We start from the raw sequence: 50,645 nt of genomic DNA on the forward strand, positions 1-50,645 counted from the left end.
GGAGACCTTGCAACTCTCTACAACTGCCTGACAGGAGGTTGTAGCCAAGTGGGGGTCAGTCTCTTCTCCCAGGTAGCAAGTGACAGGATGAGAAAAAATGGCCTCAAGTTGCACCAGGAGATGTTTAGATTGGATATTAGGAAAAAAAATCTTCACTAAAAGGGTGGTTAAGCATTGAAAAAGGCTGCCCAGGGAACTGGTGGAATCAGTATCCTTAGAAGTGTTGAAAAAACATGTGGATGGGGCACTTCAGTGGGGAACATGGTAGTGCCAGATTAATGGTTGGACTTGATGATATTAGAAGCCTTTTCCAACCTTGACAGTTCTAGGATTCTAAGTATTTTTCATTCATATGCAGAGTAATACCAAAACTATTATATCAGTTTTAAATTCATGCCTTAATTTATGTCAGAAATCTCACAATAGCAGGCTGGATTTTGTGTGTCCCTCCCCTCCTCCCCTTGCCAAGCAGATTTCTCCTATCATTTATCTTCTGAATTTGTGTAGGAAAACTTCAGAATAATGATAAGACATGTTTTGCCCTCAGCTGGCATGTATTTATATATTAAAGCAATATACCAGTATCTGATATATCTCATACTTCTTATCCTTCTCTGTTGGTTAGCAGGAAGATATTTAGTCACAAGAGGGTTTATTTTCATATGAATCAGTAATCTGAAAGCTAAATTCAGGACACAAAAGCAGTCAGTCTCTGATTTTAGCTGGAGGGTTGGTATGAATTTCTTCCTTTTCACTATTCCTGCCATTTAGAAATCTGGTTTGATATTTGATTATATTACTCAATAATTAATCCAGAATAATTTAGCATACCTCCTAACACTTAAAGTTATTTGGTTTTGCTCAACCATTTCTCAACATCATACTTGTAGAAGGGGAAGGACAGAAATTTGATTACTATAAAACATACTGCCACATCTGTTATACAGGGAGGGCCATGTTACATCATGAAAAAATTAATCCTATCTATCTGCTTAATACAGATGTTTAGGACACACCTGACTTTTGTGCAGGTGTGAATGGAGAAATGTGTCTACCTCACAAATATCCTGCTCCAGCAGGATAGAAAATACCTGTTACCATATTTCCAAAGTGCTTCAGCTCAGCTGTGGGAGCCTGGTTCTTCACGGCAGCGTAACTAACCCCAGGCCCAATCCCAACTGTGCCATGACCATGGGGGTTTGCTCAAACATCTACATCCATGCAAGAGGCTTGTGCTGGAATGGTTTTGTGGCCAAGACTTGGCCATGCTCACACAGCCTTGCCAGGGCAAATCTGTAACAGGGACTTGGTCAACACCTTTAAACTGTTTGACTGAACCTCCTTTACTCTGGCTGGAAGGAGTAGAGGAGCATTAAGGAGAGCAGTTTCAGAGGCAGATCAGAGGAACAGCAATCAGCAGCCCTAGATGTGCAGGAGATGGTCACCTCAGCCTCTTGGAAGTAGCTAGCAAGAAATGTGTGGATGCAGCTTGAATTTGTGGAAATAGGTTTTGAAAATTATTTACTTTATTAAAATGTAATTTCCCTCTGTCAGTTAAAACAGGGTAAAGCTTGAAAATTAGTAATTTGTTCTATTTTGTTTTTCATTCCGAGCCTTGGATTGAAGAGGGAATTCAGTTATGCTACAGGGTGAGTTGACACCCTTGTTCTGGCGCCATCCTGCTCTTTTGAATAGTGCCTGATCTGTGAGCTAATCTGATAAATGAAGACATTTTGTGCACACATGGTGTGCATTTTAAATAGCTTCAGTGTGTTAACAAACTGCTCTGAATATGGTGGCCTCCACCAGAAAGCACATAATTTGATGAACATGAGAAAGAAATGCAGAGCTGAGGAAGTAAAGAACGTTCATTTGGAATGATTGAATAGCCACCACAGAGCTGCTTTCTAGGATGGGCATGAGCTTTCACTTGCTTTTAATACAACTATTTAAAATGTGCTTTCTCAAATCATTCCCAATCACTTTTCGATACCTCTTTTCAAGAATGCAAAATATCCAGACCCATTGATTTGGGGGCTTAACCTGTTTCTTTGTACCTTCAAATTTTCTGTTTCAAGACATGTAAGACAGCTTAATATTTTCAATATCTGTGGTCAAAAATGTAACAATTTTATAATTTTTGTGCATATTTATTCTGTTATCATTGATTCCCTATACCAGTTATACCAGAGATTCTTTAATGAAATATATTACAATGATGCTTTGGTGATGCAGATGATGGCATCCAGCAACCATGAACCTCTTTCACAATGACTTAGAAAATACCCATCTGTGAATCCTACTGTGAGTGCAAATCTGAGTCAAGAAATAAGGGAATGGCAGGTGGCAGGAGAAAAAACCACAAGGCCAGAACTCCTGACAGCCAAGGGCTTATAAATGTATATAGGACTAAATTTTATTATTATAAAATCAGTGGGATGCTCAGGATGTTGAGGTTGAACATGTGCATAATCACAGGCTTAAGTCAGCACAACCGCTATTTTATCTTCAAAAGACACATATTTGGCCTGTGGTTACAGTGGTTTGGTCTTTGATTTGTGGATGTGTCGTGTTCCTTCCTCTGTCCTGCACATAATTTTGGATTTATTTTTGCAGAATAAAAGGGGAGCTGTGGTGGGAGTGGGGTCAGAAGGTTTGTGCAGCCATATGAGCTACAGCACAACCCACCTAATCCATGGGAGAACCCTGCCTGGAGTACTGCATCCAGCTCTGGGGTCCTGACTACAGGAAAGACATGAACCTATTAGAGCGGGTCTGGAGGAGGCCACAAGGATGATCAGTGTGAGGGAATAACTCTCCTATGAGGAAAGGCTGCGAGAGTTGGGGCTGTTCAGCCTGGAGAAGAGAAGGCTCTGGGGAGACCTTGTTGTGGCCTTTCAGTACTTAAAAGGGGCAAACATTTTATCAGGACCTCTTGCAATAGGACAAGGGGTAGTTTTTAAACTAAAAGGTGGTAGATTTGGACTAGATACAAGGAAGATATTTTTTACAATGAGAGTGGTGAAACATGGGAACAGGTTGCCCAGGGACCTGGTAGATGCTCCAACCCTGAAAACATTCAAGATCAGGTTGGATGGCGCTCTGAGCAGCCTGATCTAGTTGCACATGTTCCAGCTCATTGCAGTGGGTTTGGACAAGATGATATTTAAAGGTCCCTTACAACCCAAACTATTCTATGATTCTGTGATTTTACCAATAGGTCATAATGTACTCATCAATTTCATATAGAACATCACTACTTTATACTCTATTATGTATGTACAAATATACATGTATATAGTTGGTCATTGCACTGTTCCCTCTGTTATAAACCAGAAATACATTCTCCAAAGATTTAACTATTTTAAAACTTTTTGAAAAAGGAAGTCAGTAAATAGTGTCTGCAGTACATTTATCATGACATAGACTCTGGAACAGAGAACACTACTAATCAAAAGCTTTAATCACAGTGTTTAAAACCCATATTTATATTTATATTAAAAGGAAAAACAAGGGAGATCTAGTTATCTGCATCTTCTAAAATTAGATCTCCTTACATAAGCACATACAGATTAATCACATCCAAGAATTTTTAATGAGCCAGCAGAGAGTGTTACAGACTGTTAATATTCATTCTCAGACAGTTTTCAAACATTGGAGAAGTTCCAGAGCACTGAAAGAAAGCAAAGGTTGTGCCAATATTGAAAAGAGATATATAGGTATTATAGCCCTATCAACTTAATATTGATCCCAAGTATATGGCAGAATGACTAATAGGAGATTCCACTAAGAAAGAATTAAAGAAGAACAATTTAATTAATGCAAATCAATAGGAATGTATGGAGAAGTATACATATTTTCAGGATAACTCAATATCCTTTTGTGTGAGAATACAAGTTGAATAGATAAATGTGTTGTAGAAATGTATTTATACTTCTGTAAAATATCTAACTGTAAAATATCTGTAAAATATCTAACTAACAAAACTTTGAGACACCACAATAAAAAAAATTAAATAATTATTTTAATAGGAAATCATTATGGTCCATGTGAAATAAAAAAAGGCTGATATGCTTCAAAAGTGGCCATAAAGGGTATATTGATCTTGACTCCTTGTTGCTTAACTTATTTTGATTATCCTCCAGGAAAACAATAAAATCATTACTGATAAAAATTTGCACAGAGCACAGTGATAAAGACAGTGACAAATAATTAAAATAACAGACTGACATGATGACAGTCTGATGAGCTAGTTTCAAAAACAGCAAAACTGATTGCAACCCAACCTTGTTCCCACCACTCCGAACAAAAACTTTAGGAGTACACAGTTAAAACAGGGGTCCTTGACAAGTAGGGTAAGAAGGTCCTGTGCTTTGAGACGTTCACCCACCTCTATATCCAAATGGGCCAATGAATTCTGGACATAAGAGTGAGAATATTGAGTTTGGAGAAGGCAATACTTCAGTCTTGTATTACCTCTGACATTAATGCAAGTATTCCTGAAGCATTGTACCTAGTAGTAGTATCAATGATTCACAAAAGCTGTTAAAATATTGGAAAGATATAGCAGTGAAAGAATGAATTCACTGGAGTGAAAACATGGGTGAATTCAATTCTAAAGAAAAGAAATCCAGGAGCTGCTTGATTTCTATTTATACAGGTTCGTAGGATTGTTGGAGAACCCTTCAGGAGGATAATAGGGAGCTTAATAACCTAGTAGACATGGCTGCATGGGGATTGAAAACTGGTATTTTTAATATTGTGCATGGCATTTTAGTATTATTCAGGGCATATTTTGCTGTTCTGTTTCTTTTGCATGGCAAAATGTAGTATTAGTATGTGTTTTCAGGATGTGTTAAAGTAATCTCTATGACACTGAAGACTTGGGCTCTTTAATGGGTACATCTTTGGGAGGAGACTTATAATGCCTCCTGAAACTGCCCTCTGCCCTCTGGTAGATAACTCTGTTTCAGATTCCAATGTAATTGTCACAGTGACGTGGCCGCCCAGCTCCCCACTAACTTTAGGGCTGCACTTCTGTCTTTATCTGCTGCAGACATTTAAACACCTCTCTTTAGGTGCATTCAGAGACTTGTGTGGTTTCAAGGATCATTTTCATTTTATATAGCTAAATTGTCTCTATTTCTTGGGTTATTTTTTAAAACCAACAGTAATTTACTTAGGAATCTATTCAGCAAGTTCTTTGATTTTTTTCTAGTTTTTGGGAAACAAAAACTGACAGCTGTCTTTTCTCATTAACCTATCATTTACAGAAGCTTTGATATTAACTTTCTCATGCTGAACATATGTTATAGTGATCAGAATATTTTAGTGCAAAGAAAACTAAAAAACCACTTAAGACACTTGATTTCCTCACTTTTCATCCATCCTATTTATTCATACAATAGTTTTCTACTTTAGAATACTCAGTCTAATAATTAATTTTTTGTTTTAAATGGCAAAACCCATAAGGTCTGATCTTGAGATGTTGTACATTGTTGTAGTTCACCCATCTACCCCATCTAAGTGAACTGGACAGGCCTTATCACCCCAAAACTATGAAGCAAAGACAGTGCCTTTATTTCAGTTGAGCAGAAATGATTTAACAGTATAAACTGAAACAGTTCCTGAATGTCAAACTTCTTTCTCAATAAATCTTCCCAGATAAATTTTGTTAGAAATGTCTTGCAGCAAATGTGATCTGAATATGAGAGTGAAAAATCCATGGTTTACAACTGGAAAAGTGTCTAGCTGGCACTGATTTCTACAGAAGTCTTGTTGGAGTGAAAGCTCCTCTGGACTCAGGCCCAGAGGGAAGCCAAAGCACAGGGGTTGAATTAAAACCTTTGGACAAGCTGAGATACATGAAGCCACACCAAAGTGAAATAGAAATATAGATTTTTAACTTTTAGTAGAAATATATGCTAAGTGCCTTAAACATTAAAAAGCTGTAGCAGAGACCTTAAACACAGTTCTTGCTGCAGCAGTGGTACCTTTTCACAGAATTCTTTACATTAGACAAAATATAGATAGAATTATACTGTTTACATTTTTTAGATAGAGTGTTCACATAAACAATAAGAGCTGATAGAAACTGTATATGCAAATCTGTGTAATACCTATGTAACACTTGTGTAAGACTTAAGACTGATAGAATTAGACCTGGATAGGTTAAGAAAAGGAAAACTAGAATTGTGTGTTAATCTTATTGGTCAGTTAACAAATATAATCCATACTTCTGTAAGAAAAAAAATAGAGTCTAGAGTACAGAGCATATAGAGTATAGAGCATATAGAGTCTAGAGTACAGAGCATATAGAGCATAGAGCATATAGAGCATAGAGTCTAGAGTATAGAGCATGTAGAGTATAGAGCATATAGAGCATACAGAAGAAGAAGAAGCTGGTTTTGCCAGCTGTTTGCTGTTGCTGCTTGCCTTTATCATGTAACCCCCTTCGAACTCTGCCTTCAAGAAAGCTATGAGACTATGAAATAAAGAACTTAGCAGAACAGCAGCCTCCTCTGCTCTTTTACCCTGGTCCAAGAAGGAAGGGTACCCCATCAAAAGCTCAACAAAGTCTGATCTTTACTACGACTGGTACAGCAAAAGAGCTGGGTGCTTATGGGGATTGCAATGGAATGGGGGTCCCGTGCTGAGACACCCGATTAAACTCACTCTTAAATCCTTCTGAGAGCTTGTTGGAGGACTCATTCCAGTAATTCACCAATCTGTTGAATTAATTGTTGAAACCCATTTACTAAAACCACAGTGGTATATTTTCTGCCTGGATAAATATCCACAATGATAAACACAGGCCTGCAAATACTTGAGATGTTTGCCAGTTATATTCCAGGCTTTGTACACACATTAAAAATGTCATTAAAATCACCAAATTTTCACAAGGTCATTTTTCAGACTTGCTAGAAAGAATAATAAAATTCTTTGCTAGAGTTTTAAAAGAACATGCATAAAGTAAGGGTGTTTCATTTTTTTCCCCCTCCAGATACTGAAAAGAAAATATCACAAGAGCTGTCTGGCTATAAATACGCCATTGCATAAGCACATTAATATGATCCAGTCACAGTATTTTGTCTCCTATTCCCAAGAGGCAAATTACACAGGGATAGGCTGCTAAAACTTTAGAAGCAGTAGCTGAGAAGACAAGAAGCACAAATGTCAAAACGGAAATAATATACCAGACACAGTTCAATTTTTCAGAGTCAAATTCTTACTCATTTGCATTATGAAAATGTGTAACACCATAAATATTATTCCCAAAATCAATCAAGTAATTCCAAATTTATATCACTGTAAATGACAGCACAATTTGACCTCCAGAAACTGTATATTTTACTGAAGGGAAAGGATTAAGTATTTATTATGATCTGTCTTCTGTTGTTTAATAAGACACAGTTTGTCATTGCTGCAAGATGAAACTACATACTTTTCAAAGCTCAGTTTACGGCTCTGTAAGGGAACGGGATTTTTAAAATGTTCTTTCTAGAATATGCAAAATCTGAACAATTCTCTTATAACTATCTGCTGGCTCTACAAGAACAATACCTTGAGGCAGTAAGGAAAACTGAACTTTATTAAAAATTTCATCAAAGAGATGAATAGTAGGCTTGGAGAAAAAAAGAGGGACTTAAGACACAATATGGCACTGCATTATACTTCAGAACCTACAAAGATATAAACCTGTAAAAGGTTTTGACTTCATAAGTGCTGTATAGTTCAATGCAAAGTCAAATACTGCTGCATGTCTTTGAAAGTATGATCATATTTTATTCTTCAAAGAGCATTTTATGAAACAGATCTAAGCTTATATTCTTGTAACTCCATCTACTTTTTTGAAATATGTGTGAAGTGGGGGAACATGGCAGAAAACAAAAACATGGGTTGAAATATTGATCACTGAAAGACCTGAGATGCCTGAATTGAATCACTCAAAAGAGATTTGAAATGGGATCTGTTACCTTTAATGCCTTTGACAACAAGGAGGCTAATCCTTAAGCAGAGAAGCTGCTGTTAATAATGGTTAAAAATAATTCCAGTACTTAATCCCCAACTGTGAAATGAATGGGTATTTCTAGTTGAGTTATTAAGGGGTGTAACTGAACCTCACAAGGAAACTTCTATCCCCAAAAGCATTCTTGTTTGTGTCAAACTAGTCCTTTGCCCAAAGGGCTTTTCCCAAGGAACACAGATTGGCCTACATAAGTGAACAAATTTCAGCTGCTGTTTTTGCCATATTCATGATAAGTAAATAGTTCTCTTTCTCCAGAGCTGTTGGTTTTGACACAAATATCCTTCACTGTTTCATTAAAAAATCCTCCAAGTAAATGTTATTTGAAACATTAGCCTTTCTACTGTAAACAGTATAGAAAGTTGCTCCTTACAAAAAACTCTTCCCTTCTTAGACAACATCTTTTCATTCTTCATCAGCATGTAGATTTGACTTAGAAATTGTAATGCTAATTTAGTTCTCCATAATTATGACTATTAGGTTTTAAATAATTCATTTTTCCTCCCCGCTGGATTACATACTTCAAAAAGTAAGCCTTGCTAAAATTACATGCTCTTGGATCTGGTAGCTTACAGAACTTGCTCATAATGCATATGAGACTATGGTCCACTTTCTTGAGAACAATTTTTAAAGTATTCTGTAAAATACACTGCTGTGATTCAGACCCTTGAGGGAGCAATAGGCATAATTGGTTCCAGTTTCAGCTTTTCACTTGCATGATTTAACTGACTCCTTTGTCCCTCAAGTAAAATGAAGGTGCTCTTCAAGCTGGGCTGGGGTCTAGCTCAGCACTGCAAGCAACTGCTAGAAAACTAATGCAGTAGGATACAAATGAAAACTATATGAAGGGAGAGTGGCAGCTCACAAACAGCACAAAATTAGGATTGTGAGGTAGCTCCACACATCAGACTTTGATAGACTATCCTGTGGCATAACAGCGCTGAACTCGATAACCATCCCTAATGCACCTGTGAAGGATAGGTCCAAGGTTACACTCAAAATCATGATTGTCTGCCTTTTCTTCAGAGTTCCCCTAAATGTATGCCTTCAGCAACTCCAAAAGCATGCTTCCATACAAGATTTTATGTGTCTTAACACTGCTAGGAATGCCTCATATTAGTGATTCATGGGCTCTCCATAAGTAGTTCGTGAAACACCAAGTGAAGAGGAGTGTGAGGACTGCAAATCATTCAGACATGTCAAGTGTCACACATTGCACTTGCTGCCAAATCACACTGGTAGTAGAGTGCCATGGTCTCTCCTCTCTCACATCTCAACTGATGGGCAGCATTGGTCACTGTTTCTATCACAGTTCCCAAAGTTTGGCTTCTCATACACTGGATGATAAAAAAAATAAGAGCAAGTCATACTTAAGATTACTTTGGAAACTGCTCTTGTGGAACAATAGAAACACAGCCCAGTTTAACATACATGTTATAATTAGATTTTGCAAGCATGAATATAGTTTTGTTCCCTGAAGAATGGAGCCTAGGTCCTCCTTGAGATAAAACTGCAGATCCATTCCTGGCTGTCTGTGAGAGATGAGAGGGTCTCCTTTATTACCTGTACTCCACATTTAATTATTGTTAACTCTTCATGGAAGTCACAGCACTGAGAATGCAAAATATACATAAAGACATCTAATAACAATGCTAATTAGAATTATATATGAGCATTAAAATTAACTAGTCATTTGTGATATGTTCTCACAATATGTTCATCAGTGCTCAAAATTTGCCTCTCATTTACTATTTCATGCTTGTGTCAGAGCATGATGGTACTGATTATTTTGGGTTATTTCAATTACCTCATTCTGGATCTGCAGATCTTACACTCTCACACATCTTCAGTTCAAAGAGGGCAGCTTCTGTTTCTGTGCACGGCCATTATATAGGTTGTCATTTGCATCTCTTTTAAAGCCTACTTCCAGTGAAAGTCTGGGAACATTCATTATAAAAATGCAGACTGCATTTCTCTTAAATCAATTAAAAGGTGAACATCATTATGGATTGTCTCGGATAAACAGAATTTACACATCAGCTGGCGTCACAAAGAGCTCCTAATTTTTGTATTACTTTTTTGAAATTAACTCCTTGAATGCTCAAAGAATACAGAGACCCCTTTATCTTCAAAAAGCACTTCCCTTTGATCTGAGCTTCTGTCATTGCTACCTTCATGGATAAAAAAAGATGATAGATCTTAGTATGAAGCTCACAATTGCTTTAGAAATCTAGCACTCAAAATGAAAAATGCAGAGAAATTATTCTGTAACATTCAGGAGTGGTGCAGTGCTCATAACACGGCTTCATCGTTTGCCCAGTGTGGGGAATCCTATCTGAACACCTCTGGAAGTGTCAGCTTCTCTCCAGCAAAGCTCTCCCCAGGCCAGCTGGCTGCTGACCTTGTGGAATGTACTAGCTCAGCAGAGCTCGGGCTGATCTGCTCTAATTCCCTCTCTCTGGAGCTTTTCTGTCCCACCAGAGGACACTGTGAGCACACAACTGCCTTCAGAGGAATTTAAAATATATATTGTGTACTAGATAAATGAACTGACTTGAATGCCAAGATTTTGTACTCAGTTCCATTCAATGGGGCTGTTAATTCATCCTGTTGCTCACTGGGTAAATTATTCCATTTGCTACAAAAGCAGTTGGTTTAGCATACTTTTGTTTGACTTTGCAGAGTGCTGGATGCGCAGCGCTTTTGAATAAGGCCATTCATTTATTTAGCTACTGAGCTAACTGGTAGTATTGTGCTGGTATTCACCCACATCTCTGGATACCATGGAAATAGTTGCTCCCTGGGTTCTAGGCATGCCTAAAATTTTAATGTAAATAAGAGTCATTGAAACTATTTTTAAAAATGTGTCTACAGTGGTAATTTAGATGAATTGTGTGGGACTAGGTGCGGGTATGAGGATGGCTGTGAGGAGGGGAGGTAGCAGCACAGCAGGCTGCCAGGGTGCTGGATGGTAGATGTCCTGAGGATAGCTGAGGTCCGTAAAACGGGTGGATTATGACACGTTTCTAAATTTTCATTTTCCTGTATTGTGGCAATACAAGCAGGGGAGAAAGAGGGGAGGAAGACGAAGGAGAGAGAAAGAAACTACGTTTCCCGGCGTGCCCCCGCGGCCTCGGGGCGGTGCGGGAGGAGGGAAGGGCAGGGAGCCACTGTGGGAGACGCAACATGGGCGCCTGAGGCCGGGGCGGAGGTCGGGGTGGGCTGAGCGCGGGGCCAGGCGGGGGTGCGGACGAGGCCGGTCTGAGGTGCTGGGCGGGCTCTCCCGGCCCCGCCGGAGGGGAGGGCGCGGGGGCGGGGGCCGAGGCCGGGAACGGGGTTGGGGCTGGGGCTGGGTACGGCCCGGCAGCTCCCGGCACCGCCCCCGTGCAGGCGGCTGCGGCGGGGGCGCTGAGCTGAGCCTGCCCCGCGGGACGCGGCCCGGCAGCCGAGCAGGAGGCGGTGAGGGGCCGGGGCCATGGCCGAGACCGGCTCTGTGCACGCCACCAGGTTCGAGGCGGCCGTGAAGGTGATCCAGAGCCTGCCCAAAAATGGTGAGTGCGGCGGGGGGGGTCCGGCGGCACCTGCGCCACCGGGGCCGGGCGGGCGGCGGGGCGAGGCCGCGGCCGCGGCAGGATCAGGGTAGCGGGGCCGCCCCGGCCGGGCGCTGTCAGCGGCTGGAGAGCCGCTGGAAATTCGGCATTAGTGCTGCTCTCCGCCTCTCGGGGGAAGCGCCGGCTCGGGGGCTTCCGAGCCCTGCCAGGAGTTCCTGAGTCGGGAGCCTGGACCAGGGGATCTGTCAGCTCCCCGCGATTTCAGCCTCCCTGAAATCTTGAAGTTGTTTTAACAAAGCTGTTACCGTGAGTTCCCCTCTGCTGAAAGAGTTAACAAAATGGAAAAGCAAAAAAAAAAAAATCAGAACGTATCTTTTTGATAAGAGTTATGATAATAATTTTTTTTGGAAGTTGATTATTACATACATCATTAATTCTGGTGTAAGTAAAATCGCATTTTTTTGAGGTTCTGAGGTAAAAGTCACTGTAGACTTCTAATGATTAGAATCCAACCTCAAGCTACTTGATTTAATGGATTGGTTATGAATCTTCACTGCCAGCTGTTAAGAGTTTTATATTTACATTTTCTACCTCTACAAAAGTGTGTTCCACAAAGGAAGAAAAGAAAAACAAATCGGGAGGTATATTGAAACTGTTACTGAAAGTGTTGTCAAATACCTAAAGTAAACAAAAACACTGTAGAAGGCTGTGTTTTGAGTTGTGTTTGTTTGGTTTGTTTATTTTTTGAGTTCTGGAGACTCTCAATAAGTTATCATTTGTTAACAGTAAAATGACTTGCAAGATACTTTATTTACTGGGAGCTAAACCTGTCCCTTTAAACTGAGTGAAAGGACATTGGCTTTATGTTACTTATTACCTTTTTTTATTCTAATTGTGGAGTCTGACCTTAGCAGTAGTAAAGGTTATAGTCCTTTAAACTCCATCTGAAACTTGCTGTTTGTACAGTAAATATTTTCAGTGGTGCTGGTTCTCGGTAGATGAGGTGAAGATGTTCTCTGTTGACTTATATTGTACTGCTGTGAGTCAGGCTGTAACAGACTGCAGGCTGTTTTCTCACAGAACCATTAAGCTTGTAAAATACTAATATTCTTGATGACAATTTAATTGTCTTTTAAAATGCTTTCACTAGGTTCATTCCAGCCAACGAATGAAATGATGCTCAAGTTCTATAGCTTTTATAAGCAAGCAACCCAAGGACCCTGTAACATTCCTCGGCCTGGATTTTGGGATCCAATTGGTAGATACAAATGGTAACTTTTCATGAGTTGTTGTTTTGGGGATTTCTTTTATGCTTGGAGTGGAGATGTTTAGAAGAGTAGCGCTTGGAGAAAGAATCTCACTAAACTCCTTCTTTTTAAAATAAAAATAACATTTACAAACTTTGATGCTCGAATTAGTTTTCTGTTGTATTCCAGCTTTCTAGCTCAAATAATTTATAACTTCACAGAGTTGCAGGTGGAAATGTTCCCTTGGATTATGCAGGTGGGCAGGTTTTTCTTGGACAACCAGCATTATGGTACCTCTGCAGTGTTTATCCCGTGTTGTAAAGTGAAATTTTAGGTGCTCTGCAGAATAAGTGATGTGGATGAGTGTCTGGAGTTCTTCCTTCTTGAGTTTTCATGTGTGATGTGAACCTGAAGTAAATAAGTGCTCACTGGCAACCACTAATACAGCTTTGAGCTCTTTGTGGGGAGGTTGGGTTTATGCGTCTTTCTGGTTTGTCTGCTCAGTGGAAGGGCTTCCCACTGTCTGTGTTTGCCTTGTCCTGGGAAGACCTCTGATTCACCAAATTGCTAAGTTCTGTTTGAAAAACCAATGTGAATGTTTTGCTTACAGTATTTTAATGATGATTTGTCCTGAAGAAAAAAAATTCTTGCTGTGTTATGGTCGTGGTGGTCTTGGGAATCTGTGAAATGATTCCTAGGACTTTTTTTTTCCTCCTTCCTTCCTCCTCAGCCTACCCAAACCAGAGGGCAGGGGACAGACTAGGGCAGTGAGCTTTCATCCACCTGGCTGATTGTAGCTGGAGTGTGAGCCACCAACCTTGGTGGTTTTCTGTGAGTGGGACGAATACTCTGGAATGTCAAGTCATGTGCAAGACTGAGGAAATGTTTTATTACAGTCTGTGTTCTGACAGATTCCTTGTGCAATACTGATAAATTTGGTTAGAGTCTTCGGTCTTGCAGAGTTGGAGAGGGGAAGATTTTATTTAGGTTATAAGTAGCTGCTGTGGTTAACTGGGCTGATGGCTACACTATTTGCCTAGTAGGCTGATGTGTCTTTTCTCAATTGCTAAACTCAAAAAGGACAGATTTTTCTTTTTGGCCTGTTCTGCCTCAGTGACAGCTGTTTGTAAGTGCTGGCTGAAGTGTCTGGGCCTGTTTGTTTTATACAGCAGAGGATCTTAAACTCAACTTAGTCAATAGGGTAATGTTTGTGTCTTACTTACAGCTTACTGGGTACAAAATCATAGGCAGTCAGTGAGGAGCTCTTCAGTCCCTACTCTGTTCAGTTTGTTGCTGCTTCTTCCGCTGTGTGATTATCCTAGCAAATTATATATTTGTACTTAAAAAAAAAAGTGAATCACTCTTGCATTTTACTTGTATCAGAGAAACTTCAGACATTACATAACTGACCTACTTAAGGCCAAGTTGAAAAAAATCCAGTATGCCCTGAAGATACTGAAGGTGTGCGACTTTCTTTCCTAGGGATGCTTGGAGTGCCTTGGGAAACATGTCCAAAGAAGAAGCCATGATAGCCTATGTTGATGAAATGAAAAAGGTATGTTTACTAATGCAGGGATTTTCTAGAACAAATGTTCCAGAAATAGAGGAATGTGAGTTGGGTCTTGCTGACTACTACTGCCAAAGCTCAAAATGAGTTATCCCCTATGTGAACTGTTACATTTCAGTACTATACTGTTTGGCCTGTGGGGAGAAGAAAATTACAAAGTTCCTTTGTAAGCTACAGAATTTGTGTTGTTTTCAGAGAAACATGAGAGTTCTAGCTGATTAGAAGCTTCAGTGACAGAGCTAAAGAAAGTGAAATACTGAAATCATGGTTAAGGGGGCAGTAAGGAAAAAAAACTGTACTGCAAACTGCATCAGTTCTTAGAGCTGAGAGAGGTAAGTGATCCTTATCCCAGAAAAGAGACTAAAACAACTTTCCAGAAGGACTTCAGGAGAAAAGGTCTCACTCTCATGACTGGAGACATGAAAATAATCATATATGTAAACTTAATATTTTTTGATTTTTCAGGAAGAACTCAGCAACCTGAATTTTCTGTACTTGTCATGAAAATACACCATGTATATTATAGTTGCAGTGAAACTATTAGCATTGAATAATGTGCTCTGTTTTGGAATAGATGTGTAGCTTGTAAACAGTCACAGTTACCATATTAAGCAGGAATTGCAGCATTAACTAAATTAAACAGAGTTAAAGTTTCATGTCTTTTATTAACTAACCCTTTTCACTGCAGTCTTTTCACTGAAACTTCTAGAAATTACTTTTCCAGTTTAAAGATTGTTTGCTGTCAATCTGGATAAAAGTATAATTGTAATCTATTATTATAATGAGGTTAGCATCAAAGGGAGAAGATCAAGGGGAAAAAGTTCTACTCCAAATACACGTGCTTTTTTCCTAGGCCACTATCTTGACATCAAACTCTGAACCTGTTTAATGGACAATGCAACAAAAATTTTTACTAGGCAAGGAGCTGGAGTCTGATTTACTGTTCTTTTGCCTGTCCATAGTTTTGGTAATTTAGTTCCTGCTGGTATTACTGTATCTGCTTTAAAATGAAAAATAAGCTACTCCTGAAAACACAGAAGGCCAAATACTGTTTGTTTGATTAAAAATCTTACTAAATTTTAATAATTACTTTGAATGTGTGCCACAAGGTTTAGTGCTTAATTTCAAATCTTGGATTCAATATATGTTGATATTTCAGTAGATTGCCTTGTGGGTTTTTTTAGGTGCAGTAACTGGTTTGGTCAGGACACCAAAACTAAGTGATACTGCAATGTTTGTTCTAAAACAACTCTAGTAAGCCTCCTTCTAGGAAGTCTGCTTACTTGACCCTAATGAACCACAAATACTCTTCCTCTGTGCGGATTACATGTAGGGATTGGAGAGCAAAGGACTTCTTGCCTTGCTCAGCTTTGAAACTGGAGAGTCTGTTTACCTTGCTTTTGGTTTCAGCTCTCACATTTGGAATACTAGCTTCAGCTTTTCCATCCCAATTGATTCTACTTGAAATGTCAATGGAAGTGCATTTCAAATGTTTCCACTGGGTGGTTCTATCAGCACATACTGCACTAATCCTCGTGGACTTACTGTGGGCAGTCTGCTGATGCTGCATCCATGTCTAAGAGACCAAAAACCCACTTGCAGGCTGATATCCCAGAACTGTGTTTAAGGGTGTATAAGATTCCCATATTCTCCCAGCCCTGGGGCATTCCCTGGCATTTGCACATTGTATTTGGGCTATACATGCATCAGATGACCCTGTCACAAAATTCTAAATTTGTTTTGGGTTTTTTTTCTCTCCTTATGTGGTAACCTTGAAAATCACAGTTGAGGAATGTGTCTTGGGTGAGATTTTGATATGCTGGTGAGAGATGATGAAATGTCTTATTTTAAAATAAACAAAATGCACCTGAGCTCAGATTCAAGGTTAGTTTGTTTCAAGTAGCATTTCTGAAATTTATTTTGCAATGCTGTTTAAACTAATTTGTTTACATTTCAGATACAATGTTTTGTTACATATTACAAATAAGTGATATCTTAGCCTGAAGCATTAACACTATATGGTGATTCTAGTTTAAAACATGAGTATATATGAATTATGTGTCATCCAAGGAAAACAGTAAATCAGGATACATAATAACTTATTTTTCACTGTCAAATTTTGAGATTGCTTATTAAGCCTGGTGGCTATATAAGTAAGGAGTTGCTTTTGTTTGTGGAAGTGTTTTTTCTTTCCATGCTCACCTAAAAGCTAGCAGGTAGAAAAAATCCTAAGAATTGCTCTAAGTAGCACAGAATATATTGAGGTCTGTTTAGAATACATGAAGAGCAGTAATGTGCAGACATCACAGAAATGCATGTATGAAACAGTTTACAGAGCTGACTATAGAAATAAATACGTAACAAATACAAGCCTTATTCTAGAATAGGCTTCTTGTTTCTCTCAATGTTATTGAAGTGAAAAAAGGCAATCACAAAACTGTTCAATCTCTGTTTCATATCCAGCTCTGTATCTGAGTATTTCTCCCTAACAAAGACAGAATGAATTACGTTCACTGGACAGATCAGAGAAGTGGCAATGAAACTGCAGGTCGATAGAATTGTTGTCTCTTGGTATCGTTGACTGGTTTGCAAGTGTTGACTTGCTAGGTGTTAGCCTGCCTGGAGCTCCTGCTTTGTGCAATAACGCTGCAGCTTTTGCTGCTGCTGCTTACTGGTGTGCTTGGTGCCTTTGAGCAGCATGTTCTGTGGCAGCATGTACCTTCATCTGTTGCTTTCTTGGTGCCCTTCAGGAGGAGGAGGTGTGCTGTAGCTGTTAGTTTGTTTCAGTCTGAGTTTCTACCTATAGCTATTGCCACTTTTAAAATATGGTAACTAAAGAAGTAGAGGATGAAAAAGGAACAAAGCTATTGGCAAAAAGCTTGTTTGAAAGGACTTAAACTAGAATGGGACAATAATACCATGTGCTTTTAAAATAGTATCCAACTATTTAATCTCTTCTGTTTAATTTATTTTAGATTTAAGATTTTGCATTCCTATCATATGATCAAAGGTATTGTTTTTGTAACTTAAAATGAAGAAATGCTCCACATTACTTCAAGAGCAGAACTTGGTTCTAGTTTGTTCTTCTTCTGAGTGTGTCTTTGTGCTGTCCCAGTTTTGCTGTATTGTGTCCATTTCTTCGTTTGGGTTTAGAAGCACCTAGTAGTGCACTTCTGATCTGCTCCTTGTGTTCCATTGAAAATGGCAGGGTTTGACAGTACAAAGAATCCTCTAAGACGAAAAAAATATTTCCGTTTTATTTTCTTTGTGGAAAGACTTGTCTATAAAATAATTATATCAGATAATAGCAGCCTTTTGAATTTTGAGATGGTTTAGTTCGAAATTGCAGAAATAATGGATTCCAAGGTCTACTAATAAATACGGTGTCAAGGGCTGTGTTTTAGTCTTGGCAAATGTGTTAGCTCTCTTATCTTGTCTTCACCTGAAGAAAATTAAGTAGAAGATTCTTGTTCAATAACTTAGTTTTATGTTTTTTCCCTGTAATTAAAAAAAGTTTAAAAAAATCAGAATAACATGTTTAGTGACTTAGTGAAGTGTTACTGAGCTTTACAATGACCAGCAGTTTCTAAAATCAGTTGAAATGAATGAATGAATCATTAAAATGCTGTTTCATAAGATGCTTCATGTTTTGGATTTGTGCAGATTCTTGAGAGTATGCCAATGACGGACAAAGTTGAAGAGTTACTACAAGTAATAGGCCCATTCTATGAAATAGTAGAAGATAAAAAGAACAGAGGATCTGACCTAACATCAGGTTCGGACAAATAACTTTTGTTGTACTACTGATAATCATAACTCAGTGTTTTGGGGGGCTTGTTTTCTGTAAATAATTTAAAAGCTAAATGTTACATGTCTCTGTTCATTCTCTTTACCATATGGCAGTTCGAATGGAGAAAGTCTCTAAGTATTTGGAAGGTAGGAATAATAAATTATGTGTAAATCCATCGTTTCCATTGTTTTGGTGCTGTAGGAACTTCCTGCTAACACTTGTGACTTCTGAGCTTGCCACCTCATTAGGCTGGATTTTGTTTTATTTTACTTTTGGGGTGATTAGATCCAGAAAGTTGCATGTTTAGTCCTTGTAGATGGGCTTTTTGAGCTTCTGAAGGAAGCCTGGAGGCAGGAGAGTATTTAAAATAAAACAACTCTCCCAACCAAATCAAGTTGTGCCTTTCTATTATGAAAAGGAACAACTAATGTGTACTGATACATTCTGATGTAGCTGTGGATTATCAAACTGAATGCAGTTCTGGTAATCCAGCTCTGTCATCTAATCTAAAATTAAAAAAAACCCACAGTCAAACCCCATGCTTTTTAAATCATGGCTTCTTTAACACACACAAATTTTCTGATGCTCAAGTTCATTAAAGGAATATTTGAATAGTTTAAATTACTGTCAGGTGGCAAACCTAGTGGTGTCACAGCTGCATAAAAATCAGTGTGTTGATTTATATTTAGCAATACCATTGTGAGGCTGTTTTGATCATACCAGTTATTATGTGTTCATAAGGTTGTAATGTGTTCATAAGGTTGTCGTGTAAGTCTTACAGTTCTTTAAATCTGGCTTAAAATGACATTTAAGAACTGAAATGCAACAGGGCAAAACTTGAAACTGATTTTAAAAACCAAATCCATTGCACAAATAAATTGGTTAATGTCCTTAAGAAGTATGAGTCAACTGGTTAAGTTGCCTTTTGTGTGTGGCTTTTTTCCCCCTACCTTAAAGGAAAATGGTTTTGTTATCAAGCGTCAGAGAAACAGAAATAGTTTTTCATTGTTTTGGGGGAAAAATAATGGTAGAAGTTTTTACATGGCCATTTTGAAAGTGCATATGACTTTTTCTCAACTGAAGTTGTGTATATTTCATGTGTGGGATGCAGTAAGTTTGCCTGACAGCTGGATTGATAGGCAGGTACGAGTATCAGTAGATTCAGGTCGGTGATCTGTCTAATAAGGATTTACTTAGTCTTGGTGTCTATGGCACAGTGCCAGAAGCCACTTCTTTAAAAAATGACTTGCCTAGATACACAGAGAATCATGGAAGTTAAAGTGTACCTGTTTCCATAACAAATCTAACATACTTGTTTTTTAAAGAGGCAGTTTAAACATAAGGTGGTGTAAGTTAAACAGAATAGCAGATTTCAGCTTTACCTTGTTCTGTCATTGTTGCAATAATTCTGGTGATATGTCATCGTTCATACCGCTTACAGGTGCAAGCAATATTTGATTATGCCACAATAAATTACGGCAGAATTTTCACAAAGTCCCTTGTGTGTTACAACTTTACCATTGCATTTAAGGTTTTGAAGCCCTTTCTTTGGCGCTCTTACCACTTCCCTGAATAAAAGCAAAGCTGGAAATAATTATTGTTGTTTACAGTACAGATATCAAAATATTTCACAGAAGTATGGAAGCATGATTACCGTCAGTCTTTCAGATACACACTAAAGAATAGAACCAACGTACCCAAGTCTGTGTTTGAGATAATACAGACACTGGTGACAATACTGTTAAAAATTGACACATGGTTATGTTTTGATTGTTTGAGTTTATCCAGTCCTGTTTCTTTCCTCACCTCCAAGCCCCTACAGTCTGTATATTCTGTTGTGGAAGGTATGTTTTTCAGGGGTGCACAGTTGGTATGTTCTGAAAACTGGGACCCTTCTCTGGACTACCTTGCTTCATATTGTACCCCGTCTTCTGGTCCATTCTGTTTTGAGTTTGCCTTCTGTTCTTCCATCAAACTTTAATCATGCAGATCATTATCTAACTGTTTAAGAATTGGATGCCACTACCTCAAAATCAACAGTTTCTTGAATTAGTGGAGAAGAATTGTCTATAAGTTCAGTGTACATCACATATGGATTCTGTATTGTCTCTAGCAGATTGGCCTCAACAGAAAAGTATAGCCTTTTAAAATTGCATTTCTAGTCTTTGTGGTTTCTTTGAAAATGTTAAATACAAACCATTGAAATACTGTCTTTCTGAACCAATAGAGCCTGTGGCTCCTTAATAAAGAACACAGAAGTCTGTCATGTCAGCATTGAAATAAATGACTTGTAACATCTACTAGAAAACCAAGACAAACTTACTGGATCCATGAGTTACAAATATCCAGACTCGAATATGTTGGTAAAGAAAGAAAAACAAATAATTCCCTCCAATAGGCTGAGCAAATCTGAGAGTTATTTTGAAAGCATGTAACCTGGGTAGTGTTTGGAAAGGTCACCCTGCAGCTGTGTGAGAAGCTTGACTTCTCTGGAAAGCTGTGTCAGTAGTCTCTTTCTGACAGGTATGAAGTGCTTCTTTACAGAAAAAGCCACTGACAAATTATTTTTGGGTACATGAAATACTTGACATCAAAGAAGAAAGTGGGCTCTTAGCTGACATAGCACTGCAGAAGGGAAGATGCAACTCTTGCAGCATTATAGAAAGACTCTTGTTTGTAGCTGCTGGAAGAGTAGAGGGACTGTCCCATAAGGTGGGAGGGTGCTTTAGAGGAGCAGCATTTTAACGTTTTGTACTTGCTAGTAAATGCACAAGAAATCTGATGTATAAGCCAATGCTAAAAAGGCAAAGAAGTTTCCAAACACCATTGCTCAGTAAATGTGAAATTTTTAGAATGCACATTCAAGCTTTCTTGTGTAATACTTAAGAAGCCAAAGGTGGGCTAGGATTGGCACCCTAGTCATCTGATACTGTGTGGAAAATATTGAGAGTTTCAGAACCAATTCATGCTTCAGAATGTTCCCCTGAAATGTTTGTGGATGCTTTCTTTTTTCTGAATGAGAGTAAACCAAAGCGGGGCAAGAAAATCCCTGTCTGACAGGCCCACACTAAGTTAAGGTATCTGAACAACTAAGCAAGGTATCTGGAAATTGTTTACAAGTTGTTCAGTAGAATTTTTCTGTACAATCTTTCTGCTTTGTGATAAGACATCTAATCTGTTCTAAAATCCTATCAAATAAAGATGACCCTTTGCCTGCATGCTGAGTAGTAATGGTGTTAGTAAGCCTGTGAAAATGAAGTGCTCCCTCCAGTAACAACAAGCTGAATACTGCAGAGGTGGTAGAAAGTTTCAGCATTATAATACTCTTAAACTTTGGCTTCCTAAGGAGTGTTTCTCGCCTGAAAGCTTTGCTCCCAGCTGCGTTGCAGTTGCACCAGATGAAGGTCTATTGAAGTAAGGTGCTGTGTATTGTTGCATATGCTGGTTTTGGGCAATGCTGATGGCAGCATGGGCTGTTAGAGAGGAGCCTGTGCAGGGCACTGCTTGTGTGCATGGCAGAAGTTGGCCTGGCTCACAGGCAGACACAGCTGTTTAACAATTTGCTTGGTGTCTTCCTGCATTGGATGTGGGAGCTATGTTTAAAAAACAATACTCACTGAGGTCTGTGTGCTTTTAGAACAACCAAATACATGTAAAAATTTGTATTTCAAGGGCAGTAGTTAGTACAGGACGTAGGTCAAGCTTTGAAAAAAGTGAACCTGTTCTTCATTATTACTTTCCAAGTGGAAATACTTTTCTTACTCTTAAAACAGTATGTTTTCCAACTGTGTTTCTTTAGATTGCCTATGACTAGTTTATCTTTTTGAATAGTTTTGTTTTATCAAAGACCTTCTCAGATTATTTTCAACATCTTGGCTTTCTAATGGGGAATTTGGTGGCTCTTCCTGCTCGTGTGCAAGCCTTTGCTGTGAAACACACTGTTTGCTTCATAAGCTCACTTTTTCATGGCAGTTTGACTTCAAAGATACTTGCTTAACAGATTTCCTTCTCTTTCCTTCCACCTTTCTTCACTAGAATTCAGTGTTGGTGAATCTTCTTAGTCATTCATAAGAAGAGGAAAAAAAGCTAAAATCCATGTTGCTCTGAAGTGCAGTGCGTTATTAGGTTCTGTTAGTGGCTGCACCATAGTGAGGAAGTGCATTGAGGCAGGAGGAGCTGCTGGGTGTGTGGGTGAATGAGGTTTTTAAAATCCCATCCTTTAAACTTTTCTCCCCTTCTAGTTTCCAGTGATAAATTAACAGGTGTAATCAAGGTTACAGATGATATTCAGAAAGGCTAGTGTGAAACTTACTATACAATTTTTTTTGTTACTATCTCAGCAATTTAACCTTCAGAAGTGTCTAGAACATTCTCTCCAGCATTTGCTGCAGGCTGGGATTATTATAAAAGATTAAGGGCTGGGCCAGCAAGTGTCAGTCAGTGGAGAATCTCAGTGAGATGTGGAATCAGTGTCTCAACAAGCCATGACTTGTCCTGTTGCAATCTATACCTGCTTCAGGTTTTACACGCCAAATCTCAGCCTCCTTTGTGACTCGACTCCAAGCTGATGGCTTTATGTCAGTGCTGTCTAACAGTGCTGGAAATTAGGGCAGAGCATCAGTGTAGCTCTAAGCGTGAGTATTTCAATGGCTCTCCTCTCATTCAGAGTGGTAGAGAATATATTGCCACGGGTGAGCAGCAAAGTATCCTATTGTGAAAATGTAAGATTAAAAATTGTTTCTTTCTAAGTGGAGGGAGCTATGAGAAGATTTCTTCTATGAAAAAAAAAGCCTGTCTGTATTGTGATTCATGCTGGGTTGAGTCAGCAGTAACAGTTTTGGTGCATAACTGGTTGTTGAACTTGGATTTTTTTCCTTCCAGCCAGACAAGATTTCCCTGTAAAAGGGAAAGTAAATGTCAAAAGCTCTTCAGGTTTCATAATCTAGAAGAAGATGTACCCACTTGCTATAAAGTTCTGGTGTTTTATATTTTAGCTGTCTCATTGTAGTTAAGATCTTGTGATGAAAGAACTGGAATCCCTATTTCTCACAGCTCTGTTCTATAAAGACAAGCTACAAAGAAGCAGTGGATAGAGGTGTGGGAGGCTGGGGAAGGACAGCTGTAGGTAGTCCTATCTTGATTGCTGTCAGAAAAGTTCCCAGTGGACACGGACTGGTGTTTCATGTTTAACTTTGTATAGCAAAAATAATTAATTATAGCCTTTAAGATGCATGGAAAAGACATTTATTTTACCTCTGAGGCTGTGTTTGATACGGGCTTTGTAAAAGGCAGTTCAGATGGTAGGCTTGGAGCAGATGGCAGGAGAACATGATCTTAGTGTTGTTTCACTTTTGTTTGTTTTTTTCTTGTACAGGGCAAAACAATTTTTGATTCGGGCTACAATATGTGACTCAGTAATGTGGCCTTGTGTTGTTTTCAAGCATAATTCAGTTTTCTTTATAGAGTTCTGAGTTCACTGTGCTCGTGTTTTGCATTTTCTGGGACAGAACTCAAGAGTGTAATAATGCTCCTTCCTATTTGCCATGCAAAGTGAAAGTTCCAAATGATGACTGTATCTCGTCTGCACAGAAGAGAGCTTAGCAAGTTTTGCTCCTCCCAGAGGGAAGTAGTACCGAACTTGGGGACATCCTGGATCCTGGAGTGATCTTACTATGCTTGCAAGTTACAATATCTAAGAAGCAGCTGTTGTTCATGTTCATTCTCACATGTTGGCTAAGGTGCTGACAGTAAGCTGGCAAAGCCTGGATCCGTTGGTCTTGCTGCACGTGCACCGCGTAACCAACCTGCATGTGCTTGGTGGCCCTGTGCTCTGGACATCTGGGGGCCTTTGTGGAACTACCTGCTAGTGCTGGGAATGCCTGTGGAGCAGCTGCTGTTCTCCCTGGGCTTCTGTCTGCCAGGAAATCCCAGGAAGGTTGTCTCTACTGCAGAAGGCTGAGGAGCATCAGGGAGGAGGGAAATGCATCCAAGTCAACCCCAAAACTTGGTATCTTTATTTATATGGCACATATTCTGAAAATTCAAGGGAAAAGGTACTGGTGAGATGGATGGAAATGACAAACTCAGTAGATAATATCCATTAGATGCTGGAAAGTGTAAAGGTCTGGGATGACTAGTCAGTAATCCTAAGTACTGTACTTGCAAGTTAATATAAATGTCTGAAAAGTTGCTGTTTTCTGTGTTTGTTCTTATCCACAAGCTATTGTTTTAATGCTTATTAATGGTAAATAAAGGGATTAAATTGTTTTATTAAATACAGTGGCATCTCTTTGGGTGTAACAGCCTGAAAAGCACATAAGCAGGGAGAGGAGTGCTGACAAAACAAGGCTGTAGTCTTTTGGAGTATATTAAAAGAAAAATAAAAATGAGGAGAGGCTTCTTTTTCTGTTATAGTAAAGTTTAGGAAGACTAAACCACAAAAAAAAAAAGGAAAACTATATAGAGGAAGATGTGGCTGCCCCAATATGTGTGTTTAGGGTGTACATTTTTCAGAGAACTTGTACCTAATGCACTTAAATTTAAAAAAAATAAAACCATGGTAGTTAAAGTGATGAATTTTAGATTTTTCAGTCTGTGTTTCTGACAGACTCTTCTAAAATCTCTTTTTATTTGTGATGGGCTCTTGTTTGAGTAGTGTAGAACAGATGTTACAGAGCAGGCTGGGCCCCGGAAATTTTCTTTGTAGTGTCCTACATTAAAAAGAATGTAAGGAAATGAGGGTATAGAAACTCTTGTTCTAGCTGAAGAGCTTATTGCTCCCAGATGCTTGCATGTACCTCTTGTGTCTCCTGCAGGCACTCCTTGCAGTATTTCAGTATATCAGTTTCAAAATGAGGTGGGGATTTGTGTAACCACGTGTATTGGAAACAGCAGAACATGGTTGCACAAACTTGGAATTGAAGCAGAGAGCCTACTTGGATCGGTAACAAGCATGAAACATCAAGGGTTGATGGCTAGAAAATAATTATAGTTACCTGATTATCAAAACAATTTTGTACAGTATATAGGTCTCCTGGCGGTTTAACATAAACACAGGCGTGCAGGGAGATCCCTTTACAAGGTGATACAAGTGTAGGTCATGGAAATAATCTTCTAATGGCTAAGATTTTGCTGCTATTGAGCAGATAATAAAGTTAAGGTATTTCATGAAAGCATGTAATTTTTATTAAACAATGAGGGTGTACACAGCTAGCTAAATATTTTATCATGTCTTTCATGTGCTGTTGTAGACTGGCTCCTGATCACTGCTGTTTTCAAAGCATGTGAGAGGCTGTAGTACTTGTATGAGGATGATACTGGGCTAACCATCAGTCCAGGTCCAGCAATGCATGTTAATTTTGTATAAGCATTACATGCCTGTTCATAAAACAAAAATACAAGGCATTTGAGAAAAACCTGCTAGGCAAGGTTCTCTTTGCAAAGTGACCTTCAAGCTGGGGCATATCTACAGAGGCATTTAAGCTCTGAACTCCCATCTGGGTAACGAAAACAGCCTCAAAATATGTGGAGAGTTAGAAATCACATACTTCTGAGAAACTTAGCCCCATTATACAGGTCATTGAAAAGAATTGTAGTGCTCCCTTTAAAGAATATATTTAGAATGGCTTTAGAAATCCCTCAATAGAGCTGTAGAGCTGTGACTAGAAAATAAACATCTAGTGAAAGTTTGTAGAGAAGCTGCATGTCTGTTCTTCACATCCTTTCCATCTTGCCTTTTTTTTTTTGTTTTTTGGTGAAATCGTCTTCCTTTCTATTTCGTCTTGTTACTGTTATACAGCTCCTACTATTTAGCTTTAAAAACTGTCACAAATCTCACAGGTTGATGTTGTATGTAGTGAGATGAAAGTAATAAATGAAGAGGAATTCTATAGTATATAAACTATGGCAACAGAAAGAGCTACTAACATTTTGCATGCAGTTGAAGTGAGTAAATGAAATAAAGGGGTGAGGGGTGGCTGGGTGGGATTAGCACAAACCAAGTAAGGTTTTAAAAGCTTGCTTAACTTGTGTCATTCACATTAAGAATATACATTCCTCACAGAACAGCCATTAACCTACTAACAGGGGATGTAGAAGTCACTGCTACTTGGCTCTGTTTAGTCTTTAACCCTGTCACCCCCAGGATTAGTCATCATATCTGGTTCCTTAGCAGATACTCAGAGCAACGAGGATGGTAGCCAACCTTGGTTTTACCGTGTAGTAAGAGCAGCTGGGGATGGACCTGAGGAGGGATAGCAGTGTAAGGGTTCTGAGGAAAAGCACACAATCAGGCCTGGCCTTTCAAGTGGCCAAACTGTACAGGGTTTTGTTCTTAGAGTCTGCATCAAAGCAATGCCTCTTTATGGTCTTTGGGAGCACTGTTGCTAAGAATGACTTTGTGGAAGAAATATGCTCCTGATGGATTTCAGTTATCCAGGTGTCCTGTGGTGTGATACCATAAATCTGTAACTGTTGATACATTCTCCTAGTTCCTCCTCTTAATTTAAATGTACGTGATATATCACTTAGAAGTTTCCCCAAATGAATAATCTCCTTACTGAAAGTAAGCGAAGAAAAAACATGCTTGAATGTTCAAAGACCTTCCTTTCAAAAAGAAAATAAGTAAATCTTAGGAAAAAGCTTATGGTATAGCTGGGGCTTTTTACAGTAGCTTTGGTAGGCTGAGGAGCTTTACAGTTTTAATTCGCCTTCACAGCTCAGTGTTCCTCCTGGTCTTGTCTTTCCTGTTCACTCCCACGGCTGGGTAGGACGCATGGATGATTGTGTCCCCGCTCCCTTGTTGTTCAAAAGGAAGGGTGATGTGTGCCTTACGGTGCCAAGGGGGCTGTGTCTGTGCCTAATGCTCATGCTGTGAGGACATAACTGTTGCCTTATACTTCTTATGCTGCTACTTCTCAGAAAAACATCTTGAGAACTTGGATTCACAATTAATGAAACACACGTGAGAAAAAAGATGAGAATATGTTGGTATTTCTCTTTTGTGAAACAAATTTCTGTGCCAATAAGAAGTGTCCTTCAACAAGGAGAAAATGAGCAGGTGCTTATATTCTTGTACTGTACAAGACAGACAATTGCTTTTCCAATTCTTGTTTTACAATAAAGCAGGGTTTTTTTAATCTTCAGATAAGAGATGGGTTAGCAATCCAAAACAGTGATGCAGGGTGCCCACAGAAACATTACCTTGCAATAAAACTCAGGTGAACTTAATATTTAGCATACTCATTGTTACTATACAGTAAGTTATTTTACCTTTTTTTCTTTTTTTTTAAGTGCTGTGGATAAGCTTGGAAACTAGAGAAGTGTGGGAAGGCTCTTCATGGGAAGGTTAAACTAGAAAAAAGCCTTAGCCTTAAATTAACCATGCAGCAGAGAAAGTAGTGAAGCTGATTTGGCAACTCCAGTGTAATTGGATACTATTTTGCTGTTTAATGTTAAGCCTAAATGTAAGAATAAATCTTTCAAGGTTCTGACAAGGGAACGTAGCAATTATGTAAATGAAATGCTGTGGTGACAATGAAAACAGTCAGATTTCAGCCGTGGAGCCAGTAAACTGTGTCTCACAGAACCTCTGTACCTTTATACTCTGTCCTGACATAGGAGGCTTAAATGATCGTCAGGATGTATTTGACTGTAACTTTTTTTACAGGATGTGGTAGAATTGTCCTTTTATATACTTCATATTTTTAAAGAGTCTTTACATTTCAGTTCTTTGTACAGTTACAGTAAATTGTGATCAAAGATATGGAAAACAAGGATTTGGTAGTTACTTAGTCTATTTCAATATTTGTTTTTTTAAATATTTATGAAAAAAATGCTCAGTGTATATATTAATGTCATCAACTTTTTCACTGAAATCAGAGAACTTATTTCCATGTGTCGTTTGCTAGGTAAAGATCTGTATAAATGTAAGTCTTCTTACCATATTTTGCATCTGCATAAATTACAGCAGATGTGTGGAATATTGTATTTACCTTATTCAGAATTCTGTTGTTCACATAATTGAATAGATTGTTTCAAGATTTGCCTTTGAACTGTGAGCAGTTTTGAAGCATTTCAGCCCAAAAGGGAAATTCTGTTAAAACACTTGACTTCTGGGTTTAAAAGAACATGGCCACATCAGTCCCAGCTGCAGCTGTAACGTAAATACTGTAATAGGCTTGGTCTGAGTCTTCTTCTGGAAGTGGCTGCAGTCTCTTTCCTGTGGGTTGTCTCAGAGTCATTGAGAATATCTGCACCAGCGGTCAGGCGCTCAGTGATGGGCCACAAAAGAGAAACGTTAAACCAATTAATAAAGAGCTTACAGAAATAAGCTGCCATTATTTGGTACATCTTCTAATATGGAAATACTTTCCTAGAACTGTGACTGATAGTTTTGGAGGTGGTGGTGTATGTTTGTTTCTTTTAAAATACATCTTTTTTTCTTTGCTTTTTTTCTTAGACCTTAGTAATGTTATGAATTCCACTCCAAATATAAAGGCTGTAAATGGAAAAGCTGAAAGCAGTGATAGCGGAGCAGAATCGGAAGAAGAAGGGCTTCGTGAAGAGGAAGAAAAAGAACTGCAGATAAATGGAAAGGGTAAGTTTTCCAGACCATTGGGTCTCCCAGAGTTATTCTTAGTCACCTAAGTGGTGAAGTATCATGAATGCTGTACTTTTCCAAGAGAATTAGATGCGAGTACATGTGAATGCGTATGTGAAAAATGTCTGTGTTTCAACCTAGGCTGTAAGAATTAAAACTAGTACAAATTTGTAAACTATGCCATATGATTTTTGACTTGCCTAGCAAGTTCTGTCAGAAGGTTATCTAAACATCTATACCCTGCATTGTTTTGGGTTTTGTTGCCAGTGCTTTTTTGTAAGAGCTGTGACTGGCTACATGGCCTGTATGAGTAGAATTGAAAATTATTTTCTTCAGAGAAAATAAAACAGAACTTTCAGTGAGATTCATTCAGAGAGTCCATAAAGAATTGGATGCTGAAATAAGAGCATCTGCTGAAAAACAAATGAAATTGCATACTTAGAATTCTATACCGATGTTCTCCAAGGACATTAGGATTATTATTTTGTTTAGCAGAGAGACGTACTTTGGATTTACTTACTTATGTTTAAAGTATCTGCTCTTTATGCAAATTAAATTTTACATTTATACTTTTTATAAGGACAAGACAATCCACACAAATGGGAATCTAGGAGCATTTACATGTTTTGTTCTGCAGATACATTGTACATACGGTCCATTAGCAAGTTAGGTGCTTGAAGAAATATGTTTTGAGCTATTAGGTGTAGAGCTTTCTCTTTGCAAAGTTTTCTTTTCTTTTACAGATTATAAGAATGTGAAACCTGAATCAGCAGCTGCTAAGGATTTGGAAAGTATTGTTAGTAATGGCTGTTATAAGGACAGCTTTATCCCAGATATGCAGAATGGCATCCAGACCAAATCTGCCTTGAATGGCTTGAACCCAGAGGAAGAAACAAATAAAATGGAGCCAAGCCTAGAAATAGCTCATAATGCTGCTCACCAAGGTATTGTCCTTCCAAGACCATGTTTTCATTTGCATATGTTTTTCATGAAATACATTCTTTTTCTGAAAGCTTAATCCCAGGATTCAGAGAGTAGCAATGGTGTCTTTCAGTTGCAAAAACCTGAAGACAGAATACTAAAAAAAAAACCCAACTAATTCCAGTTTAAAATAAAGCTTTTTTTTTTTACTATGTCCTACAGAAAGAGAGATGAATTCAGAGACGGAGAGGCCCAAGCCTACAGAAATAGAATTGTTTTCTTGTAATATCATTATGTTACCTATGCAAACACTATTTGCCTTTGAAAGTGAATTTGTAGTAAAACAAAAATCACTTATATCTGATCTATCATTCTGAAAGGCTGAACATTTTATAAATGCCAGTTTGTTGAAACTGGGATCTGAATATATACTTTTAATACTAATGTAACTTTAGGCAAAACTACTTTATACTGAGCTTAGGAAGGAGATGGTAATGAAAAAGGCAAAATTAAAATTTATAATGCAGAAAAGTCAGTATGAGGTATAGTTTTCCCACAGTAAAGGTTTTATGTAATTCCTAAATTAATATAACATCTTTATTCAGAATCTAAGTTTAGGATGACAGTCGTAGATAGGTCATTAACTGATGCTCACCTACACATTTTAACTCATTGCACTAGTCTTTGCCAGGGTTGGCTCAGCTGACTCACATTTACAAAGCAGGTGTGCTATCCCCCCTTCCCTGCAGGTGCAAGTGAAGAGAATACTGAAGAGATCTCAGCAGCTCAGCATTTAACCAGTGATTCAGACAGTGAAGTTTATTGTGACTCTATGGAGCAGCTTGGACTAGAAGAGGTAGGGGTTTAGTATTCCTGGGTGCATTTTGAAGCTGGTATGCTGCTTATTTTTTAATAGGTTCCTCTCCATCAGGTGAACATGGAGATGCAGAGGTGAATGATGTGGCTCATGCATGCTGTCCTTCTGTTTGAACTATTTGTCAGCATTTTACAACTTGGTTACTGCTGATCTAAAAGCCTTGAAGCCCTCAGAGAATTTATGTGAGGAGAAGGCTTCAAAAACAACAGTATAAAGAAACAATTGTTAAAAAAGGAAGAACAGTACAAAGAAACTAAGGTCTGTGCCCACAAATTAATTTATGGTCTCATAACATGTGTAGGGACCAAAATTCAGCTATTTTTAAGAAACGGGAAGTATCTTTGTAACAATTCACTTTTTGTTTGCTTTTTGTATGCCCTGATGAATTCTGCATTTGTTTCTTAGAATAAATAAAGAATAAGCATTAGCAGGTGGCCTGTAGACCAGTGCCTGCAAGTAGCCTAGGTCTAAAGTGGGAGATAACAAGGACTTCTGTGTTCTCTTGTATTCTCTTCAGTCATAATGTACATCTCTGACTTTCCTATAAAAGGTGAGCACCAACTGTGCTGCCGTAGTTTTGACTGGATTTGTGCTCCTGCTCATTACTACTCATAACTGTAGCCTTAGGTGGCTTACTGGTCTAGACCTCCTTCAGAGGCCCAGGTTAAGTGTGGGCTTTGTAGATTGTACTCAGATACCTTGTTTCCTAATTCTAGAAAGGAATACGTGAATGGGGCCTGGGATCAGAAAAGCCAGTAAGCACTCAAATATTGCATCATTCTCTTGTCTAGCTTTTCCCTGAGTATGTAGGGAATTAATTTTAACAAATCAAAATTTTGCCCAGTAATGAAGCATGCTGGGAAATGTAATTTGATAGAAGTGCTGCAAGCTGTCTTATCTAGCTGATTTCCCAATCTTGTGTATTGTTCAAGCTTGTTTGAGATTCTTTAATTGAAGTGGGTGGATAATTTGTCAGTTTCCCAACCTGCATGAGGAAAGTTCTAGTTTTGCACAAAATAACAAATGTTTAGGTATATGTAAATAAATACACAAGTAGAACTACAGGTGAATGAACTCAAACTAGAAGAGGTTCATTTAAAGAAATAAGTACAGCTGTTTCTTCGAAAAAAAGTGGCAAGCACTCTGCCCTTCAGTTCTGATGATCCAGAACTGCTGTTTGACAAATCTGGGCAGCAGTTTCCATTTCTCTGGCCATCCTTTTGGTTATTTTGGCCTCTCCATGAAAGTATTTTTTGGCTAACTGAGGTCCCGAGTCTGCTTCAGCATATCCTTGTGCAAGGGCCTGTCCTTGCCCTATGTCAAGGGCTGATAGAACCACCCACCATAAGACAGTCCTGGTGCAGAACCTGAACAGCCCCTGTGTCATCCTTTTTTAATGTCCTCCTCCAGTACCACCAGTTTTGAGTGAGAAGTCGATAGAATACTCTGCCTTTCCTTTGTGTGGTACAGGGTGCCGCCAAGCTGTTTTGAGCAGGCTGATGATAAAGCAGCGCGCTCTTTTTGCTGTGAGTACAAACTGCCTACCAAAGGTTGCTGACAGCATGGGCCTTCTGACTGCGGGTCCCAAATTCAAGTGAAGAGACTGTTTTACTGTCTAGGTAGCAAAGCCAGTTTTACAGGGAAAACTGAATGGTTTTAGACCTTAATGTTCTACTTTAGTAATTATTGAGTATTAGTGTATGTTGGAAATGTCTAAAGAAATTCCTGTGGCATCACTGTTGTGAGATTTGCCTGAAATGCCTTCTCAATTTGGAAATGACATTTAGACAATAGTAAGTATATTCTACAGGAAAACAACTGCTGCCCTCAAAAGAAAAGTCTTAATTCTGGGCAAAGTATTTTCTTAATGTGAAAGTAAAGATGATATTTTTTCCTTTTTAATGTTTAACTGTCATATTTTACAGAATTTAATTACTTGCTAATGTTAATTTGTAGCCCTTGGAGATCATCACATCAGCTAAAGGATCTTTAAAGCATTCATCCCATTTCTTGGATGTAGATCACAGTCTTCTGTTAGAAAATACGGATTTTCCAAGGCACACTTGCATGACTTACGGGAATCTCCAACCTGGAAATACTGGAGAGGGAGTAGCTGAAGAACAAGGTGAAGTCAAATGTGGAGGAGAAGATGGCAAAGCCAGTAATGGGGGTCCTCACAAGGAGAAAAAAGGTGGAGAAAAATCAGATTTCTACAATGTCAGAAGAGGGAGAGGTACTGTGACCCTGCATTTGTGTTCCCCACTCTCCTCACTGCCATAAGTTACTAGTGCCTGAGAAGCACCTGTCAACACGGTCCAGTGGGACAGTCATGTGTATAGTGCTTCTGCTCTTCACAATAAAAATAGATGACAGAATGCTAATACAGTGGGTAACTTATACTCCAGCTGCTGCTTATGGCACCTAGGTTTTTAGAGATGTAACCCTCAAAACCAGTCTGTGCCTGAGAAGAGTTTCTTTAGAAGTTACGTATTTGTTGTTAAATACATAGGCATTTATAGCTCTGTGGTGGTTTATCTGAAACCATGGAATGCCTTGGAAAGGTATCAGTGACACATTGTTTTGTATGTAATTGGACTGTTAGCCACACCTTTGAGTGATCCTGATACTATCCATTATGATTCTTAAAACTTAATGATTCTTAATCCCATAATAGCCCAGATGTTCAATTTATGTTGAACCTCTGCGCTTTTTAATTCCGTAATACTTCTAATACTGTCACCTACAAGAAGCACCGTATTCCAGTGGCATGATCTGTAAAGTCAAGGATAAAATTAGTTTATCTTGTACTTACAAAAAAAAAAGGCAGAAAGTATTTTATTTATATATAGCATGTCTTTTTGTATAGCACCTATAAGTAATCAGATGGAAAAATTAAAAAGAAAATCCAGATAAAACATTTCTGTTGAAAACTATTATAAAGAACATACTATAGTTAACCATCTCCTCTCCTCTCTTGTTTTACTGAAGTTTGCTACTTACAGGCAGAAACATGACAGGCTAGTGGTAGTTGTATCTAGTTTAAGCAAGTATTGTAGATTTCAAATAATTATCTTATCACTGTGTTCCAGAGATCTTTGTTTTCCAGCTGGACACTTTGCCAAACTTAAAACACATACTAAGACAGATCTTACTTTTTGCTAGGGCAGAACTTACTACTGAACTTGACTGGTTGTGAATTAACAGCTTTTTCTAAATGTTTTTGCAGTTCTAGGAATTTGAGTTGTTCTAGGAATTTGTCACACTGAGGCTGTAGGGAAACATCTCAGATGACATTTCAGTGACCACCCAGTGCTGCTGAACTGTCTGAATATAGCCTGTGACGAGGAGTACCACACTCCAGGGTGAAAATTGAGGGAGGAAATTGAACTGTTAAACATTTTCAGTAGAGTCATAGCCCATTCTGTGTTTTTTGTTTCTGTTTTTCCCCCCTCAAAACAGGACATAGACTTCAGCCTTTAGGACATGGTTCCCAGGGTGGCCAGATGGGCAGTGGAGGGGATGGTGAGCGCTGGGGCTCCGACAGAGGTCCCCAGGGAAGCCTCAATGAGCAGATTGCAGTAGTGCTGATGCGGCTGCAGGAGGACATGCAGAATGTCCTGCAGAGGCTGCATATGCTGGAGGCTGTTGCAGCATCACAGGTACTATTCTCTGGAGTTACTTGATCACCTTTTACTAAATGTCTTTGGATATTTGTGTGCTTTTTCAGATTAAAATTTCAGACAATATTTTCTTAAACTGTAAAGACATTTCAGTTATATTCTGTAGCTGAGTCCAAGTTAAAATTTCCTATTGGTACTTACTCTCAGGAGCACAATTCAGGACTCTGGTACATGTGAGCAAAACCATGCATTTTCACCTAGAAATTAACCATATGTTATTTCACTGATTCTGATCAGACTAATCTTAGCCATAGTTACTGATACACATTACACAGTTTCTATATGGAGACTCCGTAGTTAATGTTAGTAGTACATGATCCCAGAGAATTCAGAGTATTTTCAGAGAAAGTGAGAAATTATCTTCATCTTTCAGATGGTAGATGTTTGCAGGCAGAACTTCAGATTCCATTTTTCAGTTAGCAAAAGACTTGATTGTTCATAGCTTTCTTTCCTCATGAAGTAATCCAGCTTTATTGGAATTGTACATCGTGTCCTCATGCAGCCAATAGAGCTCTTAAGCAAGTGTGGATGTGGATTGATACAGTGTTTCTTTTTCCTTCTGTTTCAATAGAAATACTGTATTCTTCGGGAGAATAGAACATGTTGTGAATATAGTTGAACCAGCAACCTGAAAATGTTTGGTTTTGTTTGACTTGCTGATATATTTCGATCTCCATGAGAATGAGCAAGCTGTACAAGCACTATCCTATGGGATGCACATGTTCCAAATCTAAGGCAGCCATGGAAAAGGACTTATTAAAAACATAATTTTGCTGCATCACAGATACTCAAGAATCTAATGTTTGGTTAAATACAGATTGATTTTCTTTCTTTGCCTGAGCAATGTGTGAAGAAAGAGTAAAAGATTCTTCCCCAGCAGTTCATGCTGTGCTTGCTGTCCTTATGTAAGGAGAAGCAGAAGCTTCTGTTTCACGCTTACATAAATTAAGAAAGACCTAGAAAACCAGCTGCTTTGCTTCTGTGGTAGCACCACAACAGTGTATGGGAATAGTCTTGGAAAGTTTCTTGTACTTCCATTTTCAGGATTGTCTGGAAGACATGGAACAGAGTATTCTCTTTCCTTTATGATGTTAGACATGGCTGTAGCTGTAGCCTAGGGCAAACTAAAACAGTGCTTTTAACCTTAGTATAGACTGGTGTTGAGACATGCAGTCATCCAAATTAAGCTGCTGGGATTTCTGCTCTGGGTTGGAACTGGGACTAGACCAGAGTTGAGAAAGTTGTAATGACAAATTGGGCAGGGGAGCCTTCAAAAGCTGTAAAAGAGGTCCAGTAAGAGACACTGATTAATTTTCTAAGACACAGAGATGTGATAAAATTACTATAAAGAGTAGTGGAAACATGAGAGGTAAGTTAGCAGCTATGTGGGATCGCATGGGGGTGGTTCTGTGCATTAAACTGTGATATATACAGATTGCAAAGCCATCACAAGATGAAAAACCTCATATTCTTGTTTTGTGAAGCAGAAGAATTTTAATTGCAATTTCCTTTTTTATACTTACCAGCATTTGTTTGTATTTAAAGGCAAAACCTGCAACACTACAGTCAAACTACCAGCCCGCCTCCTCTGTCAAGGTAAAATACTGTTTTTATGATCTGTAAAAAGTGTGAACTGTGAAAAAAGATGAGTTTTTTATCTCTAGCTCTTGGTACATGCTTTTTGTATTGTCTCTTCCTTGACTAGGAGATAAAAAATAATCTGTCTAAGGAAATTACTTGATAGAGTAATCTTTTCTTCTTGTCTTACTATTATTTTCTGCTTTGGTACTATAGCATTTGAAGTGATGGAAATACACAGGTGGTATTCAATATGTGCACACAGATGGCTGACTGGAATTTTTTTCTATTTTCCTTAGAAACCATCATGGTGGCCCTTTGAAATTTCTCCTGGTATTTTAGCTTTTGCTATTGTATGGCCATTTATTGCCCAGTGGTTGGTACATGTGTATCTCCAAAGAAAGCGAAGGTAAAGAAGTGCATTCAATAGAATACATACACTGTGTGTCACTTGTTTAAACCAATAGGTAGTATCACCATGTTATTTAGACAGGACATAAAATTCTTTGCCTTCCAAGTTTGTCAATATAAGAAAGTATTGGTTAATTTGCCTTTATATGTAATATGCTTTATATGTGGCAATTTATGTTTAAATCTGTGAAATGGGATGCTGGATGAATAATTTCGAGCATACACAAGTGGAGTGAGGCTGGATAGCTTGGAAGCGTCTCCATGATCCTCTCACTTCTCATATCCTCTTGAGCTATTTTCGCTGCTTCTAGACTCCCTATTCCCCTTGTGCCATGAGAATTGTTTTCCTATCACATCCTTTGTAGAGTGCCATCTGTCACCTATATTTACAATCTACTAGCACCTTACTATTATATTTTTGTAACATCTACCTTGACTTCCTTCAGCTGAAGGACAGTTGTACTCTGGTCTTGCCTTTTCTTAGCTCTTTAAGCATCAGATCAAGTGAGTGTTGTCTAGTTGCTGTCTGCTTACTTCAGCCTCATACCTGATTTTGTTAGCTTAGTATGCTCTTGGCTTTTACATTTTTTTCCTCTGTCAGTCTGCAGAGAGTTTGCATGTGTGTGGATCCTGGGAGAATTAGCTGAATTTGTTCTAGCTTTTTAATGTTTGCTAGTTTTCATGGTATAGTTTTGTCTCCTGTGGTAAACCACAGGAACAGAGTGGTTGAGGTTGAAAGGGGGCTCTGCAGGTCATCTGGTCCAACACCCCTGCTTAGCCAGTTGCCAGTTGCCCAGGACTGTGTACAGGTAGGTTTTGAATAGCTCCAAGGAGGGAGGCTCCACCACCTCCCTGGGCAACCTGTGCCAGTGTTTCTCTCTCCTCAGAAATGCTCCAGTCCTTTAATGTGGCCCTTTGTTGGACTCTCTCCAGCTTGTCCATGTCTCTCATGTAGCCAGAAGCAGACAGAGCACTCCAAGTGTGGCCTCTCCAGTGCTGAGTAGAGAGGAAGGATCACCTCCCTCACCCTGTTGGAAGGGATAATGCAGCCCATAAAACCATGGGCCTTTGCTGCAAAGGCACATTGCTGGCTCATGTTTACATGGGGTCCACCAGCATGCCCAGATCCTTTATTGTCTAGCTGCCTCCCAGCTAGGCAGGCCCCAGCACATACTGGTGGCTGGAGTTGTTTCTCCAAGCAGTGCTGGGCTCAGCACTTCCCCTTGTTGTACTCCATGAGGTTCCTGTCGGGCCATTTTTCCAGCCAGTTGTGGTCCCTCTGGATGGCAGCACCAGCCTCTGGTGTATCAGCCACTCCCAGTTTTAATCTGCAGTTTTGCTGAGGATGCACTCTGCCCCATCATCCAGGCCATTGTTAAAGGTGTTAAACAGGACTGGCCCCAGTGGGGACCCCTGGCATTCACCACTAATTACTGGCATCCAACTACACTCCTGTCGCTGATCACCACTCTTTGGGCCCAGCCCATGGCTTTGTAAACAACACAGCACCCACAAAGGCTGCAAATCTGCCAGGGAGTTCCCCAGGCTCAGAGCTGTCAGTAGCAGCACTGGTGTTGCTGCACTGTGATGAAACCAGAGATTGCACTACTAAGGCTTTCAAGCAGTTACACACATTTTGCTTATTCTTTGCACTAGCAAGTGGAAATTTCCCCTTGTCAGCAAGGACAAAGTTGGGTTTTTATAAAACAAAACATTTCTTTTAGTATTTTACGTGAAGCTTCTATGAACTTCAGTGTTCTGGTAATTGCTCTTGCATGGCTGTGTTTTCTCTCTCTCTCTGAACAGTGCTGTTCTTGAAAACCTTTTTTGATCATCTGTTCTGATCTCTGTAGCACTCTCAATCCAAGCACTCTCAATCCAGTCACAGGTTCAGTCAGAAATCAGTTTTTAGAAAAGCATCCTTTCCAGCAATTTTTCTAGTATTTTCTCATAGTGATTCAGAGCTTTGATGAATAAATACATGGTACACTATTAAAAAAAAAAAAAAAGCCCTAGGGTATATTACTGTGTCCTGCAGCCATAGGGAGGAGGAGAGAAGATCCAGCAGGCAGGAATTGTGCAGCAAGATTGATTTATTTAATTATTTTACAAACTCTTGACTTTTTTCTTCATAGTCTAATTGGACAAAGGATCAGCCACCCCTTGGGGTGATTGGCTAAAATCCTAAAACATCCATTGTCAAAATAGTTTTCTACTATACCATAAACAAGACTTTTCAAGGCTGCAGGTGTTTCATTGTTTACATAACTCTGCTACCTCTTCTGTGAGAGAGAAAAGTCTCTCACGGGCTTAGAAAACAGCAAGAAAATCCTTGCTAGCAGCATTTTTGTATCCACAGTACACTACTTTTAGTTTGGATTTGTCTAGCTTCAGTTTTCATCCATTAGATTTTCCTGTATCTTTATGTAGCTGACAAAGAGCTTGTGATGTGTTTTTCCATGGGTACTTTTTTGCTATCACCAGGTCATCTCATAATCTCTTGCTTAAACAAAACAAATGGAGCAACTGGAATCTCATTTTAAAATTGTTTTCCAGTCTTAGGATGATTCTTGTGCCTCTTTCCCAAACGCTTCAGTTTTTCAACATTCTTTTTGAGTTCTGGACACCAGTATTTGTACCAGTGGTAAAACCAGTGCCAGTGTGAAACACAGAAATATAGCCCCATGTTTTGTTTACTCATTCATGGATTGTTTTGAGATGAACTTCAAGAACAGAAACAACTAAAGAATCTTCTGTGTTCTTCAGCTTTTCTGTCTGTTTCTGAAGAAGTCTACTCATAGCCAGAATTTAAGGACTATGTGCTTCTGCAGCACATTTCTGCCTGGAGTTCTAGCTCCTTTAGCAATGCGTAGGAAGCTGATCAAGTACACTCAGTGAGAAAATGGAATGGCAAAATGAGTCTTGCTCTCCTGTCCCGTGGCCAGTTTCAGTTTGTGCTCGGTTAAGGTGTGCAAGCTCTTAGGCAACAGCTGTTCACAGTGCCTGCACTGACCGTGTCTGTACTTTTTGTTTTAAACTACATGAACTGTCCCTGCAGCAGAAACCATGAGTCTCTGCTACCATGCAAACTTCTCTCATGCTGCAGCTGTGGAGCCATGAATTCTACTCTTTTGCACAGTGAAGCAAATTCCGTGTAACTGGTGGAGGGACAGCCTTCTGTAACCAAGAGCTTTGTGTTTAGCTCTTGTCCCTGGACAAAGGTAGCTCAGCTCCCTCTGAACTCCCCACTGTACAACATCTCTTAACCTGTCCCCTCTTCCTTTATGGGAAACTTAATGCTGAAAATCTGGGTATTCATACTGGGGCCTTCACTGAAGAAGGCTTGAAAACCTGAGTCCTGAGGGCCCTAAATGTTGCAGTGGGGATCCTGCAACACGCATATATCAAACCAGGAGTCCCGTGGAAAGGAAATATATATGGACAGACAGATTCTTGCTAGATGTTTCAGAGGTGTTTATTTCTCCAGCCGCAAGGCCGGGGCTCAGCGGAGGAACTGTTCCAGTCACGGGACCAAGGGTCCTTCTGCCCGCGCAGGGAACACAAACCAACCCATGGGAACGAGGCTGAGCAGGGGCAGGGAAACCCCATGTCTGTGCCCTCAGGGCCCCTCTCCCAGGGCTCCATGGCAGGGGAGGGACTCCAACACCTCACCCGTTTTATTTTAATAAAAGGAGAATGAAAACAACTGGATAAACATAACAAGAACAGTTTCAAAACAAAACAAGCCACCCTCCTGAGTCTTTAAATGTCCAATCAGATTCTGTGGAACATCTTAGGGCTGACAGAAGGGAGACAGGACTCTCTGAGCATGCTTTGTGGGGAAACTGAGGCAGGAGAAGGTTTAACTTCTTCCCTCCCCCTTTTCATCCTCCACTCGGCATTGGAAAGGGATTTTTGGGGAAACAGTTGGCAAAAGCATGGTTTTGTGAGGGAAACCATGGATGAAAAAACGGATTGGGAATACACTGGGGGTAATAGGACATAGGGTAAAAGGGAAAGGTGGGATTAGGAAAGGGAGACTGTAGGGGGGACTTACAATAGAGATACTGTCTAACATGACTACGATTTTTTGCATATATACTGCCTTTTACAGGAACACCATCAGGCCCAGTGACCTGCGATGCTTGTAACCCTTTTCTACCTCGTATAATTTTGAATTGCACCACCTCTCCATCTCCCAAGCTTGGGATGTATTTTTCAGGGTTATTCTTTTTAATAGCAGTTCTATGCACGAATATGTCTTGCTGGTTGTCACACCTTGTTATAAAACCATAATTTTGCTTAACATTATACCATTTTACTATCCCTAAGATCTTAGTTACTATGATCTTTTTCCGAGTGGCTGCTGTTTTCTGTCTCGCTGCGTCTTTGCTCTCTCCTTCAGTCGCTCCCGTGTTGGAATTGTCGGGGCTGCTCGTGCCTGCGCGCTCTTCCCGGGGTCGCGTTTGGGGCTGTGCGGGCCGGGCCGGGCCGTGCCGCTCAGTTCTCCATGCGTCGCCTCCTCTGGTCGCAGCTTCGCTGCTGCTGCCGGGCGCTGCACCCACGTCTCGGCCGGGCCCCTGAGCGATGACCCCCCCGCGCCCTGCTCCAGCGCGCGTTTCGGCTGGGCGCGGCTCTGCTCCACCGCCGCCAGCCGCCGCCCGCGCGCCGCCCCTCTCGGTCGGGCGTTCCCGGGGCTCGCTCCACCACGTGCTGTGCGGGGCCGGGCGGGCACCGCCGGGTCCCGCCGCTCCTGCCACGCCTCGCTCCGCCACCGACACTGCGGCTCGCGTGGCTCTGCCCGCACGCGGGAACTGCCTCGCTGCTGCTCGCAGAGCGCTCGGTGCACGTGGCCTGGGCCGCACGGTCCCTGCGCCAGGCTTCCCTTCGCCAAGACACAGCTGACATTGCTCAACAGTCTCGGTAACTAAATAATATTCACGAAAATATTCTTCCATCGGCATATATTTTGACTCAAATATTAACTGTGTCCAAACGGTTTTCCAAAAGCCCTTGGTAAGAATTAAATCCCAAGAAACATAGAAAAAGTTCTTAAACAACCATGCCAGGAAGTGTTTCAGTTCTTTCTGAGCTTGAATCAAGCTAAAATTTACAAATCGTTGTTCAAGAATCGTTTTAAGTTTAAGATAAATGTCCATATGCGGCTCGGAGAGCCAAGAGTCTTCCCACGGTTCCTCCATAGTTCAGATATGGAATAGCAAAGCAAAACCAAGAAGAGGAATCCAAAGTTTCCAGGGTTTACTCACACAAATCAGTCGCTTAGGGATCGGGGATCATTCTGCTCACAATTCTCCACCATTTGTTGCAGTGGGGATCCTGCAACACGCATATATCAAACCAGGAGTCCCGTGGAAAGGAAATATATATGGACAGACAGATTCTTGCTAGATGTTTCAGAGGTGTTTATTTCTCCAGCCGCAAGGCCAGGGCTCAGCGGAGGAACTGTTCCAGTCACGGGACCAAGGGTCCTTCTGCCCGCGCAGGGAACACAAACCAACCCATGGGAACGAGGCTGAGCAGGGGCAGGGAAACCCCGTGTCTGTGCCCTCAGGGCCCCTCTCCCAGGGCTCCATGGCAGGGGAGGGACCCCAACACCTAAACCCAGATAGAAATATATTTTTATAATAATAAAAGTTGTCTAGATTCAGGGCATGATTTTAGAACCCTCTAACTGTAAATTTTTTGGAGTCCTGGGGAAAACAGCTCTTAAGTGCTGCTCTGCTGAGCCAGCACACATGGGGTCAGGGATTGTTCTGAGGAATTCCATCTGCAGTTCCAAATTCTTAGTGAATTTTCTACTCCTTGGTGTAAGAGGGCAAATTTTCAGGTATCTTGAAGCTGTGTTGTGTTTTATTGAAATGGAGACCTTTCACATGTGACCTTAATTGACTGGTTTGTTTAGACAAATGAAAAATCATGTCATATTTGAAGGTATATTAAACTAACTTATTTGTTTCCTCTTCTAGAAAACTGAACTGAGAATTCGTGACTATGCTTAAGGACTTCTAGAAGATGGCCCTGGAAAGCAAAGGAAGTATGAATTCTCATAGAATCTCAGAATTTGGGATGATCTTCCTTATATTACAGTAATATTTTGTACTACCTTTGAGCTAAACGTTTAAGGACTAATATTATTGAAACTTGAATGATTCACAGCTCCTAGGTTACAAATAAATTTAATAATTCCATCCTCAAAACCATATGAACAATAATTATTTTGGAATGTGCTTGTGGATAGGGCTTCAGTAATTACTGGCCTTGCTGATGTCAGTTGATGAAGAGAATAACGTCTTTGTAAAAGAATAAGTCAAAAACATGTAAAGCTGTCACCTTAACATTGAAATAATTTTACAGTCCCAAGATCCCTGCCTGTTCTTCCATAGGGTTACATATTACCAGGTGAAAGCTCTAATAAAGCATAAATTCAATGCATTATAAGCTGTTGGAAAAATACAATATTGCTCTGAGGAATTCAACTTGTTGTTTTTGCTGCTAAATCAGTGTGGGGCAATTTCCATATATATTGGTCTGAAATGAAGTTGAATCCTTCACTTATCCTGTAAAATTGTAAAGGAGATTTGGGAATTTGTATATATCCTGAAAGTTAGAGCCATTAATAACGGGGACTGTCAAATACAAGTTTGGAAACAGCGTGTGGTACAAGGGATCCATGCAAAGAGGCTGCACCTTATCTTTTTAACTTTCATAATTGTATTCTTGTTGACAACAGCTTATTTTAACTGAAATGCATAGTTTAGGCACAAGGTGCTTTAAAATGAGATGAAAACTAGCTCTAAGTCTAGCTCTAAGCCTCTAAAGAGCTCAGTGCACTGTAAGTTTTCTGTTGGCAGTTTACGTTAAAATAAATTAAGATTTAATCTGTTGTGGATTTTCGCCAAGTCACATCATGAAACATATCAATTCTGGTATGTCTCTCTTATCCTTCTACTTCCGATCAAAAAAACCTTTTCAGCTAATTTTGGAGCTGATTTTTTTTCCCCACAGAGTATTTATTAACCCATATACAGATAGAGGAACAACATCGTGAAATTTGCTTGACTAAAGCATACTTTACACTTAATTTTAAAATAAATTATAAGGTGTCTAAATCTCTGGAAAATGCAAATGCACTAAAATTAGATTTGACAGAAAACTTACAGTTTGCTATGAAGAATTGTATCACAACATAATCCATGGTTAAGCTCTGAATCTTCAGAAATTTCACCACTATTGATGTGCTTTCATTTTCCACCTGGACTACATCCTATAAATAATTTTTAAGGAAAGTTTTTTTGGTCCTTCCTGAAAATTTTTTATAGTTTGGAAAACATTTTTCATACAAGCTATACTGTATAAAAATGTAATCACAGAATTTAATGTTGGTTTTACCAGAGAAATTTTAATCTTGTTTTTTAGTTACGTGCAGATTTTTTTAGTTACTTTTCCCCTCTTCTGGTTTTCTTATTGTAAAGCTGAATTAAAAAATAAAATAGTTGTAAGCTCTTTCAAGACTTCTGTAACAAGCAGATGGTTTCATGTGCCAGAGATGAGTTTTGGCATGAGATGTACTGAAAACTCAGGTTTGAACAAAGCTTATCCTGGAAGGGAAGTTCCGCTGGGACCTGAAGCCATTGTGCCTGAGCTTAAAATCCTTAAAGTGATTGATTTCTTATCATAAGGGATAGAAATCACACAGGAAGGATGCTTGAGCTTGAAGGTCACATGAAAACCCCAGCCTCCTGAAGCAGCATGTCTTCTGCCAGGACAAAACACCCTGGAGGTGCCTCCCCAGCTCAGAACGGTGTCACCTGTAGGAGTCCAGCTCTTAGAGAGGGGACAGACATTCCCAAAGGTACCTAATTGTTAATTTCCCCCTGAAATAAATATAGGCTTGTACTATTCTTGTTATTTATTGATGTTTCAATAAATCACTCCCTTAATATTTTGTATTTTATCTTGAACTTAATATTTACTAAATGCTCTACATCAGATGCTGTGACTGTACAGAAGAGCCTGGTGGCTTGTACCATGAAGAATCAGTCTCAACCTGAAAGTTGTAATACAAAACAACATCACTTGAGTAACAATTCACTTGTAACTCAGAACTGGGCCTATCTCAAACTCACCATAATTTGAACAGGTTCCTATTTAGCTGGTATTTCAGCCTAAAGGTAAGGAAAACTGATTTTTATTTTTTTTAATCATTTGCCCAGGTGCAAAGAGACACAGCTTTGATGTGGAGGCAGTAATAGAAGCAGATGGCTGGAGGTCAGACCGGGGTTACATAGTTTCAGCCTGTGCTCTCCTCAGGAGGGCTGGGAGCCAAAGCCCTTCTGCAATAGCGCTGGAAAAGGCCAAACCCAGCCCAAACCTCCACTTGTGAAGCAAACATCAGGCTGGTTTCCTGCAGCACGTCAAACTTCACCTGAAAGGCAGAAGTTTGCTCTGTATCAAACCAGATTAGAGACATTGCACCCCCTCAGAGCTGCTCAGCTGAGAGCATGGAAGCAGCGCCAGGTCTGTGTGTGTGCATGGTGCGGTTGTTCCATCCTCAGGGCTCTGTTTCTTCTGTTCTGGTGCTGTGGCAGCACAGCAAGTGCTGAGGAGATGGAGCCATCTTTTCTTGACTCATTCTAGTTATGCAGAGGAGGAGACTCCCACCCTGCACCAGTTACAGGCCCGCTCAGGACTCTGCTCTGCTGCCATTAAGTACACAAATGTAGCTGGTACTAAAGATTGGAGGCAGAGGCTAGCAAGTTATGAACTAACTGAAGGACATACACTGTATGAGAAAGTAGTAGGTATTTCCTTACTTAAAATCACTGTCTTTGCTGAGGTAGTGGGATGCAGTCAGGGTTTCTTTGTGTAAAAATCCATCTGCCCCACTCCCAGCACGGGCAAAAGTACCACAGCTTAAAGAAAAACAATATGCAGAAGCAGCAGCACAACTACACTATTTTATTTTATATATTTACACAAAAGTAAAGTAAATTTGGAAGAGTGAATTTTGAAGTAAGTCTGAAGTGAACTTTTGGAGAATGGAGTATAGAGGAAAAGAATGTATTTTATTGCCAGAGTAACCATGGGTAAATCTGATCATGCTGAAACTAGAACCTCTGAGCTTGACAACACATGGCAGCACTTCAGCACCTTGGCCCCCAAATATTGCCCCGTGTGTTTAGGGGAGCCCAGCAGCACATGAGGGATGGGAATAACTGTTCAACACTGCTGCTTCTGTATAACAAAGTGCTACACTGATCTCTACAGTAGTTTTTAGATGGACTGTGCTAATGGCCGATAAACTGTCTCCCAAGATAACCTGGTAGCTACAGAATTTATATGTAGGTTTTGCACATAAAGTTTACGCCTTCAGGGAGCACCATGTAACAGCTGGAGTACTTGTCAAGTGGTACTCCACAGCTCCTACGGATCACAAACTTTTGCCAGCCTCCACAATTATTTGTAGACCATTACTAATGAGAAGAAACTTTAAATCTCTTCCAGCTACTATATTACACCTTTTAAACTTTTACCTGTAGTTTCAAGTCAAGCAACAAGTGGGGCAAAACCAGTGGGATTAAGAGTTGACAAGGAGTTCCACGTTGAACAATAAAGCTAGGATTCACCTTTTTACAAAAGATAAACCCCACCAACCAAAACAGCCCACAACAAACAAAACCACATTGGGGAGGCCAGTGGGCCTGCTGGACAAGGAACAAAAGGAGTCCTACAGTGAGATAAGTCCTAGGTTCCTTTCCAGCTTATGGTGGCTCAAAAGCTTCCCCCCAGAATGCTCTGTTCTGTTATGTTAATGTACCCCAGTTCTGCTCCCCTGGTTGGCTCCATTGGCCACCACAACCCTTGTTACCTGATACACCCTCAGAGTTTCTCGATTAGTTCCCTTACCCTGGACCCCCCATTGCTCTGCCCCAGGACTTCTCTGAAACCTTGCACGAGTGCGGATGCATTAAATCTCTCCTGTAGAACCCTATGCGAAAACTCTTCCTGCTCATTCATCGTCAGACTGTTTTAGCTGGCTGTCTGTTGTGTGTGTGTGCAAGTGTGCTGGCTGCACCAAGAGGCTTCCTTGGAGGCACTTTTGGGAAGGTCATGGCATGTTACCATCTAATAGAACCGCAACAATTGGCGCCCAAACAGGGACTTCTTCAGAACACCCCTAAAAGTGTCTCTAGCAGCCTGCGCTGCTGGAAGTTCATGTTTGGCACAGCTGCTTCACCGAAGAGGAAGATTACAGGGTCAGTCAGAAGTGGCGAAACAGCTTGCCCAGAAGGTGTGGGGATGCTGCCAGGGCCCCCAGGCGCACCTTGGCATGGGCCACCAGGACACAGCCACTGTGCATTCCTCCACAGGACCCCACCGCCTCCAGCAGGCTGTCCAGCGAGTGCTCCTTCAGCCGTTTCAGCAGCAAGTAAGTGATGGCCTTCAGCTCCTGCTACAGAAGCAGCAGCAGTGCCCACGCCTCCTGTCCCCCGCAACTCCGGGAAGCTGCTGTTGACCACACTGTACAGGCAGTGGCAGCGCTTTCTTGTTCCCCCGGGCCCTCCAGCAGCAGCTGGGGGAGGACGGCAGCGGGAGGAGGCTGTGTTGCCCAGCTGCCGCTCCAAGAAGAGGCAGCAGGTCACAGTCCAGCTGGGGGCGCGGAGCCGGCCCCACGCCACTCCACCAGGAGGTCCCCGTGTGGTGCCGCCTCAGCTGCTGCTCCTCCATCTCCCGCCGCAGCAAACTGCACGCGACCGCAGAGAGGGCCCCTGAGAGTTTTCTTTGACCCCAGAGTTTCGTGAGAGAGATATTAAGTCACTTTTCTCTCTTTTCCTTTTATTATTTTTCTCTCTGCTGTTAAGAAGATGGGAGATGGGAGCTAAACTGAGCCACGCCCAGCAGGACATTTATATCCAAATCAACTCAGTTCTTTTGTTCAGGGAAATTGCTGTTTTTCAAGGGGGGAGCTGAAGCATTTCGTTCACTGGCTGTGTAAACATTTTCCTTACATTTCACGGGACTCACTCCTTTCTAAAGACTTTTGGGATCAAGTTAGGACAAAGTTGGGCGTTCTACAAGCGAGAGGGGACTTAGTGGTGGGAAAGTTTTATCCTTTATTTGCAATGATTGTTAAATGCGTTAAAGGCATTGAGGAGTGTTCAGGAAATGTTATCCCCAGTTTAAAAACCCCCTCACCATGTTTCTCTCCCCCTGTTCCCAATCCCCTTTCCCTGCCTTGGAGGGGATCGAGGGATGGATCTCGCCCAAGGGCGCAGGGCTGCTGCCATCTTCCTGGCACTTCCCCTTCCCAGGACGGCACCAGTCCTGCTGTCCCGGCTCTTCTCCAAATCTCCCACCTATACCCACTTTCCAAGCTATGTTCCAACATGGCGCCAGCCATGTGGTGCAGGCTATTTCGCAATCTTGTAACCTCCCCCCCCGCCTTCTCCTGTACATGTCATCACGCACGACATGTCCCCCAACCCCACTGCCACCCCTGGCCGGCCCCTCCCCACCAGCTCCCGAACTCCTGAACCTGAAAGTGGGAGCAGCACCAGCCCAGTGGGAGAGGCCCCAGCCCCCACCGGGCCACGGTGGCGGAGCCGCACAGCCCGCTGTGTTGCACACTGGGATAACCCCTCCTCCTTCTCCTGAGAGGGAGACAGCAACCTCTCAGATGCTGAAGATTATTGGGCAAAAATAAAGAAAAAAGTGGCAAGGGGGGGGGATTGGGAATTGGCAAACAGGACTGAGGTTAAAGCAGCTCCAGTTCACTATGATAGAGGGAGGAGGAACCCGAGGTGGGAGGCAATCCCTTATGAACAGTTGAAAGAGTTATGCAAGGCCACGAAAGATTATGGGCGGGGGTTGCCCTACTTTGAAAACTTGCTCCAAGTCACTCTCTCCGTCTCACCCTAGCGCCCCAAGATATTAAAAACATTATGTCACATCTCCTCTCTCCCACGGAATATATGCTGTGGGAAAGGACATGGAAAAGACAATTAAGACAGCTTCTACAGACTTATCAAAGAGACCGTACTAGGGCTCATTTGACAGCCAAGCATCTGAGCGGAGAAAGTGACTTTGAGCGCCCCCAGACCAGGCCCAAATCATCCCCAAGGATGTCCTAGGAGACATAAAAAGAGTAGTAGAGGCAGCGCTTCTCCAGGTCCCAGATGATGCCACTTCCACCCTGAACTTTTCAGATGTTAGGTAAGGCACAGAAGAGACTTTTACTAAATTTATTGATCGTCTAAACAGTTCTATTGAGAGGCAAGTCGAGAATGCAGAAGCTCGCAAAGAGATTTTGCATAGTTTGGCAATCACCAACTCAAATTCAGAGTGTAAGAAAATTTTAAGGGCCCTCCCTTTTGACTTTAAGCCTACAATAGACCAAATGATCAAAGCCTGTGCCAAACTGACATCCACTGAACACATAATAGCAACAGTGGTCTCAAGAGGGGTGGCTGAAGCCTTAGTGGCATCATCAAGGGATAAGCAGAGGTGTTTTAACTGTAGAAAGCCTGGACATTTTATAAAAGACTGCCTAAAACACCGTGTAGCCAAAGACTCCCACCGACCGGGAGGGTGCCCACACCACCAGCAGCAGCAGCATTTGAGAAACAGGTATTTTGCAATCTCACGACCTCCCTCCGCCCTCTCCTGTACACGTCATCACGCACAATGCATCCCCCATCGCCGCTGCCGCCCCTGGCCAGCCCCTCCCCACCGGCTCCCTCACTCCCAAACCCAAAAGTGGGAGCGGCGCCAGCCCGGTGGGAGAGGCCAGTGCCCAGCCCCAGTGTAGGCAGAGCACGGGATGGCCTTAGCTACACCTTTTCAGGAGCAGTGTTTCCCTCGCTCCACACAAGAGAGGAGGCCATAGATACCATCTGACACTTCCTCCTGGTGTTTGCCACCCTGGGCATCCCTGCAAGCCCAAGGTAGCTTCCAGGAAAGAACATCAAGCCTTACACCGGCCCAGCAAACACTACCCCCATGGACACAACCCCACCAGAAACCAACAACAACCTAAAGACCAAAGAAATGCAGCCCAGAGACAGTGCAGATCTCCATTACAGACACCGACCTGCCATCCCGTCACCAGAACTTTAACCACGACATCGACCAGGTGTCGACTATTATGGTGCCTCCTTAAGTCTTTCCCAAATTGCCTTCATTATTGTAATCCCTACCCCCTTCATCCTCCTGTTGCTTTCCCACCAGCTAATACTCCCTACCTCCACCCCTCTGCTTTGCCCTTCCCGCACCCACGCTCCCCAATACCCCTATTGGGATGCTTTCTGTTGCATTGCATTCCCCTTTTATTTACTCCTTGTTACCCCTTCCTCAGCCACGTAACCCCATACCTCTGTCACCTTACTACCACCCCCTTTTTCCCAGGCTTTTAATTAATAAAGAAAGGGAAATGCAAAGAGGGAGAGAAAGGAAGGCCCCCCTCCTGAAACTTTGCAAATTTTTTTTTAACAATCTTGTTTGAAAACCCCTACAGAAGCAGCTACCCAAGCCCTTACCCGCACCCAACACCATGATGCCTAGCACCTGCCTCACCACTTTCTTCTGGATGCTCTTGGCAACATTGGCCATGGATGCTTGATTGGTAGTGAAGCCCAAAGAGAACATACAGCGAAAGCGTCCATGCCAGCATCCAAAACATGAAATACTTAATCATAGACTTGAAGAAAGAAAAACCACCTCAGTGGTTTGAGGGCTTGCTGGGAGACTGGGGACTCACGAGGTGCTTAGCTTCCCTGTTGAAAGTTGTGTTATGGATTGTTTTAATAATTTTAGTTGTTTGTGTGTGTTCAGTTGCTTAAAACTTTTGCTGTTGAGATCCCTAGGAAAAGCCCTTTCAATTAATATAGAAGGGGTGTAGTGAAGGCCGGTGGGTCTGCTAGACAAGGAACAAAAGGAGTCCTACGGTGAGATAAGTCCTAGGTTCCTTTCCAGCTTATGGTGGCTCAAAAGCTTCCCCCCAGAATGCTCTGTTCTGTTATGTTAATGTACCCCAGTTCTGCTCCCCTGGTTGGCTCCATTGGCCACCACAACCCTTGTTACCTGATACACCCTCAGAGTTTCTCGATTAGTTCCCTTACCCTGGACCCCCCATTGCTCTGCCCCAGGACTTCTCTGAAACCTTGCACAAGTGCGGATGCATTAAATCTCTCCTGTAGAACCCTATGCGAAAACTCTTCCTGCTCATTCATCGTCAGACTGTTTTAGCTGGCTGTCTGTTGTGTGTGTGTGCAAGTGTGCTGGCTGCACCAAGAGGCTTCCTTGGAGGCACTTTTGGGAAGGTCATGGCATGTTACCATCTAATAGAACCGCAACACCACATCACAAATCTCAACAATC

General features: G+C 40.7%; 1 protein-coding gene across 4 annotated transcripts; it reads left to right on the top strand.

The window, feature by feature from the left end:
- The first annotated feature begins 11,362 nt into the window (after window positions 1–11,362).
- Window positions 11,363–44,211, top strand: ACBD5 (acyl-CoA binding domain containing 5). Of its 4 annotated transcripts, XM_042043182.1 has the most exons (13): window positions 11,364–11,577; window positions 12,728–12,848; window positions 14,307–14,379; window positions 18,055–18,166; window positions 18,295–18,327; window positions 28,641–28,778; window positions 29,525–29,725; window positions 30,452–30,558; window positions 32,536–32,812; window positions 34,039–34,238; window positions 35,805–35,855; window positions 36,137–36,246; window positions 42,236–44,211. In XM_042043182.1, the coding sequence occupies exons 1-13, from the start codon at window positions 11,502–11,504 to the stop codon at window positions 42,246–42,248; spliced, it is 1,512 nt and encodes a 503-aa protein (XP_041899116.1). In that variant the 5' UTR covers window positions 11,364–11,501; the 3' UTR covers window positions 42,249–44,211. The 4 variants fall into 4 exon arrangements, with proteins under 4 accessions (XP_041899118.1, XP_041899116.1, XP_041899117.1 ...); XM_042043184.1 differs by lacking the exon at window positions 36,137–36,246 and having other exon boundaries at window positions 11,363–11,577; XM_042043183.1 differs by lacking the exon at window positions 18,295–18,327 and having other exon boundaries at window positions 11,365–11,577.
- Window positions 44,212–50,645: the final 6,434 nt, after the last annotated feature.

This window comes from Corvus kubaryi, unplaced genomic scaffold, assembly GCF_017639235.1.
Source record: "Corvus kubaryi isolate FWS band 111438036 unplaced genomic scaffold, C.kubaryi_AGA036_p1.0 37398, whole genome shotgun sequence".
NCBI lineage: Eukaryota > Metazoa > Chordata > Aves > Passeriformes > Corvidae > Corvus > Corvus kubaryi.

Bases quoted from the DNA above. Each gene is read 5' to 3' on its own strand.
- ACBD5 (XM_042043182.1), top strand. From the start codon at position 11,502: ATGGCCGAGACCGGCTCTGTGCACGCCACCAGGTTCGAGGCGGCCGTG. The intron at 18,328-28,640 runs GTAGGAATAATA...TTTTTTTCTTAG, and splicing joins AGTCTCTAAGTATTTGGAAG to ACCTTAGTAATGTTATGAAT. The intron at 32,813-34,038 runs GTACTGTGACCC...CCCTCAAAACAG, and splicing joins CAATGTCAGAAGAGGGAGAG to GACATAGACTTCAGCCTTTA.